This window comes from Ceratotherium simum, chromosome 32 (assembly GCF_057802395.1).
Source record: "Ceratotherium simum simum isolate JZ-2026a chromosome 32, ASM5780239v1, whole genome shotgun sequence".
Taxonomy (NCBI): Eukaryota; Metazoa; Chordata; class Mammalia; order Perissodactyla; family Rhinocerotidae; genus Ceratotherium; species Ceratotherium simum.
The window spans coordinates 25820552-25878183 of NC_141931.1; the positions used below are offsets into that span (position 1 = coordinate 25820552).

A 57632-nucleotide genomic window follows, 5' to 3' on the forward strand; every position below is an offset into this window, starting at 1 on the left:
GGACTACAAAGGGTCTCCAAGGCCAGCATTATGGAAGGAATCTTGGCTGAGCCTATTGGGCAGTCACAGGAATCTTGGCAAGGCTATGCTGACAGAGGGTAACAGGGCTTTGGCAGATACAGCCACAAAACAATCAAGATAAGTAACTTCTCCTGTTCCTATTCCATGTTCACTAAATAACCTTCGCATTATTAAACTTCCCATGTAACTGACAGTGTGAAAATGTACTCAGTCTGCGAGGTTGAGGACCTGACAGTCAACAACAGTGAAGTCATCACGGTAACTGCCAAATCTAGGGCTCAGTCTGGGTGCCCTCTCAACTTGCCATAGCAGCTTTCCTGTGCATTGCCTTGATGAAGACACCTCAGCCCCCGAAAACGCTACAAAATCCTAAAACTTCTTGGCAAAGTATTTATTTTCTTCAAATGTGTTAACAGGTTTTATAAACCACCACGATATCTAGTTAGTTTTTAATTATTCAAACTGAAGAATGACTGCAAAAGTGGCAGGGAAAAATGTATATTTCTATGTGTAATTTCCAAAGCTAGAAACCTTCAAGGCCATTTGAGAAAGCTATAGAGCTGAGGCACCAAGTAATCCTTGTAATGTCCATCGATGAATCCTTTTCCGCTGTTGTGCACAAACCAACAGGGAACCTCTGTTCCAAACGCTATATCCGTTCGGTAGTCTTTCTGTAGGCCTCTGCAGGGAAAACCGTGCATAAGGTTAGGGCGCAGACCAAGGCGCGGCAGCCTACATATCTACAACGGAGACCTGTCCCCTCCCTTGCCATTCTTTGCACCCCTTCTAGCGCCATATCTGCTCGCCCCCACCCCTCCCTGCTCCCCAGGTGGTGGGAAACATCAGAGCCTGGGGCGTGGTGTTGGCAGGACAGAGAATAAGCTGTGTGTCTTTAGATAATTCAAACAACCCTTACGGAGACTGACCAATATGGACTTGTCCAGCAAGGCAAAGAATGCAAATTAACTTTCAAATGGAAAGAAGGCGGGAACAAAATTCCAATGTGTTGGGGCTAACCTCACATGTTACCTGCAGAATGAATCTGAGGCACCTCTCACCTTCACTGTAGGGGTAAGTATTCTATTAAAGGGCGATGCCAGCTGTTTCTGAGAAATTCATGTCTTCCATTTAAAGGCTACAGAAGCTAATGATTGGAAAAGTTACATGGCATATTTCCATCAATGAGCTTTAAAGATTTTATTTATTTTATTTTTCCCCCCAAAGCCCCAGTGGATAGTTGTGTGTCGTAGCTGCACATCCTTCTAGTTGTTGTATGTGGGACTCGGCCTCAGGATGAACGGAGAAGTGGTGCCTCGATGCGCACCCGGGATCCGAACCCGGGCCACCAGCATCGCAGCGTGCGCACTTAACCACCAAGCCATAGGGCCGGCCCCATCAATGAGCTTTAAAATGTATATAATTGTACATGGCTCACAGGTCAACTTGGTTCCAGTCACGCATCATGAGGTGCTTGCAGTAGATAAAATTGAGGCCCAACATTTACCTTTTGCCATTAGAGTATGGTAGATGTGCGTTTACCAACCTCAGATAATTATTATTACTATTATTAACTGTGCTCACCATTTCTTCTAGCAAACATGCTTCCTGATGCCCACTGGTAACTAGCTGATCTCTAGTAAACCGATACCAGTTGAGTGGTATACTCACTAAGAGTCCATTGTTTTAGTTCACAAATCTATTTTCACGGTGGTATTTATTATTGTAATTTTATGATTTAATAATTATTATAATTTATGGTTTAATTACGTAGAAGCCAATGTCCCTTGTGTGCAAAAAGAGTCATTTCTCATAAAGCAAACTTGGCTGCTTTGTAAAAACTCTAAAAAGGCAAAAAATGTTTTAAAAATTTGCCCAATTAGGCATGGGTGAGACAACTATAAAAGACTGGGAAAAATTACAAAGATTTATAAGAATTTTACACTCAGAATACTTTACAAGTATCTAAGTTCTCACTTCGAAATGAAGCATATGGATATGGCTTGTGTAAGAAAAGCTACACAGAAATGCATTCAGTAGATACATACTCAGAAAGAAGGCTCTACCTTACATAAAAATATATGTTCTGGGCCAGCTCCGTGGCTTAGCGGTTAAGTGCGCGCGCTCTGATGCTGGCGGCCCGGGTTCGGATCCCGGGCGCACCCCGGGGCACCGCTTCTCCGTCCAGCGCGAGGCTGAGTCCCACGTACAGCAACTAGAAGGATGTGAACCTATGACATGCAACTATCTGCTGGGGCTTTGGGGGGAAAAAAGTGAATAAATAAAATCTTTAAAAAAAAAAAAAATATATATATATATATGTTCTTTCTCTAGCACTATGGCGCATACGTATTTTCACAATTTCCTCCTTTAATCATCTTTTTCAATTATCCAACCTGTGACCATAGGGCTTCTAATGTATGAAGGTGAGAACCACAGATTAATTAATCTCAGCAGTTTATGGTACACCATACTTACATATCTAGTCCTTATTTGCGCTTAAGATGGACTGTCTGCAGCGTCCTTATGCAAATGTTAGGCGTGTGTCTATTCCTGATGAATTGTTTAGTTTGACAAAGGTAGCACTTAAAACAGCTTTTCTTGCTCTTCTGTTTTGCTGTGTGAGTCCAACCCTAGTAGGAGCCCTTTCCGTCACTGTCGTTACTGGCGATGCATCTGAGGCCTACCTGGTGACAGTCAGCTTCTGTCCTTTCACCTCCATGGTTGCCTCTGGCTTCTTGGAGTCCTTTCCTGGTCGCTCATTGAAGATGTGTATCTTTGGCTCACGCATGAACTGGCCTAGGGAGACAAGGTCCAGACACTGATTTACGTGTAATCCGGGGGAAATAGGCTCATCGTTTGATCCAAGCTGCATTTTGGTCCTCCCTCCAGAATTTTTAGAGGAGAAAGACATATTGGGAAGAAAAGGGAGCAGCAATGGGAGGGATGGGTCCTTCTTGAGAGCAAATCCCTGCTGCTCAGCCCGTGGTCATTTACATATGAGGCTGATCCACCGGACCAGAAAGTAAATTGAACGCCCTGGTGTCGGGGGGTGAAGGGCAGCACCGGAGCGCATGGCTCAGATCCTAGAAACAAAGTTTGTGATGTCATATGCTTAAATTGGAACCATTCTTTTAAAAGTGGGGAAAGTCGAGCTAGAAACCCTGATTGTCTGGAACAGCAGATGGTCCTGGCTATGGCATTACTGGGTCACCCCCTACTGCTATGTTGGGTTGTATTAATTGTGTTTTTTATTTTCTGTATATGGTGATGTTTTAACATCTTAAAAACCCTGTCTGGCTGGGGAGAGACTGCCCCTCCCAGGGATGGCCAATTCTGAAAGCTAGCGAGGGACTCTGCCAGGAGCACGCCTTTGATGTTCAAGCTAACCAACTCAGAGCCAGACCTCTTCTATCTGGCTTGTACAACCCAGAAGAAACTTCCAGGGCCAGGGACCAGGCAACTAGAGACCACCCTATAACTCAAAGCCTGCAGGGATTATGCAAACCAGCCAGCCCTAAACTGTTTACCCTGCTCTGCCTTGTCTTTCCCATGGAACCCCCAATAAAGGCTCTGGCCTGAACCTATCGCTTCCTCCTGCTTCTGCTTCCTGACCCAGACCTGGCCTTCCTCCTGTGGTCCTCATGGTAAGCCCTGCCTCTTGTTTCTAGGGGAAACTGTGAGTAACAATAAACACTTCTTTCAATGCCATTGACCTCTTTGTGTCATCACTCAGCCACTTTTATAAATTAAGACCCAGGCACATAACATGGGTCCTCCCTGTGCTCAAGTCCACACCTGTCACTTTCCCAACTTCTAACCACTGTCATCCAAAGCTATTCAAGACCTAGAGGGGTCCCACACTTGTCAGACGGTCGATTTACACTTTACCTATTAGTCCGTGCACATTAGGCGAAAACTTGTTTGTGGGAGGAACGTAGATCCCCAAAAAGTCTACGTTGATTGGATGCTTCTTCCAAACGCGATGAAGTAGGACAGAGAAGGACGTGTCTTTATCCAGGGTGATAGTCACAGTTTTCTCTTTCTTCACTGAGACAAGCACCCTAGTGGGAAAGTCGAGAAGGAATTAACGATTCCAGAACAGACTGTTTTTCGAAAGTCATTCCTCTCACCTCTCATGAACTTTTCATTCCTCCCAATACAACCCCACTACTTTTCCAAGAGCTTTACAATGCTTTTGCTACCAAATGTTGGTGTTTTAACTCCCAGCTCTAAAATCTGTCAACTTATACGTTTGTACATAAACGATTAAAAGATACTGATGAGAAGACATTATTCATGACACGTTTATAGTGTTTCTGAGCACACTCTGACATAACCGGCTGTGGATTTCGGTCGATGGAGTCATTCACTTGTCCGACACATATTTATTGAGGAATTCCTGCATGACAGGCACTAGGTCAGTGCTGAGACACACAGTGACCAAAGAACATAGATTCTGTTGCCAGAAAGAGGGGAGTGGGTAACAGAAATGCTTCTGAACCTCCACTTCTTCATATTTAATATGATGATTTTAAGTTGTGTGTCTATGTTGCAGATGTCTGGATTTATTTATGCAGTCACGTGTCACGGTTGACCCCGAATTCAGCCATAATAATAATACTTGCCTTTGATTAATGACGCGAGCAGTGTCAGACCAGGACAAGGTGGACGTACGAGAGCCCCGCCTCAGAGTGATGGTCTCAGTGCTGATTTCTATTTTCATGTCTTCGCTTTGGAAATAAAATCCCAGTTTCCCAAAATACGTGCTTAGCTTTTCATTCTTGGGCTCCTTGGCACCAATGAGTTGTCCATTGACCAAAATCCCTGCAGGAAATAAAAAGGGTTTTTTTCTCCCTTGTGTGCCATTGTCCTGCATGTGTGCAAATAATTCAAATAATGCAATAATTCAAATTTATAAAACTTGACAATATGGGGAAATTATTCTTTTTTGCTTCAGGATTTACATAATGTTTTTTTCATTTATAACTCTCACTTTATAACTATGTTTTATTCTAGTTTAAATTAATTATGTCAAGTTAAGATATAATTAGTTCATACTCAGAGAAAGTATTTTATCTGTAATATTTTGAATACTTAGGAATATATTTATAATTCATTTTTTACTAATTATTGGAGGTTGAAAAATATAGGCCTTCTATTAAGATGAGAAACAAAGTCGTCCCAGGTAGTGACAGGGAAACATGACAATGATCTAATTGTCTAATTCGAATACAATATCTTTTTATTTTACCTGATTCTGGATCAGAAACAAGGTTGAGGATTTTTCCAGGTTCTGAGTCAATATTGAAACAAATATTCTTTTGGCTTTTTGGTAGGTAAATGATGAAGTGTGGGTCATTTTCAACTGGAAAATATACAAAGTAAAATGAAAACAAAATCACAGAAAGGAAGATGATTTTGAACAGTGTTTTATTCCTGAGCATCTTTAATTTAGCAAGAAGAAATATTTATTGTGCTTCTACTATATGCTAGGTACTGTTCTAGGCACTGGGAGCTGAGTGGTCCAAGCCCATTGTCCCGTCCTCATGGAGCTTCCATCAGAACTTTATGTTATTTTACAAATATGGTGGATATTTATTCTGTAGCTATCTCATATGTACTAGGCTAGAGACAAAAATGAATAAGAAAGACACAGGAATAAGAAGCATATACACACACACTATGTATACATACATATATATACCACATACGTGTATCTCTATATATACAATGAGTATGTGTATAGATAAAAAGATACATATCTGTTAAGTAGCCATACACAGTGCATAAAAATAAAGGAAACATAACATTATTTGTTGGCATACAGATTAATATTGATTCCAAGAGCAATGAAGGGTCAAGCTACTCCCAAGAGAGTACTCCTTTGTTACTGGACACCGTTATTCTGGCTGATCTGTTTGTTTGTTTGTTTGTTTAACCATTCATCAAAGATGAATGGAAAAAAAAAACTGTGCAAAACACTGCATTAACAATGTTTGGTGTCGCTATAAATGTCATGGTTTGTACCTTCAAGAAAGTAACAATTGAATGAAGGAGTGACAAAGATTCTCTCCTTGACCAAACTCTACTCGGGCTCCCCTGAAATTTTCAACTAGGCACGGCTTTTGGACTTCTGTGTTCATCTCTGCATTGTCCAATTTTAGCAAGAATCCTGGTAAGTCAGTTTAACAGAAGCCCCCACCCTCGATATCTGATGGGATTCCTCATCCCCCACCATCCACCAGGTGACACCTGATCACCTGGCCTGCCTTCAGCAAGAATCCTGTTAGATTGGTTTAGCCAGAACCCCCTCACCCCTGATGTTTCCTCTTAGTAATTTCCCACCCACTGACTCCACTCTGCTCCTTATCTATAAACTCCCACTTTCCCACACTGTATTCAGAGTGACTCCAATCTCTCTCCCCCACTGCAAGACCCCATTGCAGTGGTCCCTACACCCATCGTGATGGCCCCCTTGAATCAAGTCTTCCTGACTGTGCCTTAACAAGTGTCATGAATAATTTTTTTCTTTAAAAGTTAGAATATTATTTTTTCTTTAATGGAGGCAGACATAACTGCTAATGTAAGAAAGAATGAAGTAAATGACACAAAAATGGCCCAAGTGCAATCTGAGAAGGAAGAGGAAAGGATGGTCAACTCCATCCGGGCAAGGTGAGAAAGGCCTTATGAAGGAGCTGGCTTTTGAAGTAAATCTTGAAGGCAGGAGAAGAGGGGAAGACAAAGACTCAGGAGAGAGATGTTTTATTCTGAGTGTACAGAATGAGGAAAGGCATGGAGGTAGAAAAGTTGATGATTTGTTTAGAAAGTAACTCAATGTGACTAGAGGATGGGTTCTTGAAGGATATAGAAAAAGATAAGACTAAAAATGTAGGTCCTAGAGACCGGGGAACACCGTGCTAGAGAATGGACGTTTATTCTCTTGAGTAGCTATTAAAGCTTTTTGAGAATAAAGGTGACATGATTTGACCCTCATTTTAGGAAAATTACTGGTTGCAGTTTAAATTAAGTAGTGGAAAGTAGACATAGGAAGATGATTTAGCAGCTAAAGCAGCAGTAACCCAGGCAAGAAATGTTAAATTCAAGAACTAGGATGGTAAATGGGGTTGGTGAGGGAGGGAACATTCAGGAGGCATCTATCTGGTAACTGAGTGGAGAGGAACAGCTTAGCCCTTCCAGGCTTCTAGCCCCCGTCATTGAAGGGATTGAAGAGAAAGGCTTGAGTTGAAAGAACTGCAGTGGTTGTATTTTTCAGAATAAAATTGGAAGAGCAGGCTACTATTCATTGAGAGGTTACTGTTTCCTAGATATTCTCGCAAAGCTCCTTGCAAACATTAGCTCAACTCATGCTCACCAGATCCCTGCAGAGGACAGGTGACCTGCCCGGGTCACATCACAGACTTAGTGAGTGGCAGAGCTATGGCTGAAAGCCACTCTGTCTGATTACAGCCCATTCTCCCAACCACTCTGAAATGCTCATTCATTTTCAAGTGTGTGTTTTGGAACTTGAAATCGAGGCTACACTAATCCAGAGCAGGAACAAAATCGTGTACCTCTTTACACCCCTCACACCACCAAGCTCATGCTGTGTAGTCAATATTCTTGGTTAATTGAGTTTGTGTTGGAGCTAGGCACTAGAGGGCATCGTTAAAACACAGAACAACAGTTCCCAGCTCTCTCTCTTTCTTCTTTTTTTTTAATTAAAAAATCATTTTATTATGATCACCTCCTTCCTCTACACAAATAATGGTGTTTTGAAATGTTTTGTTGGAAGGAAGTTGCTTTTATTAAAGATATGATAGGTTTTGCCATTTTAATTAACCCAAATTCCACCAATCAGACGTTGCGATAAGCAACAACGAACCAGTGCTGCCATATTGACTGGATATAATTCTAGGCAACAGAAATGAAACATCATGTTAAAGTTAGTCTGTGCAGCCTTAAATTTTGATTAGGGTGAAAGTAGTTTGAGGACGCCCGTGACTAACTTCGTAGGTTCCTAAGGACCGGGGTTTATGGGCATAAGACGAGCCAGTGTTTATTGAGCTTCTACTAGGAACAGAAACTTACTTTATAACCACCTGCAGGGGAGATATTATCCTCCCCATCTTACAGGTGGGCTGAGACCTGGAGAGGTTTCAGTGTCTGGGCCAAGGTCACGTGGGCAGAGTTTGACCCCAGAACTGTCTGACTCCCAAGACCTTGTCCTTTTTGCCACATCATACAGGAGAGACTATAAACTCGGAGGAAGCACTGCATTCTTACTGGGAAGAATACTTAAACATAAATTAACTTTATATTTACATTTTTCTACAAAAGCTTTATTTTGCAAACTGTTTAAGTGGCTCACTCATTGTCATTTCAATCATCTCTTGCTCTTAGAAGCCACTCATTGGAAAGGCAGAGTAAAAATAGCAGTTCTTCAAAGAGGATAATCTTCCACATACATTCCCTCCTCATACGTGGAGCTTGATAAGATTGCTACTTCTAATGAACGTTAAACGTAGGGTCCTCCATTAAGCTCAGAGTTGGAGGTGATGGGGTAGGAGAGTAGAAGGGTGGCTGTATGAAGATTATCGGCAAAGAAAGAGGAAAGAAGCAAATCACTTTTGGCCCACAAATAATAATGTTAGAGATGAGCCATAGGGGTGAGATGAAATCACTTTAAATATCAACTCAAAGTCCTTGCTACGTTTTCTCTGTTACAATATGACGTTTGGTGAGTGGTGGGTATACAGTCTTGAGAAATTGGGTCTGAGGATTTCTGGATAGAAGAGTCTGTATTTCACGCAGAAAAGCTGCACATTTCTAGAAACATCAAGAGCTACTCCGATATTTAAATTTCAAACAACCCAAGTTAAGCTGGTACTTTGGACCTTCTGATAGGGAGAGGGATGTGCTCTCTGAATGTTGAGATTTACTCCTTTCTAATAAAAAGAAAAGAAAGAAAAATGTGCACAGGCTTTCTACACATGTCTAGCTAACTAGACAGCTGTAATCTCTTTCGGTGAGAGGCAGCAATACAAGACCAGGAATGGGAGAGGAGATGTTCTCTCTCCTAGCTCCTCAGCCAGCTCCTCACTCTTGCTGGTTGACAGAGAAGACTCTGGAGAGGTTGACAATGGAAGGCAAAGAAATCTACTCAAGGAAACCTCCAATACTCTCATAAGGAAATATGTTTTCCCGGCTTTCAGATGATCACGTCTGCTACTTGTAGCTCCCGTTGAAATCATTTGTAGAAAGGTTTTTTTAAGACTAAGAAAAACTAGGATTTTTTATACACTATGCAAAACAAACAAGCAAATAAACAAACAACTTCACAAAATTACGTAGTTATACAGGAAACAACATTCACGTATTTTTGATGATAAAATTTATAGCTCCTAGTCTTTAACAGTAACATCTATTTATTGAGTGGCTATCATGTACTAGCCCTTTAAAGAAGTTTCACATTTAATCAACAACCTAGCTATGTAAGTATCAGTATGCCTATTTTCTACATGAAGGAAGTAAGCGTGGAAACATTGAGTAACTTGCTCAAGTTCGCACAGGTGGTGTGAACAACCTCCAGAGAGAATGCTCTATCCATTCGTACTTCATTGGCCCTCCCTGCATGAGAGGAGCATCTCTCCTATTCCAGAGGGTTCACCTCACACAGCTGGAAACAGAGTGATATGAACTGAATTGTTCCCCCCCAAATTCATAGGTTGAAGCCCTAACCACCAATATGATGGTAATTGGAGATGGGGCCTCTGGGAGGTAATTTAGGGTTAGATGAGGTCATGAGGGTGGGGCTCCCATAATGGGATTAGTGCCCATATATGAAGAAACATCAGAAAGCTTGCCCTGTTTCTCTCACGGGGCACACACAAAGAAACGGTCATGTGATCACACAGCAAAATGGCGGCCACTTACAAGCCAGGAAAATGAAATCTACCTTGCTGGCACCTTGATCTTGGACTTCTAGCCTCCAGAATAGTCAGAAATAAATTTCTATTGTTTAAGCCAGCCAGACTGTATTATTTTTATGGCAGCCCAAGCTGACAAATACAGGGAGCTATCTTTCAATGAAAGGCAACGATGTCTATAAAAGTCACCTGGTTTCCCAGGGCACAGTGATTATATTGGCGTATATAAATGCTCCACAGATTACGATCCGATTGAGATGTGGGATGTGAAAGCCGTGTCGAAGGTCTTTTACCTCTTATCACGTGTGGAGGAGGAGTTGACTGCAGCACTCGAGCTCCTTTCGCAGGCATTGGGATCACTGGTGTTGGTGAAGGGTTGGCCCAAGATGGGATTGAACTTGGAGATACTTTGCTGCCATAATACAGGGCACCTGTGTAGAAAAATCTGTATCCATTAGTTTCCAGGTTTGCTTTTCCAAGGAAGTTGCTTACAATTGCAAGAATCTATACTTTATGCACACCCGAGGAGTTCTCAGCTTTTCTCCCTCTATTTCTATTCCAGAGTTCTCACTCTTCTGGCTTCCTCTGTCATCATGCTGTAGGGTTCTCTGCAGAGTCTGGGACCTGGGCGAGGGTCTGTGCCCTGTAGAGGTTGGGGGATGGCCTCGTGCCTTCAGCATAGGCTGGGGAGATAATGTCCAGTCTAGGTTCTGGAGAAGTCCTGGATTACAATCGGCATCTTCCCGGATCTATTCCTATTTGCTCACCAAACAACAATCTGAACAATTTTGTTTCCCAAAGAGGTTCCCCTACTGGTTACAAAAAGTTCATTTTGTTTTCTGATATGCAGTCAGTCTCCCAGTTTTCAAGAAACAAATGCCAGTTCACGTAGGCATTTGATCCAGGTGATATAAAATCACCTATAAATGCCAGTTTATTTGGGGTGAGTTTCTCCCTGGATAAATTTAGCTGTGAGGCCCCAGGCTACTGTAACTGGGATGTCAGTAGTCAAAGTTCCTTGAACCCTGGACCACTACGGTAAAGTTAGCATCTCACTTGGACAAAATTTAAAATGCAGAAAACAATCCTGCCAATGTATGCAGGTCATTCTCAAGACTATGTTTCAATAGGACCAGTCCTAAGAAAGAGAGGCAGGAAGGAGGCGGATAAACCAAGGTCTTCTAAACTTGGGCGCTTGAGCCCTTGGGCGTACCTGGGGACTTTCCACAGGGCACAGAGATCATGGATCGTTTTGAAGGCAATTTCTAGATTCTCAACTTCCACATATACTCTTTCCTAAGAAATCCTCTTTCTCCTAGTTTCCAGATGCAAGGCGTGCTCTTTCCCTGCCTGCCTTCAGCAGAAACCTCCTGGGAACCAAAGTGTCCGTTTGAAAATTGGTGTTGTGCCAAAAATGAGAATGACTCTAACGACTGGGAAACAAATCTGTTTGCAAGTTTCCAACTCTTCACTTTAGATAGAATTGGAGTAGGGCCTGAGCTGACGTCTGATAGATCATTAAAAGTAATTTTTTAATACTAGATCCTTATGTGAGTTTCGTCCTATAGCTTCAAAGAAGTTCAGATAAGTGAGTGACATTGCAATATCAAGTTCTTTCCATTCTGATCTACTTATCTATGTCAACAAGGTTTATCATGAGGACTTATGCCTATTAAAATAATTTTTTATAATTGATGCTGAATCTTGTCTCTCTCAATCTATTAATAAAGAACACCCATAGGTACATGAAAAAATATTCAGCCACATTTTTCTCATCAAGAGATGATTTCCAATAAAATTTTGCTTCTAAGGTATATCAAAATTTAGAATATATTTATATTATTTTGATAATTGTCTACTCATAATAATTTTAATAAAATTCAATCCAGAAGAAAACTTGGAACACTCAGAATCTGTGATCACAAGAAACAGAGAAAATTTAAATTTGTAAACATATTTTTCTTGCAGAGAAGTATGAAGATCAATAAAAGATTTTTGAGCATAAAAATATATTACGTTAGGACACAATTCTGCCAAGAAAGTGGAATGGAAATCCAAGTTCAACTAGAAAAATTACATATAAAATTTCCAATAATTAAAATAGGATTTGTTCATCCATTTTTTAAAATAGATGATGGTGCGTATCAAATTAGGAATTCCATTTCATTGGATGCACTTAAGACAGTGATGTAACAGTTTTATTTTAAAAGCTCAATGTTTACAATATGCCAGAAATTAAATTCATTGCAATTATTTAAACAAGGCGAAAAATTTTAAACATTGATTTAAAAAATGTGTGAAGGGGTACATAGGTTTTCAAAATTCCTTTGGGAGATACATGAGTAAAAATGTTTGAAGACCACAGCAATAAGCTATCCCCAAAGGAAATTGACAGGAAGAGCTCAGGAACACCGGCCTGGGAGTGAGAGGTGGGCTGGGTGTGCAGAGAAGCAGAGGTTGAAGGACTTTGATGCAGAGTAAGAAAGCCAACTGGTCATACTTCACCAGATTGAAACACTGACCTGAGCAGCAAGAAGGATCCTGCGGAGGGGAGTCAGCCAGCATCCGCTCATCCCCAGCCTCATTCTCAATCACCATCGAGGTGAGTGGGGTCACTATGTGATGTTCCAGAGACATCTGCAAGATTGTCTTTGTAATTTTCCTTTTGGCAGCAGCTGTAGGAGCCAGGTTTCTGTATTCAGGAAATAGAGATGTTAGAGAACATCACTACATTTAAGGCTGAGTTGAAGTTCTATAACCCCACCATTTCCGGGTTCGACGAGGACCCTGGGGGCCACAAGGTAGAATAGAACTAACTGGCTTCACAAAGCTTAGTATTTTATCTAGCTGTGTAGTCTAAGGAAATTTTTTTAATAGAGTTAATTTTTTTGGAGCAGTTTTAGGTTCGTAGCAAAATTAAGTGGAAAGTACAGAGATTTCCCATATATCCCCTGCCCGTATACAAGCACAGCCTCTGCCACTATCAACATCCCCCACCAGCATGGGACATTTGTTACAATCGATGAACCTACACTGACACATCATCATCACCCGGAGTCCATAGTTGACATTAGGGTTCACTCTTAGTGTTGTACGGTCTATGAGTTTAGACAAGTGTATAAGGACATGTATTCACCACTGTAGAATCACACAGAGTAGTTTCAATGCCCTAAAAATCTCCTCTGCTCCACCTATTCATCCTTGCTGCCCCCTTAACCCCTGGCAACCACTGATCTGTTTTATAGGGATTGTTTTTTAAAAATCAATATTTAAATTCTGCAGCAATTTTCTATATACCTTTAAATGCACCCACTGCGCTTCTATAAAGGGGTAGGGATACCTCTCGCTTACTTCAAAGCCACAGCTATAGCCCTGTGTCTGTCTTATAAGCTTATTGACACCATGGATTTTCTCTGTGAGTACAGTTATACAACCGTATTTCATTTTCCCCAACCTAATTCAGATGACCCTGTTCCATCTTCTCAAGAATCCGACCGGGGCCGGCCCCCTGGCTTAGTGGTTAAGTGCGTGTGCTCTGCTACTGGCGGCCGGGGTTCGGATCCCGGGCGTGCACCGACACACGGCTTGTCCCGCCATGCTAAGGCGGTGTCCCACGTACAGCAACTAGAAGGATGTGCAACTATGACATACAACTATCTACTGGGGCTTTGGGGAGAAAAGGGGGGAAAAAAAGGAGGAGGATTGGCAATAGGTGTTAGCTCAGGGCCGGTCTTCCTCAGCAAAAAGAGGAGGATTGGAATGGATGTTAGCTCAGGGCTGATCTTCCTCACAAAAAAAAAAAAAAAAAAGAATCCGACCGAATAGGCGGACTGGGGCTTAGGAATGGTAATTTTCTTATCCAACACTCCCATATAATTCTGATGTGTGTGGTCAAAGACTCCTTCATTATTCTAGAAATATAGATTTTATATTGGAGAGTTTAAATGCAGGTCAGCTGAGAAGCCAGAGATGAAATAGATAACTATTAGGGAGCTCTTTCTTATGTGATTATATCATAATCACTTAATCATAAATTTCTCTTTGGACAACAACCTGTTTTTAAAGTAGATGCAAATGAACTAGTGATACCCACAGCATCTTGGATGAATCTCACAGACATCATATGGAGTGAAAGAAGCCAGAAATGAAAGAATACAGATTGTATCATTATATGAAATTTAGTCACAGACAAAACTAATTGATGGTGACAGACGATGGGATAGTGATTTCCATTGGAGAAGGGAGGGGGGTGTTGAGTGAGAAGGAGAAGAAAGGAACCTTCAGAGATGATGGAAGTGCTCTATATCTGGATCTGGGTGGTGATTACACGGGTGATATGTATAAAAATTCATTCAACTGTACACTTAAAATTCATGCACTTCACACACTTAATGTATGTTACACCTCAATAAAAAAGAAAGACGAGTCAACCCAGCTTTAGTTAAAGTGCTTGGAACCAGTGGAAATCAATAATCCAAACCCTGAATTAATTTGCTGCCTTTCTTGGTTCCAATCTCTTTTTGTGTATTACTTCAAATAGTCAAGCCAGACCTTTCACTTTTGCAAATCCCTGTGGGGCATCCTCTTCACTCCTTACCGCTCAGCCAGAAGTTGGTTGATTGTCAGATAGGCCCACAATTTCTTGGTGAAATCAGGGTCTGCGTGCTTGTCTCTTGATAGAAAATCCTCTAAGCCATCCATTTCAGCCAGGGTTTCTAAGACTAACTCTGTGTTCGCCTGGACGATGGAAGGTTCAGTTGAAAGACACCAGGGAAGCAGAATGATAGTTAATCAATTCGTATTTTTTATGCCTACAGTGAGTGAATCAGGGTGCCATGCAATTTCAAGGGGAATGCAAAATAATTTAAAAGAATGAAAAGAGGAAGTCAGTGCATACCTCCAGAGTTTGGGATTGAGTTTGGGGTGAAAAAGGTAAGGGTTTATACAGTAGTTGGGAAGATGGCATAGATATTTTTATGCCTTCTCTTTCACTTACTGCTTTTACTCTACATGAAAGAGTCTTGGTATATAGAGTCTTAGCCTGTTAATATACAAGATGGACTGTATCCAGGGGACCTGTTAGTATTTTTAGAATAAGCAGATAAGCAGATGTACCGAAGTCGCAGTGATAATGCCCTGTAATTGCTCCGATTTATCAGGGTCAAATTTTCCTGCCACCACAATCTCTGAGCCTCCAAAAAAGTTATGGAAACTATTTTGAGTGACATCTGTTACTGACGTATGAGGATAGTTGAACTGAATGTTCCGGAGCAATGGAGTAGAGACTTGGTTGTAGAATTTCTACAATTCATAAAAAAAACAGAGAAAGCATTATCGTTATACCACTTTATAGGTCTAAAGCATTTTTCTCTGAGATTCTTGAAAAGCTTAGCAGATATCTTTTAATTTATTCTCACAGTATCTCTGTGGAAAGCCATGCACCAAGGAAAATTCTCATGATTATCAGACAAACTGAGACATAGAGAAGATAAAGATTTGTTAAGAATATTACCATTGGTTTAAGAGCCCAGCATTTTTTTCTTCTGTTGTGATCAGCACAAAAAGTTGATGGGCACTTATAATAAGAAAAGTCTGCTGGGTTGATATACTCAAATTAGAACCTTATAATAAGAAAAGTCTGCTGGGTTGATATTCTCAAATTAGAACCTTATCCCTTACCTATCCCCCAATTTAAATATGGTGCCTGCCGTTGATATATGGTACCTGGAATTGACAGGTGGGGTAAAGTATGTTCTTCTTCTCCTACATCTTTTTCTGTCCATTTAATCAAAATGAACAAGTAATTCACATCTTTTACATTTAAGGAAACTTACAGGCTATAATTTGGTCTGCGTTACATTACAAAAAGTTGATATCTGAGGTGCCAATGCACTTTAAAGGGAAAACAGGTGGCCATGATGATAAGGAGGATCAATTGCTTAGCGGGACTGGAGAGCCACAAGAAGCTTTGATAGTGTCTCTGAAGACTTGTTCGGGGAGTAGGGAACTGCGTGCTAATCTCTTTACTGTCTCTCATCTCATTGTTAATGAAGAGATACAAGTAGGGTGGGGTGCATGAGAAAGGAATGGAACACTTTCCTGATTCTTGTGACCGAATATAATGGAAAAAATGGCAATTTTCACTTAAATTCTGCCATCTTCTTTTAGGCTTCAGATATTGCTAGTTGAATGATTTCAAGGGAAGAAAAAAAAGAACAGGAAGAAAATGTTACCTTGAGCTGGGAAGAAGTGTCTTGGTTTCCATAAATCCTATGAGCAATTCCACGGTTGTCATTGGATAGCCTCTTCAAAAAATCATAATCTACATCAAATCCTATCCCCAGGCTGAATAAGGAGATGTTGTCTTGGATGTTCTGCTTCACATTTTTCTGAATTTTTGACAACTTCAGTTCACCTAAAGTTGATGATGACAGAAAGGAAAGGAAGGAGGCAATGTTGTAAAGTTTTTGGAAAATCCATGGAGGACAGTTTAGCAAAATTTGTCAAAATTAAAAATGCACTTACCCTTTGACCCGGTGACTCAACTAGGAATTTTTCTCACAGATGCACTCATACATGTTGAAATGAAGTATGAGCAATGGTACGTAGCAACATTATTGGGAAACACTTACATGTATGCCAATAAGGGAGATTGGTCAAATTATGGTACATTCACACTGTGAAATACTATGCAGTTATTAAAAAGAAGAGGGCAGCTCTTGAAGTACTTGTATAGAATGATATTGAATGATCTCAAAGGCACATTTTTAAAGGGGAAAAATCAGTGTAAAGATTGGTATATGCAGAATGTATTTGTATAATATGCATGCATATATGTATGTATATATGTGTGTATATATTCACATATATGTGTATATATGTATAAATAGTATACAGATAACGTGTAGAATATTTCTGTAGAGATACACATGAAATTGGTAACCAGTGACTGCCTCCAGTGACAGGACCTGGGTGGTTGAGGGACAGGTGTGAGAAACAGGCTTAATTTTTTACTATGTTTGCTTTTCTTCCTAAGGATTTTATTCTAAAATTGAATTTTAAAAGTAATCTGATCCAAGGTAGAGGAAACATACAGAATCTACAACAAATACATAACGGTTGCCATCCCAGTCTCACCATTAATAGAATGGTTGTTCTTAGTCTTTCTAAATCGCTGGTTGCCATTGCCATGACTGGCTCACTTGTTTTCCTTCCACTGAGCTGTGTCAGGCGCAGGTGAGACACTGTCCTCGTCTACATGACACTGCAATGCAATCTAGCGTTCCCTCTTACTGATATTTGTCATTATAAAGATAATAAGCAAATAAGCAAATAAAATTGAAAGTACATGATAGAAGCAGAGAGATGTTGAGCCATTTTGTGGATAAGAAAAATGCTTAACATACAGGATATCTGTAATTTCTCCAGAGAATAGAAATTAGAAGAAGAAAAGTAATTTCTCCAGTTGGAGTGAGTAACTGAGGGCCACGTGGAGGACAGAGGGAGAGTATGTTACTGCGGAATCCAGATGTACTACTGGAGACCTGGGGTAAATACACACCACACACTCACGTACATCATCCCACCTGCCTTAAATTGAGTAAATAAATGCATTTCACTAGTATATATCAGCAATCCCCATAGCACACTATTACAGTTAAAATTCAAGTTTCCACATATTGTGGAGGTAAAACTGAACGATTCGAGAGCATCACTGAAAAATAGCTGGGGACTGGTTTAACTGGGCTGAGTGTTTCAAGGTCAAAAGAAGCCTTCTTTTAGGGAGCGTGGGTTTAACATGGTTTAGAAACTCAGGCAAATGCCATTAGATTTCCCATTTCAAGCAAAGAACATTTCCAAGAAATAACAGTAACAATATTTGTCACTAGAAAACCGAAGTGATACTTGCCGACTGTGGGATCACCGTCAGAAACCAAAATTATCAAGGAGACTGAGTTGGGGTCCAACAATCCCAAGTTGTTGGCTTCATTCAAAATAAAGATGGCCCGCAGGAGTGCTTCATTGATGTTTGTGCCTGTTCAAGAAACATGATGGGCTGTTCCATTATATATTCTTTCTTTGCACAGAAACAGTGACATCTTGGGTTCAGGTTCATCTGTCAGGTGATTACTCATGCATAATTTATTCAGTACTCAACTCATTCTATTGCTTTCCAAGTGACACACATTTTGCCCAGGCTGGTCAAGATCTCCCAGTGGAGTAAAATGTTCATTTTGTGGTAAACTATCCCCTTAGAGACAAAGTAGCCCTTTCAACGCACCAGTCTGTCATTTTGTTAAACACCAAACGGAAGTTACCTAAATCAGCCTTGCTCGTATACTTGGACACTGTTCTATAGACAGTAACATTTTATGCTCTGCAAGTAACAAGAAGGCTGGTGTCGCTTACTAACACTTTTGAGGAAAGTTGGTTAAAAACTTGTGTGGGATGGGTTACGCGTTGTACATTCACCACCAGCTTAGTATTCGTCATTTAATAATAAATGTATTATTTAAGGCAGACAACTGCAGAACGGGCAAAGACCTCTGTGGTAGGAAATAATACTTCTTCGGTGAATCAAGATTTGAGCCCATGGAAGTTGCTCGCTGGGCTTAGGTCAAACTCACTCACCTCCATGGGGCTGGATTTTCTCGATATACTTTTTGGCATCTGCAACTTGTGTTTTAGTAGCTGAGACTAAATCATTTCTCCAGGCTCGCACGTTGTGGTTGAAATCAACCACAGAGAATTGGTCTTCAGTTCTTAGGTCATCCAATATGGTCTTCATTGCTTCCACCGTCTATTTTGAAAGAGAGTGGAGAGGGGTCTCATTACATAAGCTCTAAGCCTAAGAAGAAAGGAGGAAGACCAATAATTCATCCTAGTCATCTTTCAAGTACTGACTCCAGCTAGATAATTCTTCCAGAAAACCTCTTAAATCTACCTCAGTCAACACAGATCTATCTCTCACTTATTCTGAACATGTATTGTCTGCATTTTGATATTTAAACTTTTACTGTCTTATTTGTTATGCACAATCACTTTGACTAGTTTTATTCTAAGTTAAAGATCACAAACCTTGGGTGCTCACATGGTGGTGCCTGCAAATCAAATATATTTCTCAAGTCCATCTACTCACTGCCTCTCTTAAACCACTGCTTCTTATCTCCTTTCTCTTCAAACCACCAACACCTCCCTCCTCCTGTCTCAGCTGACGACCTAGATTCCTACTTCATTGAGAATTTGAAGCAATCAGAGGAAAGTTTCCACAACTCCCACCATCATAAAATCCCACCTACCAACATTTGTGCCCATACACTTTTCCTTCCTGCCTGGTAATATGGGAGAACTAGTAGTAGTATTTCTACCTAAGGAGAATCCATCCACTTGTGAGCTAGATTTCATTCTCTCTCATCTACTGAAGGAAGTGGCTCTATCAACTGTCCTTTGCCTCTCTTACATCTTAAATTTTCCTCCTCTATTGGTACATTTCCATAAACATAAAAACATACTGTTATTTCTCATCTCTTTAAAAACCTCATTTTTACCCACTTTCCCCACGTCTCAGCTTCCCTTTGCAATAAAATTCCTTGAAAGAACTGTCTAAACATACTGTCTCCAAATCTTTTCCTATTCTCTCTGGAACCCACCCCATTCAGGTTTTCACCATCATCCCTCCACCGAAATTGCTCTTGTCAAGGTTGTTGCTAAATCCAATGGCCTATTCTCACTTCTCATCAGACCCAACCTATGAGCAGCATTTAAACCAGCTGGTCAATCCACCTAATACAACTTCCTCATTGTCTTCCAAAGCCTCGGACTCTCTTAGTTTCTCCTGCTCTCATTGCTTGTGTTTTCTTAGTCTTCAATGCTCGTTCCTCCTCTTCTCTCCAAATTCTAATTGTTGGAAAAGCTTAAGGTTCATTCTTGGTCTCTTCTCTATCTACCCTTGCTCCTTCAGGTTCTTACCTAGTCTCATTGCTGTAAATACCGTCTACATACTAGTGACTCCTAATTGTATATCTCGATGTCTCATCTTTGAACACCAGACTTGTATAGCCAACAGCCTGCTTGACACGTCCACTTGGATTTTAATAGACATCTCAGACTTCACGTGTCCAAAACCGAACCCCCGATATTCCCCACAAAGTCTGATTTCGTCCCATCTTTTCAACTCACTGATGGCAAACTCTATCCTTCTTTCCCACTGCCCAGGCTAAAGGCTTGGAGCATCTTTCAGTCCTTTTTCCTTCTCTCACCTCGCAGCTTTAGGAAATTTTGTTTACTCTACCTTCAAAACAGATTCCAGAATCCAATCACTTCTCGCCACATCCACAACTGCCACCCAGGTTCAAGCCACCAGCATCTCTGGCCTGGATGATTGCAATAGCCTCTTCTCCGGCCTCCCCGCTTCCACCCCTCACCTCCACACCGGTCTGTTCTCAGCGTAGCAGCCAGAGATCTCCTTTAAAGCGTAAGTCAGATTGGGTCCTTCATCCAAAATCCTCCAATAGCTCTCCATGTCTCTCAGTGTAACAGGCAAAGTTCTCATAATGACCTGACAGGCTCCACATGACCTGCCCTTGCCCCTTCCTTCTCAGATCTCATCTCCCACTGCTTTCCCCCACCCTCCCCTCCCGCTGCGCTGGTCTCCTCCCTGCTCCTGAACATGCCTGGTGCTCTTCTGACAGAGCCATTGCACTGGCCGCTCCTGGTGCCTACGGTGGCCTTCCCCCAGATATCTGCACGGCTCTCCCCTCACCTTCTAAGGGTTTACTCAAGGTCTTCTCAGTGAAAGCACCTATTTAGATGACAAATCTATTTAAAATTTCATCCCCCTGCAATTGGCACTCTTGATTCCTAATACACTCCTCTTTTTTTTTTTTTAAAAAAAGCTTTTTTCATAACACGACTGCTGAAGATACTTTTACATTTACTTATTATGTTTCTTGTTTATTCTCTGTGCCTCCTTCCCCCAGAATGAAAGCTCTGCAAGCTCCATGAGAGCAAGAATGATTTTTCTTTTTATGCCTCTGGTTGATTTTGTTAGTGATGAACTAAGTGCCTGATACAGTGGGTGCTTAATAAATGTTTATTAAATGAATGAAGGAAGGAAGGAAGGAAGCAGCAAATACACTCTTGTATTAGAGCAGTGGGTCTCAACTGAGGGCAGTTTTTCCCCAGGGGACATTTAGCAACGTCCAAAGACATTTTTGGTTGTCATGTCTGAGGGGGTGGGTGCTACTGGCATCTAGTGGATAGAGGCCAGAGATGCTGCAAAACATCCTACAATGTACAGAGCGGCCCCTACGACAGAGAATTATCCAGTCTAAATGTCAATAGTGCCACTGTTGGGAAACCTGGTATTGGGGTGTAAGTACAGTAGGCAGGGGCCATGTTTTTTCCTCCTTTTGGATCCCCAAACAGTGGTGAACACTTGGGTGGTCAGAAATGGCTGTTGAATGAATGAATGAATGGTCAGTTGGTTGTTCAAGTTGGTTGGATCACTGGATTGATGGATAAAATAAGAAATGTCCTTGTTTGATCTTTAGAATTGCATCTATACCATTTAACGCTGAATAAGCCTATGTTGAACTCCAAACCGGAAGATATGAGACAGGGTGCCCACACAGTCAAGGAATTAAAATATAATTAGAAAAGATATGCATACGACAATTTCAAAGTTATTTGTGAACAATGGCAAGATATTAACGTAAAATGTTATGCAAAATACCCAAAAGACCGTGAAGCAGAACAGTGATCCAAGTGAGAAGAGGTTATGCTGAGATGAAATTTTTCAAAAAGCTGAACGTTGAGATAAATTTCAGTTGTTTCTAAGCCACTCAGTCTGTGGTTCTTTGTCACAGCAACCCGAGCTGACTGAGACAAGCCATAGTGGGGAAGGGACATTGAACGATTGCTTTGTTGGGAGGGGACAGAAGGTAGAGAGGCCCATGTACCACTGCCACCAGAGGGGACTTACTTGTTTCATTTTTACTCCCCACATTGAGCCACTAACATCAATGACAAAGAGGATGTTTTTGGGAATCGGGTCCATGTGGTCAGGAGCGAAAAAGTGGACAAAATATCCATTAAATACCTGAAAAAACACAACATATTTGTGAGTCAAACTGTTATCAATGTTTAGAATGTAGGAAGACTGGGAGCCTGGGGACTAAGGGAGGAGAGGTGAGCCTGGTGAACAGGAGGCATGGTGGTCATAAAGGGGGAACAGAAGCCTGCCGTCCAGCCGTCTCTCCCTTCTCCTTCCGCTTCCCCTCAGTCCTTTCCTGTGAAGGTCTGAACCTTCTTGGCAGATTAACTCTCCAGGGTATTTCACTTCGCTCCAGTCTTCACTGAGAGCCTCTGTTCTGCGCACCCTGCTAACCAATGGTGAATCTCGTAGAGCTCTGCCCTATGAGGCTCACAGGCCAGTGGACGATCCAGACAAGTAAAGAGGCAATTTGCTCCCTAGGGTGTTAAGCTCTGTGATCAGGAATATAGAGGGCTCTGAGAACATGCAGTGGAGGTGCATCTAACCCAGATGGGAGAGGCTGTTCCAAGGAAATGGCATCTACGCTGGACTTGAGCATGAGTTTGGAGTTAGCCTGCCAGTGTGGGAGTTGGGTGTGGTTGGGGGGGGGGTGGGAGTGGGGAGGAGAGTTCCAGACAGCACTGGCGGTGAGAGAAGATGGCACATTTGGGGCTCTATAAGTGGTTCAGCACGATGGGCCATAAAATCAAGAATTCAAGGAATCAGGGCTGAGCATCAGCAGGGCAGATCATGAAGGAGCTTTAAGTTGAGTTTGGGTTGTTCTTGAAGTTAATCGGAGGCCACTCCAGCTGAGTTTCTGACCTTCCTTTTTGTCTTCCCCTGCAGGCTCTGGTAATTAACTCCCCTCATTCTCTCTCTACTGCCCTCCAGTTGCCTCCACCAGGATAGCACAGTGTCCAGCTGTGGGGTGTGCAGCTGTGGACACTTCCCTACCTCCCTGTCCCTGGAGAGAAGCACAGGAGTTTGGATACTCTCTAAGGTCTCTTACCTTAGCACAAGGGAAATACAGACACAAATGTAAGACATGACAAACAGAGAAAGGAAAATTTCAAGAAATCTCATGATGAACATTGAACCTGGACTCCACCACTAACCGTCGATCTTTCTCTAGGCTTTGGTGGTTAGCCTTCCTCCCAGCCCCAGCACTTCTGGGCTTTCTTTGATAGTCTAATTACAAAAGACCTTGGAAGATTATCCAAAATTCCCATATTGTGATTTTCTCTTGTTCTTCAGATGAGGCCTAGAAGTACCCTTCTGGGACAGGAGACCCAATGACGCTTTATTCAGTTTTCTTGACATAAAAATATAATATTTGGTGACACTTAGGGAAATATGATTTTGGTCCCTTCTCTGTAGCCTTGACACTTGCCTTGGCAGCTAGGAACAACTCAGAGGCAAGGGAGTTAGTCCAACAAGAAACAGTCTTTGGCCTCAGCATGGCAGTTCTCCTTGACTCTGCTTTCACCCACCTCAAGTTCACCAGCTTTCTCTTCTCTGTTCACATCATACATCACCACCAGCTCTCCGTCTACCGCAGTCCCCGAGCAGTTGGAGCATTTTCTTTGCTGCGCTACTGTGGGCTTGAAGGAGACATGAGCCTGGAAAGAACAGTGATGTCTGAGCCTGGTCTCTGCCCCCATCCCCGTCCAGGGTTGACAGCTGCACCTTCTCAAGCACACAGGTAAAGAGGTATTGCCATTCCGCACCCAGGCAGCATCATAGTCCCCTTACTGATGGAAGCGACAGCGCCAAGGCACGTGAGGGAGCATCTGCCAGCACCAACAGTGTGCTGTTAGCTGGAATTTGGGTCTTCTTAAGAGATTCAAAGAACCCCTTCTTCCCCCATGGAAGAAATGGCTCCCAGCTCTAGAAAGAGTTTGTGAAAGGTTCTTAGAGGACTTTGACCCCTCTCTAGTTGGTTACTATTAGCCATTAAGGCAGAGAGAATTAAGATGAATATCTCTCTCTGTGATTTATGAAAATCTACCATGTGTTAGGTGAAGGTCATCTTTTAGCTGGTCAAGCAGATGACTTGGGGGAAATGAGTCTCTGAAAGGGACAGTCATTGGTCAAAATGCAATGAAACATTTGGAGGTTTTGTTTTGTATATCCTGTGGAAGACTTTGCTCAGGGATCACTGCTCTTTCATATAATTCCCTCAGCTCAACATCTGATCACTTCTCTGTTCCCCAGAGCACAGGAGGAGAACAGAACTCAGGAGCTAGTGGCCACTTAGAGTCTTTGCAACATGCAATACATATGGTACCTTCTGGTGTCCTTTAGATATGACTGGAACGCCTTCGAAATGGCCATCAAATGTGTCAGGAACATGAAGAAATCTCAGACCCTGAGGTTCAATAATCCACACGTCTACCTAGAGATGGGAAAGAAAATTACTCAAAATTACAGTGACGATGGTAATTAGTCTTTGGGTGGTATACATGACGTAGTTTACACAGAAATTGAAATATAATGATGTACACTTGAAATTTATATAATGTTCTAAACCAATGTTACCTCAATAAAAAAAGTACAAAAAGAAACAAACTAACAAAAACATGAAGAAAGAGATACTAATAAAAAAAAGAAAAGAAAATTACTCAAAGCATCAACATATCTTTCAAGGCTTTTTGAAAGAAGTACAATTACTAAGTCCTTTGCTGTTTCTCTCATCTTCAAGTTTTACCAAAGATGACCCAGCATGGTACCATGATCACTTCTGCCCATTCTTAAATTCCATGGGATATGGTTCATCTCACAATGGCAACTCAGTGCTTCCCTTCTATTGCTTCCTTCCTCTGGGATTTAATTCCCCTTCTCTATCTCATCCTATTCTATTCTTTTTATTTATAAAAACATTCATGTTATTAGGAAAAAGAAAAAGAAGGAAAGCCATCGTTAAATGATTCTGCATTTACTCTGTAGATCTGTCAGTAAGAGAGCATTTCCCCCACAACCTGGAACTTCTTATTCCTTTTCTGTCTTCTTGCTTTGAACAGAGGTAAAGAGTTGGAAATCCCTTTGGGCGATCCTTGGCAAAACCATAGTCCCAGCTGCCATTTCTCTCCATAGACTCTAGGTGCTGTGCTAAGCACCGCACATGTTGTTCTTATTTGTTATTTCTCATTTTACAGATGAAGAAACAGAGATTCAGGGTGACCCAGCTAGTAAGTGGCTGAGCCGTGCTTCAAACTCAGGGCCTGAGCTCTTAGTACTTTGTATGCTGCCTCTTGACTTTCAATAGTTTCTGTTCCTTCTTTTCATTTGACATGGAGACTATATTTTAGCCCCATGACACAATATTCTATTTGTTTGTCATGAGATTGCCCTCCACTTTTCGTACACACCCACTTAAGGGTGAGATCATCAGGTAGAACCCTGCGCACACGTTGATTTCCTTACTGCCTCTTCCTCATTTAGAGCCATTTGCAACAGCGATGAGCTATCTCCCCTTTGGAAGATCCTGGCTTTGAAGTCAGACCAACCTTTTTTCCACTTTTTTTTTTAAATCTGTTTTCCTAAAGTCTGGACACTTGTTTAAGCAAAGTCAATATTTTCCTTCTTGGTTATTACAAATTCCAGCATAAGATGTGAACTTAATTTGCCTCTAAGATTCCCATTAGCTCCAAATGATCAAATGATTCTCCACATTAGTAAGAACTAAATTTATGCAGAATCAGGTGGATCAAATGTCCCAGGAGAGTCTGACCTAGCCATTGCTGGTAGATGATTGAGAGGCTCTTGGACTAAAGGGAAAAAAGTCTGGGGGAGCACAGATAACTGGTGGGGTCTGCTTTCTTTCTTCCATATGGTTCTATCTATAGATGAGTGTAGGGTACTCAAGACAAAGTTCAGTTGCTCTATAAGAGCATGAAAATGGAAGGAGGACCTTTTTCCTCAGGTCACAGAAGCTCTTAGCAGTCCTGCGTTCCATTTGATGCTGAGGTGGCTCTAAAATCTCCTGGGACATGGTGAATTTTGGAACACATGCCTGAGGCCCTGTACCTGGTCCCACCGAAAGGTTGGGACCAGCCTATGGCGACCCAGAGTCACTCACCATATTTGTTTGTCTTTCTGTAAAGAACACAAGAGTTGGAATAAAAGTTTTCCCAAGATTTGATACATCATAGGAAGTGATTAAAAAGAGATCTGTTCTCCTTCATTCCTGTGAGGGAAATGTATTTCCAATTTGGTGGCCTTTCTGATAGTGATTAGAAAGCTTTTCTGGGATAAAGACAAGGAGAAGTTCTATAATTTTATGTTTTTCGCCTTAATTTATAACTGGGTAAGATCAAGCATCTTTGAAAATGGATACATTTCATAGACTAGTGGAGCTGGAAACTACCTTAAACATCATCTAGTCCAACCTCTTATTTCACAGATGAGAAAGTCAAGGCCAGAGAGCAGAACTGCCCAGATCCCACAGCTAGTTAGTGCCAATTCTGGACTGGAACTCAGGAAACTTGCCACTTTATCCAACACTCTTTCTAATATACTAAAACTCTGTCTGTCCTATTTTAAAACTGAGGAATTCCTAAGATCATGGGAAATTTAAGGATGAATACAAATTTCAGAAATATAAGAAAAATTTATGTGCTGCCTGATATGTGTGGTAAGAATCATTATCTTCATGGACACAAACTCAAATTCTAGGGTGTACAGTACACAAAGTAGTTGTGGATGCAGTCAGACCTGGGATCAAATCTTCTTAATTGTTTCTTAGCTCTGCGACCTTAGGCAAGTTATTTATCCATATCTATAAGTCAGAGATAATGATGTCTACATCATAACTTGTGATGAGGACTCAGTGATGTATAATATGTATAAATACCTTGCCCAAAGTATTATAGAAGACAAATACTTTCATATCATTAACTCAGTTGCTATTAATATTATTATTATCAACAGCCTCAACAATTGCATCATTATAGGTGAGATGCTAATCGTATCTAACTGCTGCCTCATGGTATTTACCACGGGATTCACAGCATTGAGCAAGAGAGTGCAGGGGACTGACACACAGTCATCATCACTCCTGGAAAAATCACCAGGGTCACATATTGAGCTGTGCAGGGCATCTGGCCAGGACTGCAAGAGGGACGGAGATCCAGTTCTTCACTCACTTGCCAAGTCATGTGCCCTGACACAGGGCTGCGTTGGCCTGGAGGAAGGGCATCTTTTTCTAGTTGGTACAAAGGCATTGTATGTGCCAGGAGAGGTTCTGAAAAGAGCTCCACAGCATATACCCCAATAGCAGACTACTGCCATAGTGAACATGAAGAAGAAAATGCTTTTTTGTGGTTATTTGTTAAGGAAGATTGGCCCTGAGCTAACAACCATTGCCAATCTTCCTCTTTTTGCTGAGGAAGATTAGCCTTGAGCTAACATGTGTGCCCATCTTCCTCTATTTTGTATGCAGGATGCCGCAACAGCATGGCTTGATGAGTGGTGCATAGGTCCACGCCCAGGATCTGAACCCGCGAACCCTAGGCCACCAAAGCAGAGTGGGCAAACTTAACCACTATGCCACTGGGCCGGCCCCAAGAAAGTGTTTTTTATTGATCAGATATGCAGTTTTTCAAACTGGAATAAAAATTTCACCACGATAGTTCATCTCCTTGAGCCTTCAGCGTCTCAGGGCAATTCCCAACCAGTCTGCTTCACCTTCCTACCTGTCAAATGGGGAGGTGAGTTGGAGTGTATGCTCCCCTGGGTTTCTTCCGGCTCTGCTCTGCCTCTTACACAAAATGCTCATGTGATGCCACAAAAGTTCGAGCCAAGAAAAGAGTGTCTCAGTTCTTAAGGCAAGAGGTGACGATTACTGCAAAGGTGAATTTAAATTGGTAGGGGAATAGGGTGGCAGAGGAAGACAATGAACATTCATTGAGTTCCTATTATTTGCCACCTATTTCCATAAGTTACATGGAAAATATATTATAGTACCCTTTGCACAGATGAAAAAATGGACACTCGGGGTTACTTGCTCCATGTCAGAAGGCTAGCGTCGTGGGTTGAATGGTGGCCCCCCCAAAAGATATGTCTATATCAAATGCCTGGAACCTGTGAAGCGACCTTATTTGGAAAGAGGGTCTTGGCAGATGCAGTTAAGGATCTTGAGATGAGATCATCCTGTACCACCCAGTGGGCCCTAAATCCAATGACAAGTGTTCTTACAAGAGAAAGGCAGAGGACGACTTGAGACACACAGAGGAGGAGGCAAAGTGAGCATGGAGGCAGAGACGGGAGTGATGTGGCCACAAGGCCACAAGTCAAGGAATGCCAGCAGCTGCCAGACACCAGAAGAAGCAATGAACGGACTCTCCCCTAGAGCCTCTACGAGGCTGGCCCTGCCAACACCTTGAGTTCAGACTTCTGTCCTCCAGGACTGTGAGAGGATAGATTTCTGTTGTTTTAAGCCCCCCAGTTTGTGGTCATTTGTTACAGTAGCACTAGGAAAGGAACACCGAGCTGGCATTGAAATCTGGAATGAAGTGGCCTGCTGGAGTCCAAACCTGTAACCTTTTCTGGACACCGCACTGTCTGGCTGAGTTGACACAAAGAGTGGTGACAAACAGGAAGTCTAAATCGGGGATAGGAACCAGAGGCCGGCGCCTGCACGCCCTGCCAATCATGCTCACCTCCAGGTGTTTGGCCAGTCGGCCCGGCTGCAGATGAAGCCTGTGTTCATAGGACCCCAGCTTCCTCCACTTCACTTCCTGGTAATGAAGTTCAAACTGCACCTTTACTCCGGGAAGGATGTTTACTTCGGTTTTGAAGTCCTCCATATCAAGAGCCTTGCTCCTAAAGATGTGGGCCCCCGACACAAGTCATCACAGGCACGATCGAGCACAAGGCCAGAGTCTAGGCAGAGGGCGTCCAGACTTTCTTGGGCAATCTAACCTGCTCAGTTGTTCATGAAAATGAACAGTAGGCACAGTAGAGAAAATTGCAACTTCCAGATCAATTTAATTCCACCTACAGTTTTAGTCTTCTCTCCTACCTGATCTTTTTCCTCCAGAGCTTCTTACAGATTTGAGTGTCATCTGCAAAGAGCTACGCGTTATTAATCCCTATTACGTGCCAGGAACGTGACACGTAGCATCCTTAATACAGCCACTCTGCAAGGTGGATATCATCACCCTCATTTATTAAGTGGTAACAAAGGAGGCTCATAAAGGATAAGTAACCTGCCCAGGACCACACAGCCAGCCAATTGTAGGGCTGGGACTCACACCCAAGTTTAGATGATTCCAAAGGTAGCACAAGTTTCCTCTACTGCATTTCAAACTCATTGTAGGGATTCTTTATACTTTTGAAGGTCTTCAGACAGAAGAAATCAATTATTTCATCAGATTGAACATGTATTTCCAGCAAAAGGCCTTATTTAATCACATACATATTAAGTCCAATGTGCTCATTGATCTTGAAGTGTTTATGATATTAAGGAGAAAACAGCAGGATTATCAAACAAGGGTGATTTGAGCATTAGGATAAACAATGAATGATTTTTAAAAATTAAATAATTGAATAAGCAAGGTGAGACTGCCTAATCAGCCCGCTTGGGATCAAGGAAGTACCGTGGCGAATTCAGCTTGGGATAGCGGGTAGCTGAAGAAAAAGATGAGCGTGGCCTGGTGCAAAGTTTAGAAGCAGAGCATGCAGAGAGAGGCCGTGTTTTTCTGGGGAGTGGGCTAGAACATGAGTCCTGTGTTCTCTCTTGTATTCACAGTACCTAGAGGAGTTTCTGTTACAAATAAATATTTGTGGAATGAACAAATGAAGAAATGACTGGATGATGTGGTCGAAGTGATGGATAAAGATGGCAAAATAACACATAAAGATAAAAGAACTGATTAACCTGGATCAACACCGGAAGTGCTCCCTCTGCCTGGAATTTCTTCTCTCCTTTCTCCACCTGGCTGAATTCTGTTAATCTACTTGGGCTCGGCTCAAACATCAGGTCCTCTGTGATGATCTTCTGGGCCCCAGACACAACTGTACACTCGGCACTTGGAACTCCCACAGGGTTTTGTACTTTTTCTACATTAGAGCTTATCGTTATATATATTATAGTTACCCATATGTTCTAGATTTCTTGTTTGTCTTCTCCACTGGCCTGACAGTGTTTGTGTTGCTGCTGCCCCTGACAGAACTGGGTACAGAGCTGACATTCAATGCATTTTCGTTGAATGAAGGAACACATGGATGTAATGAAAAGAACTTCAACTGGAGGTAAATTTGGGGATATAGAGGAGGAGAAAACAATGAAGAAAAAAAGGATGGCAGGATCTGGCAGAAGGTCAGACAGGCAGTGTGAGGACTATCGGCTGAAAATCCCTTTGAAGTTTCTTGCTTCAGTATGTGTTTTGAGGGTGGTTTGGCATTCCCAGCATCTTATTTGAATTATAAGGGGAAAAAAATCAACAGAAGCTAAGCTACGGAACTGATGCTGAAAAAGACCTTACCCCATAAAAATAAGGCAAGATAAATCATTAAAACAAATTCCAAACCTTTCTTTCTGTATATATGGTAAATGTAACAAGACTACCAATATTTCTGTAGTTCCTCTATGCACTCTTTTAGAAAATCAACATTTAGTTACAGAACATTCATCTACCCCCAAGGCAAGCTATGTAAGGATAACCTCTGCAAGATCATCCAAACTCATTTGTTGCAGAGAGGCTGTAGGGAAATAGAAATTGGGATGCCTAATTCTAGCATCTGACTACAAGGTTCTGGGCCTTTCTGGAGGCTAGTTTGCCATAGGGGGAATGGGATTGAGCAGAGGCGCAATCGGGATGAGGGAGCAGGTGGCTCTCTCCAGATGTTACCTCACCAATCCGGCGGTTTTGCCTTTCGCTCTGGCCTGTGAGTAGAGCGCTCGGCCCACAGGTTTCTCCTTAATGGAGCTCGTGAATGTCATGCCGTTGACAGTCCTAGAAAATGACAGAAGGCCACCAGTTGGTCCGAATAGCAGTCTTAGCAAAACAAACCAACCACCAGCAAACATGCCAACCATGTGGACTAATGAATGGGGGCAATTGCACCCAAGAAGAGAGACGTTTGCATATTTCATAGTCAGGAGTCCCTTTATCTAATAGTGTGACTAACGAGGGACGGATAGGCTCCCATCCTAAAAGCTTTCCTTCACATACTGTTGCTTATGTTTAACATTTTTCCTCTTTTTCAAATTTAACCCTTCAGATTAAGTGTTGTTCTCTTGGGGCATCCCTTTTGAATTACAAATGTGTCTAGAAGAGGAGATGGATAAATCATTAGTTATCTGGCTTACATTTGGTTTATAAAATCATTCTTCTACGAGTTAAGGACCTGGGATAGCCTGAGGGCATTATGTTTTCCTGCCAGGGTGGAGAAAAATACAGAAACAGAAAAAAAAAAAACAGAAATGAGAAAGGTGCTGGTGAATCTCTTTGCGAAGTTTGTGTTTATTTCTATAGCGTCTCCCTTGGGGACCTCTGTCTTCTCATTGCATCTCCATCTCTACCCACCTTACTTTCAGCTGACTGTCATCTAATCCGTACCAAGGAATGACTGATCAGAGCATTTGAATTACGGAATTTTAGAAGTAAAATGGAACTCACGGCATTCAAATGGGCAGTATCTCTCCTCAAGGACGTATTTAGAAACATGTGGAGAAGTTTTTGGTTGTTCAGATGACTGAGAAGTGCTGCTGGCCTTATGGGGTACCAAGAATGTTAGACATTCTGCAATGTGAGGGACAGTCCCACTAAAGAATTGTCCCGTCCCTATTGCCAATAACATGTTTGCTGAGGCACACTGCCAGGTTTGTCTCTTTAGATGAGAGAAGTCAGGGCCAAGGAGACAAATGACTTGCTCAAGGTCGCAGAGCTAGTCAGAAACAGAGCTGGAACTGGACCCAACGTGTCTAGGTCAGCACTATTTCTATCAAATCATACTAAGGTTCAAAGACCAAAAAGTTTTTAAGACCAAAGGAAATCATCTCTGATGGTAGAATACTTGGAACCTTGATAAAAATGCAGAAGAAATATGTTGACTGGATATGGATGTGTGCACAGCTCATATTGAATTGTGGTGATAGAAGTAGCTATCTTCTCTGGTCTTATGAGTTCAGCCCTGAGTTGAAGGAGACCAAAATAAATGTGTATTTCACAATTCTGTCTTTCATTACATCAAATCTTCTATGGAATGAGGTGGAAAAGAAAGAAAAGAATGAAGGAAAACAGAAAGAAGATATACCTAGAATAAGTCCTGGTTATGTGGTTTAAAAATAAAAATTGCTTAAAATAGTCTTAAATATAATTTTTCATATATGGTGTTACATAATACCACTACATAAAAGCTTTTCCTTCTACATTTGCTTTTTAGAAAAGGCTGACTAAAAAAAATTTTTAAATAAATTTCTAACCCAATTTAAACGATACCAATTCAAAGTCACATAATGCCTTTTTTCCACCTACTTTGTTTTGTTTACCAAATATAGTTAACTGGCTCTGCAGTTTTTAGAAGCCAAAGTGCATGATGATTGATCCCTTTGTTTTATTTATGCACAATTATCATTGATGATTTTGGTGTATGAAAGACAAAAGCAGGTGAGAAGTAACTCAAATTAATGTCTTAATGAAAAATAGCCAGACTGTCTGTAGAGCCCTGTGCCCTGTTCTAGGCAACTTGAGAAGGACATTGACCAAGTAGAGCACATTTGGGCCACGGCCTCCTAAATGGCGAGGGGGTGGAAAACCATCCAATCCCTTGGAGGAACAGGGAATGTTGAGTCTTGATAAACTAAGCCACCAGGTGGGACGAGATAACTGGCCTTCACCATTTGAAAGGCATTGGAGTGGTTTAAAAGTTTTTATTATGTAAATCTTCAAACATACAAAAAATAGACAGATTAATATAAGGAACCTCCATGAAACCATCACTGGGCTACATCATTCTCAATATTCAGCCAGTCTCAACTTATCTATATCCCTACTCTCTCCACCTCAATTATTTTGAAGTCAATCTCAGAAAGCACATCATTTTATCCTTGAATACTTCAGTATGTGTTTTGTAGAGAATTTAAAAAAAATTTTTGAGTAGAACTAGAGTCATTGGGTAGAAAACGGAACAGATTTCAATTAAGTATAAGCAATAATTCTAACAGAGCTCTCAACCATTGAGTGGATTGCCCTGGGAAGTAGTGAGTTTATTGTTAAAGAGATATTTAAATCAAGCCTAGATATCCCCCTTGTCAATGGTATAATAGAGGAACTGAAGCACTGGACAGATGATTGGATTTAATCAGTGGTTCTCAACTGTTTTTTTCCATAGAGAGGTATATGACAGATGACACTGAACTGCTCCACACACACTCATATATGGTTTCCTGTAAGCCAAGCAACTCCATATATTGTTCTCCCCTCAAAAAAAAGTATTAAAATGCAAGTAAGTAGCAGGTTGTTACTACAGAGATAACCTTAAGTTTCCTTTAATTTATTAGAATTGAAAAGCAAATCCTTCACAAATTCTGATACTTTGAACAGAAACAAATTATTAGGACCCTCCCCATGATGACTCTTGACATCCAGTGGTCCATAGCTATGACAGTGAGACCCATTGGAACAGTTGACTGTTAATGTCCCCCATGATGACTCTTGACATCCAGTGGTCCATAGCTATGACAGTGAGACCCATTGGAGCAGTTGATTGTTAATGTCCATTCTAACCCTGACGGGGTTTGATTCTGTGAGTAGAGCATATCCAATTTCTGGTTCTATCTAGAAGTTACTCACATAGAGAAGTTGGAGATGAAGGCTCCTTTGGGAATCTGAACATCAAATACAACACCCTGAGGCTGTGGAGAGTTGTTCACCATTTTGGCCTGGATGATGGTGTTGGCCATACGAGAAGTGATAGTGGACTGGACTTTATAGCTATAAAGAGTGACTTGATCAACATCTTCCTGTAATTGGCAAGAAAGAGTGACAATACTCTGAGAAAAATTACACAGAGCTTCACTATGTATTTCATGTTAACAGCAGTGCATTTTATTATGAACAATTCTAAGGCATCGGGAAGCATATAACTCAGGTATTATTAAGCAGTCTCCTAACTTGGAGTACCCCCAGGCAGACCTGTTTTGAGATATCTGGAGATGCCGTTCAGCTCCAAGAATCTATTAATAATGATTTTTAAAAATTAGAACACAAGTAGAAAATGATGGTCAGAAGCAAGACTGGATTATGAAAGTCCAGGAAACGACTTCGAATGCAGGGCCATAGAGAGGGAAAGGACACAGGATTGCAGGGCTGGAAGGCGAGCCTGGCTGTATCTTCAGAGTGTGTTGCAGCCAGGCCTGTAGTGGGTGGAAGACACATGTGGTCCCCAAAGCCCCATTCTGCTACCTACTTTCTTCAGTTTTGTCTATTACAACGTCATCTTTTCCTAGCCCTCCTCTCCTTCCCCAAATGAAAACAAAATATGAGAATGCTGATGGATGTGAGCAATGAATAGAATATCATGAAGAGGGCATATTTATGCAAGTGTTGGTCCAGGACTCTGGACCTCCTTTACCAATTCTTCTCTGTTGATACAAGGCATCTCCAGCGTAAAAAAGTTACAGTCTATCAGTAGCTCAAAGGTCAGGTACTAAAAACACACATTTTTTCAGGAGACACCCGAGAACTGCAAGCTTCTTCAGGACTACGGTAATTATGTGACCCTCTAGATTTTGCTTTTTTCTCCAAAACATTTTGCTTCTTTCAGTACGAGTTGTCATCCCCCAAACTTTGTTATGCAAGACTGAACCTTTCAACTGTTAACATCCAGCTCATCTCGAGATAAGATAAAATCCAGGCTAAGTTATTCATTTTTCCTACCCCTTAAATGTGTGCTTCTCGAAGTGTCTGTCAGTTCAGAGTAGGAAGCCAATGTTAATCACTTCCTTTTGATCTTTTCTTGCCACGGGAAGGACTATGAACATCTCAGGGTGTCAGGCCATTTCATGTTTAAGAATTCCTTTCCCTCACTCTTTCACCCTCCAAAGCTGTTGAGTGTCATATTTTGAATCAAAACTGCTAAGATGAAATAAATACATGTGCTTGGATGAAACCTATGCTGTTGGCAAAATTTGAGAAACTAAAGAGAAAGGACATTTTCAGCTCTTAGTGACATCGCTCCTAGCTGCATATATACTGTAGTGTCATCCTGAATTTTAGACACACTTCCAAACAGAATTGGGCAAGAGGATATTTCGAAAGTCAGGCAAATGCTCTCAGTGATGGAGACAAAGGAGGCGGCCGTATTGATTTCTAGGTAATAGGTAACAGAAAAATCCTTCAGGCGTCAATTTTTAACAAAATCAAAGTAAACTTACCGTCGTTTCTCCAGATTCTCCAGCAACACTTCTCTGTGAAAGGAAGTTAGATAATCATTCTTCAAAAATGTGTTACTAGTTACCTGGAGGGCAGAAACTGCTTTCTCTCAGTCTAAAAATTTTTGTCTTCAATACTGAGCTATAATTCATTCATTGGAGCCAGAGACGTAAATATCAATATTCTCGAACACTATTTTCCCACTAGTCTGTTTCTCTGAACAAATTTTTCAGCCACTTTTTGGGTGCATGCACATCATTCTTTGATATAAACCTAAAACAAATGTTTTTGAATGAAAATATTCAACCAAACTCCTGCTGAGTAACATATATCGCCTTTCTCCTTTCTATTTGTCTGATTTACTTTTTATTCAGTTGAATGGTTATTGGGGTGCTCCATTCTTCTGCAGGGCTCTGGACAGGCCATTCCAACTGTCTATGGTGCTCTGCCTTCCAGGTCCTCTCTGTCCCCTACCCCCATGTAGCTAATTCCTACTCATCCTTCAGATCTCGGCTTGGGCAGAATTTCCTCAATGAAGCTCTCTCTGACTCCCCTACCTCCTAAACTAGGTGAGCTTCCTTTACTAAGTGTTTTCATAGCAGCACAGTCCAGCCTTCAAAGCAAGACAGTGGCAATACATATCTGTCTTTCCCGTTAGGCTAAGCCACATGACAGTAGGGATTTCAACGTACTTCCTCCTTGGTGTAGCCTTTAAGCCAGGCACGGTGACTGGTGTGTAGAAGATTCTGTACTCTAACCACTGTGCAAGGAAATTATCCACATGAAGGACTATCCTGTGGGCATGGAAAGCTGAATGGCTTTAGAGTGATGAGTGAACATTTAACATCTGATGGATTTTAACATAATAAGTCAGATGCTGGATATAAGCTTAGCTTGCCTGATTTGCCTGAGGTTTTAGGGGGCCTTATGTTACAGAGTGAAGCCCATGGTTGCCTTCTTTTAGACTTTTTGAGTGTAATTCTCAATGACTAAGTTTTCTCTCTTGTAGCTAGATGGACTTTGACTTGAGGACTTGCCTATTGAATTTTAATACTATTGGTCTGCAAAAAACCTGGACTTTCAGAAAGTCAAAAGTTCATACCCGTACAAAATAAGTCATTGGTCAGCTTAGCGTTGCTTCTACAATTACCTCCTCTCTCAGCACATAGGCTCTATATGGGAGAAGCCAAACCCTTCCTGGCCTCCCAGAGAATTCACACCCATGAACTAGAGGATTTTGTCTGTGCTGCTGGTGGCCTCCAGGGCAGCCTCCAGCGTGGGCAGTGCCCCTGTGCCCTCTTAGCTACTCCCCAAGACAGCAGTGACAGGAGGAAGGAGAATGTGTGGCTGCAATGGGAGGCGTCCTCTGCCACTGGGATAGAAATGACCTCTTAAGAGGAAATTCTTCCATATAAGGTGGTAATATCCCGTAGTCTTCAAATTTCAAGAAAACACATAGCCATGCATCCTTTAAGGGATTAGGGTGACCATTGTGGTTTGGAGGCTAAAGAACAGCTACATGGAGGTCTGATTTTATTTCATCTTGACAATGCTTCTCCCTAGGTGTAAAACCATGGGACGCTGCTAAAAAAACAAGCTCCTGAGAAAATTTAGCAAAAACCGTCTTAGCCCTTTTCTTATTTCTTCAATCATGATCTCTTTCACTTATTTTCCCTGTTGGAACTAAGGTTTACTGTACCTGATACCTCCGGTTCTCTGGGACAAGTTGAAATTTGCCCGGGGCCAGCTCCACAAGACCTCCATATTCTGCAAACTTAGAAAAGAATTTGGGATGTTTATTTCTATCAAGAAAAGAAATCTAGAGCAAAAGAGGCAGCTGGGGACAGGCATAAGGGTATTCATTGTATCATTTTATCTTGTTTCCTATACCTCTGGGAAATCTCATTTTTTAATGCAATGATTTCTTTAATTATTTATGTTTGCTAGTTGTGTCTCAGAGGTGAATAAATGGAAGTTAATATCTTTAAATCTGTTGGATGCAGAAATTCATTTTTAAGTTTGCCAGATGATGGGACATGAAGGTGGCGGTCACAGTAACCCATTGATCAGGAGGTGCCTGGGGAAAGTCTTGGGTAGATCTTGGGGGCATCAGCAATGTCTGACTGGATAATCATGACCCATTATCTGTTGAGTTAAAGATGCCCATATGAAAGGAATACCAGTAAGAGGTGACTGGAAAAGCAAAAACACATTTGGATATCTTGGCTTCAATTCTTGGTTCTGCCAATGAGATTTCCAACACACTCTGGTGGTTTTTAAAGTGTTAGAGAATATGGTAGTTTCTAAGCAGACAGAGCGATTTTCTTCCTTGCAAATATGCTATCCTGTTCTTTGGCATCTTTGTGGGTAACCCACTCTGCAAGTATTACAAGCCGCTGCATCTCCCAGGATATTCCCATAACACACACTACTTTGCTGGCATCAAAACACCTCTTGTATGATTTTCAAAATGACTCAGTCCAAGACTTTTCTTATGTTGGGGATGGCCAAGGATCCAAAGTGGAGACCATGAGCTTCCTGGAAATAATTCTTGCATCTGCCAGCCCACTTGCCATCTTCTCCTTTAACAGGAATATTGAAATACAGAAATCACTGTTCACTTATGTATGAAAAACAATGGGGCTTTGATAGCGACATTTCTTCCACTCTTAGTACAAGAGTGATAATGGTATGTCTTCATCATTATCATAGCTAATAATTATTAAGTGCGTCCTAGCACTTGGTCTGTGCTAGGTAGTTTACATATGTCATTTAATTCTCATAACCCCCTTAGGCTTAGATCAATCATTATCCCCATTTTTTAGATAAGAAGTGGGCAGCTGTGTTTCGTAAATGCTATACAATGGGGCTGGCCCTTTGAACTTGACTTAGTTTCCGGTAAAAGCCATTAATGCTTTAAAAGGTAAGTACATATTCCAGTAATTATAGCAGTGAACATTTCTACTCAGATGAATTTTATCATAAATTTCCCTTCCACATCGAATACAGTCCTTGAGTAGCAATAGCAACAGGCTATTTACTGAGAATATATATAGACCAACAACAAAGAGTCTTCTGGAAGTACTTACTTCTGGAAGTTCATTGGTGGGGATTTCAAAGCCTTGTGCTTCAGAAAGAAAGAACCAGATGAGAAAGCACGTGAGTCCTTTCATTTCGCTGGGCAGCTCTGCCAAGCTCTCCAGCGCAGGGTCTGAGGAGAATTCACTCCTTACTGAACCAAGTTCAAAGGAACAACAGAAGACTACAGTTCGTTTTTAAAAAGAAGAAAAATGAAGAAGAAAGCTCTCAGACTTTGTTCAAAAACGGGACAAATATTTGTTCTGGAGTCCAAACTTGAGCTGTGGGGGTGGACGGGACACACAGAGGTTATTCAAACAGCAAAGCCGGAGGCAGTCCCTGGACTGTGAGAACAAGCCAGGGTCGAGTGGATACGTTTCCCTTTTTTTTTTGTTTTTGCTGATTTCTGTTCATCTTAAAGTCAGAGAGACCTAAAGTTAAGTGTTATCTTCTTTGAAGGACCAGATGAGGAGCTATCCCGAGAAATAGAGTCAGAGAGAAAATAGCTCAAGTGAAAAGTTTCTGGAAACAAAATCCTTTGATTTAAATGAAAGCAGGAGAAATTTGGCAAAAGTGGGAGAAGAAACACAAAGGTTTTCTGAGCCAAGCATTCGTGGTTAGTGTTCTTCTCTCTGTCTTTGATAACTGAGTACCTATGACATATAAGAACTGGGTGAGCAGCTGTGCCCGATCCAAAGGCACGCTCTTTGCTGAGGATGCTTCACGAATGTTTTTGGTTAAAGGAACAGTGTCTGTCCCTGCTGCCCTGATCAGCCTCGCTCAGATGAGTGGAAAATCAACTCTCCCCTGTCCCAGAATCAGGGAAAGCCCAGCCTGGAAGCAGAGTATATTATCCCTGCTTGCTCATGATCTAGATGAAATAATAATGCTAACCAAGATCTATTGAGCCCTTCCTGGTGTCAGGTACTTTTACTTACATTATCTTGAACTCTTTTCTAATCTATAAAAGAGCCATGTGAGGTGTGTGCTGTATTTATCCACATTTACAATTGAGGAAAATAGGTTAAGTGATTTATTCCTGTCTCACAGTTAGTAAGTGGAGACTGGGTCAAGGTCGGCCTGACCTCAAAGCCTTTGCTCTTCATGACTACGCCCAGGAGAGGTGACCGGCTGTCCATCACTGGGATCCCGTGTTTCAGGTGCGAATTTAGATTCTAATTTACCTGTAGTTTCCAAGCTGGGTGGCAAGTCTGCTCCACGAGGCTTTTTCTTGGTCCTCTACTCCAGATATCTGCTTGAACAAGGGCTGTGCTGCCGACCCCAATTCGGTCGGCAGGGGCCTGAGCTCCCATGTCATTTCTGGAAGTTTCCTTCCCCAGAATGGAACCCATGGCTTCCTGCCCAATGTTCCCTGATCTAGTACGGGGTCATGGACCTGCTGCCAGGGACCACTGTTCTCTAAAAGTCCACTCACATAGCGGAACTTACACTGCATGAAAACAGGAAGTCTGCTGTGGCCTCTGTGACATGACGATGCAGGGCTGTTTCCACCAGATCCCATTCTGACTGGACTCTGCAGGGTCCCTTGCACCTCAGAGAGTCATGGTGAGGATTAAATTGAACACAGGACAAATAAGTCAGTTGTCTGAGATAGCCTTCTGATTTCATCTAAAGGGAAATGGTTTAAAGTTTATTTCAAAGACAACGCAAGTGAAAAGAGAAAGTCAAAACCAATGCCAAAAAACATAAACGTATGGACTGAAATATGCAGGATGCTGTTTAAAAAACTACAACTTTATTTATTATATCCAAGCACAGGCCAAAAATCATTTGAAGTGTTGGTTCAAATATAATATAAAAGGCAAATAGATTAAATTTATCTGTAAGATTGTGAAGGGTTACTGACGATATTTTTGAAAAGGTCAACCATATGCTGTCTCTAAGAATTATACTTTATCTCCATGAGACAAAAACAGACTAAAAGTTAAGATTACATTAAAATCTATCCTATTTAGAGCCAGCCCTGATGGCCTAGTGGTTAAAGTTCAGCGCTCTCACCGCTTTGGCAGCCCGAGTTCGCTTACTGGTTGTGGAACCACACCACCTGTCTGTCAGCTGCCATGCTGTGGCCGTGGCTCACATAGAAGAACTAGAGGACTTACAACTGGAATATATAACCATGTACTTGGGCTTTGGGGAGGGAAAATTAAAAAAGGGAGATTGGCAACAGATGTTAGCTCACAGTGAATCTTTCCCAGCAAAAAAAAAATCTATCCTATGTATTCCAAATACTTGAAAAACGGGTTACAAAGATGGTATCAGGTTAAAATAGGTGTCAGAGCAAATAATAATAAAAAGAAAGTCATGGGGCTGGTGTGGTGGTGAAGTTTGTGCACTCTGCTTTGGCAGCCCGGGGTTCACAGGTTCAGATCCCAGACACAGATCTACACACCGCTCATCAAGCCATGCTGTGGTGACATCCCACATACAAAATGGAGGAGGATTGGCGTAGATGTTAGCTCAGGGACAGTCTCCCTCACCAAAAAAAAAAAAAAAAAACGTCAGAAAAGAGAATTAAATCTAAGACTAGAAATCAACTATTTGGAGAAACAAGGTAATAAAATAGATTTTTAAATTAGAAGAAAGTGATAGATCTGTCCAATTAATAAAAATGGAATATGCAATAATAAATTAAAAACGAAAAAGAAATGTATACTGATACATAAAAAATATTTTTGTAATAAGTAGAGATATTGACCAGTATGTCAAATTTACAAGACATTTTATATGAAATGCGAAATATTTTAAGTGGCCCATAATATAGAGGTAAACAGACCAAAACAGAGAAAGAAATAGAAAAACTTACATAAAAAAGACAATTGAACCTGACCATTTTTTCCAAACTTCATAGATATATACCTACACAATGTACAGAAAGTGACAATGTAGTTTTTAGTTCATTTAATGAGGCAGATATTGTTTTTACCCCCAAATCTGAAAAGTACAACACTAAAAAAAAGCATAGGACCAATTTACCTTATTAAAAATTAATATGATCCTGGACAAAATTTTGATACCGTGAAGGAATAATCCACTATGGTTGAAAGTGGTTTAGCCTAGGAAATCAAGGCTGGTATCACACAGAAAATTTATCAAATTAAAACTTCAGCAAGAAAAATACTAAAATTATTTCACTATCTCAATAGCTGTTGAGGAGCCATTCAATAAATTCCAAAATCTGTTTCAGATTAAAGTGCTTAAAATATTAGTTTTAGCAGGCAATTTTTTTAACTTGATGGGGAAATACGTGTGTATGTCTGTGTGTGTGTGTGTGTGTGTATAAATATATATAAAACCAAGAGTCAAGTTTGAAAAAATTAAGAAATGCTATGCAGAAAAGTTACTTCTCTTAAAAAGAGAAACCAAAAGATGAGTTTTTGTTGAGGACATGATTCTCTACCTAGGAAATCTAGAGAAGCTCATAAAAAATTACTAGAGGGGGCTGGCCCTGTGGCTAGTGGTTAAGTTCAGTGTGTTCCACTTCAGCAGCCTGGCTTCACAGGTTCGGATCCTGGGTATGGGCCTATACCACTCGTTGGCCACACTGTGGTGGCGACCCACTTATAAAGTAGAGGAAGATTGGCATAGATGTTAGCTCAGCACTGATCTTCCTCAAGCAAAAAACAAGGAAGATTGGCAACAGATGTTAGCTCAGAGCTAATCTTCCTCAGCAAAAAAAAAAAAAAATTACTAGAGTTAGTAAGTTTGTTTAGTCGACAGCGGGATACAAGATGAACCCACAAAATCAGTTACATTTCTCTTTACTAGTGATTACACAGGAAGCAGCATGAAAGAAGCACCTTTTTATGAATTGTCTCAAAAACACAAAGGAATTTAAATTAGGACAGTGATTTATAACAAGAAACATATTAAACTCTGGCAAAATAAATGAATACAGGAATAGAAAGAGCACTCTGTTATTAGAAACACTAATAGTTAATACTAATAGCTAAATTAGCTAGTAACTAATTCATTAGTTAAATTAATATGTATATTTTATAAAATATTGATGTGATTGTCCCCATAGAAGAGTATAGAACCTGAAAACTCTAGAGGATGAAAACACAATAAAAGCAAAAGAACACGGTTTTTAAACAATAAAAATTATGCCTAGTTTTTTAGATTTTAAAATATATTGTAAAGCACAAGTAAAAAATATGGTTTGATGCTTAAAAATATAGACGCTTATCAATGGAGTAAAATAGAGTCCAGAAATACACTTCGTATAGAATATATTACAAACCTAAAGCAACAAAAAAATGGGGAATGAATTCAGTCCTAAACAAATGCTATCGGAACAATTAGATAATGATATGAAAAAGAATTAACCTTAATTCATATGTAACAAAAATTCATATAGTATATACAATTTTATAAGGTATATATAAAAAAGGTAGTTTGAAGAATTCCATCTTAAAAAGAATAATGAAAACTGGTTAGCCTACTATGCGCTGGATATTCTTTTAGGCACTTAAAAAAGAAGAAAACAATAAAATGAGGAAAATATACATGATTAGCAAACTGGTTATTGTTTACTAGTAGTGAGTGAAGCTACAATCTATTTTCACCCCCATTTTACAGATGAAAGAACGGAGGCTCAGAGAGGTTAAATAGCTTACTCTAGGTGGCTGGAGGCAGGATGGGGACACAGGTCTGAGACTGTCAACCCTGCAGTCTTTACCACATCATCTCATATAAGGGAATTGCTTGGCTCCTGTCTAAACTGAGGAAAAAGGATGAGCAGACAGTTTTTTTTTTTTTTTAATTCTTTTGTTTATTGCAGTAACATTGGTTTATAACATTGTAAAAATTTCAGGTGTACATCATTGTACTTCTATTTCTGCATGGACTACATCATGTTCACCACCAAAATACTAATTACAACCCATCACCACACACATGTACCGAATTATCCCTTTCACCCTCCTCCCTCCCACCTTCCCCTCTGGTAACCACCAATCCAATCTCTGTCCCTATGTATTTGTTTATTGTTGTTATTATCTACATACAAGGAAATGTAGACATTATCTTACACAGGTTAAAAAACACTCATATGAAAATGAAAGCAGCTTTAATTTACTGTCAGACATATATCCCACTAAAGGATAATTAAAAGTTTTAAAAACCATACTGGAGCGTTAGGAAGAAGCAGATAGTCGCAAATTGCTTGGTGGCACAGTGAGTTAGCTCACTTTTTCTGGTAATACGGTAAAAATATAAACTATGAACTATAAAATTGTCGCGAAACTATTTCTACCTAGGGAACAAATTCCCAGGAAATAATACAAAAGGAAAAAAAAATGTATGGAAAAGTTTATACCAGTGGAAGAGGGACAACAAGCAAATTGACAAAGAGTGGGAGAACGGCTAAGCAAAGAGTTAATTAGTGAGTGAATTAGTTCATGGATCATGAACACTGATGGAGACTGTCAGGTGTACTAGGTACTGAATACATCATGAAGAATCACAAGGAGTTCTCACCTTCAAGTGACTCAGCGCGGTGGTGCGGAAGGATGTGTGAAGGATAAATAATTCACTGCAACACATGATAAACTTGACAATGGAATACTGTGCAAAGGTGGTACCAAGGAAGGTGTGGTCAACACCCTTTGAGAAGTGGATGCACATTTCACAGAGAAGGTGGTGCTTGCACTGGGTCTACAAGGAGCGGTAGGATTTTCCCAGGCTGACAGTGGGAGAATCCCACTCAGGAGTGTGCAGGGGCAGGACGGGGCATTCAGGGAAATGGGTGTATTTCAGTCTGGCAGATGGAGGGAGAGGCGAAAGGGAGCAGCCTGATGCACCGTGCCAAGGGAGTCTGAACTTTGTGCTCCAGGCAGTGGGGATCCAACGGAGGGTTTTTAGAAGAGGAGAAGCATGGAAAAATCCATGTTTTACAAAGATCTCTTTGGGTGCAGCTAGGATGATGGAAAAGGCAAGACAAAAAACCAAGGAACTATTTAAGAGACTGACAGTGCTCCTGTAGAGATAGCGTGAGGTTCTAAACCAAGGCGGTGGCAGTGAGGATGGCCTGAGACGATGGATGCATGTGACGTTAACATAAGATGCTATATATGTATGTGAAATCTCAAGTGTGTACTTTTGACATACAGAAGTGTATGTGCAGATTATTGCTAAGTAATGGTAGCAGGATGCAGATTAATGGGGGTAGACATTTACAGCTCTAAGAAAAACATGTAGGTTGGCAAATAGCCAAGAAATCTTGGAGACTAAAATGCTATGTCTAGGTGGAGGGGTTAAGGGCAAATTATTCTTTCCTCTTTATGGTATGGTTAAGAGCATTGGGCCTTGGAGTCTGTCTTCTTGGGTTCATAATCCTAGTTCTTACTAGTTGTGAGATTTTAGGTGCTCTCCTTAATCTCTTTGAGCCTTCTTGTGCAATGAGAAGATCTCCCCCTGCTATGGACTGAATTGTGTCCCACCAAATTCAGTTGCTGAAGCCCTAACCCCCAATTTGGAGATAGGGCCTTTAGGGAGGTGATTGAGGGAAATGAGGTCATAAGGGTCCTGATCCTACAGGAAGGGACATGAGACACTGGAGAGTCCTCTCTCTCTCTCTCTCTTTCTCTTTCTCTTCCTCCCCCATGGGAGGACACAGTGAGAAGGCGGCCGTCTGCAAACCAGGAGGAGAGCTCTCATCAGAAACCCAATGGCCGGCACCTTGATCTGGAACTTCCAGCCTCCAGAACTTTGAGAAATAAACGTCTGCTGTTTCAGCCCCCCAGTCTGTGGTATTCTCTTGTAGCAGCCTGAGCTGACTGAGACACTCACCTATTCTTACAGAGTTCTTGTGAGCATTAAATATAACAATGCACACAAAATACTTGGCAGATAGTAGATGCTCAATGAACATTAGTGATAGTTATGAACTACTTTTATCATTAAAGTGTAGATTTCTATGTAAAGAAACTTAGGGAACATGAATATAGAGTTTAATACTTACCGAGCCATTTTTACCCATGAAGTTACCCCTTCTATTTTTCAGATTTGTGACAATGAATCCTAATTCAGTTCCTACCTGCCCACCTCCTTGAACATTGTAGATGGCGAATAGCGTTTGTTAAATGCTTTACATTTTCCTTCCCGGACTAGTTAGAATGGCTGCTGTCTTATGTTTTTTTGTTTCTTCTAACCAGGTCAATTGTTTTCATAGATTTAATATCCCTTAGGTTTTGTACTTGATCATCAAACTGTCCCTGTAAGATCAACACATAAAGCTGTTTGCACTTTCAAATGGATGCAGTGAAGAAGTTTATATATTAACCAATCTTGGTAGAATTGTATTTTCCTTGCAACAAACAAGAAATGTAGCTTCATGGATGCAGCACTGAAATAGGCAGCTCCAGCCCTGGGAAGAATTATGCTACAGAGGAAGTGTGTCTCATCATTGGGTCCAAGCACCCTGGGCCACTTCTGGTGGCCTGGAGCTCCCTGCTGCGTTTAATGCCATCCCCACTCCAGTGAGGTAGCAGATGGGAAGAGAGGACCCGACTGGGCGGCTTCTATGTCTCTGCCTTATCCACTGGAAGTTTAGAGACAGGAATTTTAGAAGGAAAGTGAAGAAATCAACATTTATTTGAGCACCTCTTTTGTTTCAAACAGATTTAAGAGAAGGGAATGGGGGCCGATGGCTACAGGCTCCCTGTTATGTATCCTTGTGTTCTGTGTCCTTTTCTTGGGCAGAAGGAGAGGTGGCTGCCTCTGTGGACACAGGATCCGAGAACACTAGAGCCAAGGAAATTCACAGCTGGGAACCCACAGAGTTAAAAGTGGGAAACCAAACTCTTCTGGCTTCAAACTGGGAATTTGGGTGAAATTGATTCAAACGCCCTGGGAATCCAGATGCGCCAGGCGACACGTGGGTGTCTGGTTTAAGTGGGGTATCGGAAAGTCCCTTAAATAACACCACAGGGAATTCCCCAAGTCACACTTTGTGGCTGCCACATATCTACGGGAAGGGCCAACTCTGAGAAGGGGGCTTTCTCAGCCATTATTCACAGCATCCCGTCACTGACATTTGTGTGTGTGTGTGAGGAAGATCGGCCCTGAGCTAACGTCTACCAATCCTCCTCTTTTTTTGCTGAGGAAGACTGCCCCAGGGCTAACATCCATGCCTATCTTCCTCTACTTTATATGGGACGCCGCCACAGCATGGCTTGACAAGTGGTGCGTCCATGCGCGCCCGGGATCCGAACCGGAGAACCCCGGGCCGCCGCAGCAGAGCACGCGCACTTAACTGCTTGTGCCACCAGGTCAGCTCCCCATCATTGACTTTTTGAGGGGCATTGGAGGAAAAGGTACTGTAGAAATTAAAAGTATAAGTTTTTTAAACACACAGAATGATAGTATCTATATTGTTCATGGATGTATAGACCTGCAGAAAAACTATGAAAAGATGCATTGGAATAATACATACTAATTTTTTTTTTTTAAGATTTTATTTATTTATTTTTTCCCCCCAAAGCCCCAGTAGATAGTTCCACGTCATAGCTGCACATCCCTCCAGTTGCTGTATGTGGGACCCGGCCTCAGCATGGCCGGAGAAGCGGTGCCTCGGTGCGCGCCCAGGATCCGAACCCGAGCCACCAGCGGCAGAGCGCGCGCACTTAACCGCCAAGCCACGGGGCTGGCCCCATACTAATTTTAAAATAATGGTTTCCTGGGGGAGGGAAGGAAAATAGGAAGGGTAGGAGACTTCAGTAGTAGATGTTTTCATTTCTTAGAAAAAAGAACTTGAAGCATATATGAAAAATATCTGGAAATGTTAACTGTTATATACATATATGTATACACACACACATATATACACATACATATTTATATATGCATATTTTTTATTGTGGTAAAAAATACATAGCATAAATTTACCCTCTTAACCATTTTTAAGTGTATAGTACAGTATTATTAACTATATGCATGTTATTGTACAACATCTCTAGAACTTTCTCATCTTGCAAAACTGAAACTCTGTACCCATTAAACAATAACTCTCATTCTTCCCTCCTCCCAGGCCCTGGCAACCACCATTCTACTTTCTCTCTCTATGGATTTGACTACTCTAGGTACTTCATGTAAGTGAATCATACAGTGTTTGTCGTTTTGTGACTGGCTTCTTTCTCTTAGCATAATGTCCTTGTAGTTCAGCCATGTTGTATCATGTGTCAGAATTTCCTTCCTTTTTAAGGCTGAATCACATTCCATTGCACGTATAGACCACATTTTCTCTATCCGCTCATCCTGCTAGGGATATTTAGATGGTTTCCACTAAACATATATTTTTAAACTTTTCTCTGAAATATTTCATAATTAAACATTTTAAGAATAACTTGAAAAAAGCAAAAAATCAGTTTCAAATTAGTTGCAAATATTTTAAGCAACTGATAAAAGTAAACTTGGCAGAATAAATAAAATCACTTGTTTTACTTGCTGCCTAATCTTGTTTACATAAAGTAAAGGAGCTCTAAGCTAAACAGATAAATCTCTTAGTTAAAGGTAGGGTGGCATTTATACGAATGAAGGTGCCTTGGGGTGGATCGTTGATATTGATTTGGTTTGGGTTAGCACACACTGCGTGATCCGGGTAGTGAATTTATCTTCCCAAATGCTTTGTCTCAGCTAAGAAGAAATGCGGTGAGCATTTATGGGAACGTAGCAACTGATATCGATTGCATATCCTCTCCATTCCCACTGTCTTTACTCTCATTAATTTTTCTGGAACGATTGCCATGTTTTCTAGAGGACTTCTGGCTGCTGTTTCTGAATCTAACACCCTCACACCACTGCTGAAGCAGTGTCCACGGGCAGCTCTGAGCTGCTACTCCCTGCTCAAAAATCTTTACTCTCTTTCTACAGAGGATCTGGCCAAGACTGATTTTCACGGTGTTCAAGGCCTTGGTCCCCATCTACCTCTCCAGCCTGAGCGTCCAAACTCCTTTAAGCACCCCGTGCACCACAAAGCCAGACTACTTGCTTATCCCCAATGTTTCTACCACGTGCTCTCCCCGACGTGATTCCCTGTGCCTGGAATTCCCACCTGTTTGTCCAATGTCCATCTATTAAAATCATATTCGTCTTTCAAAGCCCATCTTAGTTGCTACTTCTGTCACCAAGGTTTTGTAGATTCCTCAGGCTGACATTCATCACTTGTGTCATTTCGGGACACAATTGCAACACGCTACTCCAGTGCTACAGTGAGATGTGTTATGTACTTTGCTAAATGTCCTCAAGTGCAAAGACCACACTCTCCTTCCCTCCACACCGATTTATAGACAGTCTACCATGTGTCCGGCCCTGCGTACAGTGATCACCACAGCGCTTTTGAACACAGCTGGCGCTCACTTATTAGCACTAACTTGAATCGCTGTTGGAAGGTGACCTGGGCATAAGAGTAATAACTCTTTCCACTCCTTGTTGTACTTTTCAAAATATTTTCACATTTTATCATTATGCCATTTAGTTCCCAGTCTTGGAACATAATGCCGTATTCAAAATCTAGAGCCTACCACTTACTAGATTTGTAACTCTGGCAGGTTACTTTCTCTTTCTCTAAATCAGTTTCCTCGTCGGCAAAACGGGGCTATAACAGCGATGTCATATGGCTGCTGTGAGAAAGAGTGAACGAGGAGCAAGGTTAGGCATGCAGTGCCTGGCACAAAGTGCGGGCTGGGGGGCTACTCCTGGGCATTGTTACTGTTATTGTTAATCAGTCATATCGTCATTGTTCTAAACACTGAAAGAAAACCAACTTGGAAGGTAACGCATAATCACTGGGGATATAACTGGGAGCTGTCTCGATTTTTCTGCCCAGGTTTTCTCTTCAGCCTTTGAAATTGCACAGTGGTATATATTCCAGAAAAATGTACTTTCTGGAATAACGGAAGGGAGAAAACAAACTCCCCCCTCCCTTGTTTAGGATGGGCTGGGTGAGCTTGCAGCTAAGCAGGTGCCTCGGCCCAGCCCTCATGGAAAAATGCTGTCACAGCTTCGCAGAGAATGCCTGTGGGCAATTAAGAATCTATGGTGAGTTTTCCAAAAGTAATTATGATTTCCCACATTATGGCCCCTCCCATCGATCATTTCATCTCCGGTGCTTTTAATCTGATATTTGGAATGACCTCCACTCAAACCAAACTAAGGGCAGCGTGGGTAACTCTCCTCATTTAGTGCCGGTAGTCTATCTCCAAATCCCAAGGTCTTGGGAAAAACACCACGTTTGATCTCTCCTGATGTTCAGAAGCACCACGGCTCCCTGTCAGGGGGTTGTGTGTTCAGGTCACTGGGTCCTGAACCCGCGTCTCTTCCATCCGGCCTCACACCTGGGCAGCTGTCATTGGTGAATTGCAAGTATCCACTGTTCCTTAAACTCTCCCGATTTATAGGATGGAAATCACTCCCACAAATACCGCAAGAATATTCACTTTCATCCATGTGAAAATCAGGAAGAATCTAAGAGAAAAAAATTTCACTATATTTCATAATGTTTAAACAAAGTAATCACTGACTTAGTACTCGATGAGAATTCTAAGGAATATCAATAAACTTAAGGTTCAGGACTTTGAATCTAAGTCATGGTGGCTTAGCTCACAGTGTGGTGAAAGCTATCACACATTTGCAAGATCCAGATCTAGTTCTATCATTGTGAAAGAGTATATTTTTAAATGTCCAAGACCAAGGTCAACTAGCTCACAAATAGTTGTTTACGACCCTCACCTGCACGTTTGTTAGTTCAGACGGGGCGTAAAACGGAGCAGGCCTGTGTTCTACATGTATTTGAGCTCCAATGCCTTCCTTCTCAGAGTGAAGTGAAGATCTTTTGTTTTGAGTTCTTCAAAGATTATTTGTTTTAGTTTCTCAAGATGATATCCTATTATTCTGTCACATCTCTTTTCCTGTCTCTTAGGCACAGATGTGGGTTAGTATAATTTGGAGCCAGAACATAAAGAAGTTTCAGAAGAAAAATGTTTGAAATTGGAGAGAGGTACCGCTAGCCCAAAATACGAAATTAGAGAGTGTGGGGCTGATTTCTTTGTTAATTTTTTTTTTTTTTTTTTGGTGAGGAAGATTAGCCCTGAGCTAACATTTGATAACAAACCTCCTCTTTTTGCTGAGGAAGATTGGCCCTGGGCTAACATCTGTGCCCATCTTCCTCTACTTTATATGTGGGATGCCTGTCACAGCATGGCTTGATAAGCGGCATGTAGGTCCAAGCCTGGGATCCAAACTTGTGAACCCTGGGCTGCTGGAGCATGCGACCTTAACCACTATGCCACCGGGGTGGTTCTTCCTTGTTAATTCTTGAGCCATGGAATCTTGGCTTTGCCGTTGCGTCATCTCAATTCTTTTCTGTTCTGTGTTCCCCATCTCAGAAGTTCACATTCAAACCCATTGCCCGAGTAGAGACAGTCAGGCCCAGGGGCCCAGTGATGAGCCATTGTAGGTCAATTCCAGGGTAGCAGCTTCCGGCATTGCTCCCAGGGTATCTGGGTGTTTCTGGCAGGGAAGAGACCACACCTGGAAGCTACTCTCATCATAACACTAAGATCTGGTATTGATATTTCATGTGCCAGGCTGGGAAGCACCTTCATGTGAGTTATTGTGGCTGCCTCTGCAGGGTAAATACAGCGAGAAGTATACTTGGAGACCTAAAAAGGAGATGTTAGAGGTCATCTAGCCCAATCTCTGAGTTTAAAATTGATGACAGTGAGGCTCAGAGAAGTTAAGTTATGGGGCTGGAGTCATCCAACTGGTGGTGGATAGATGAGTGGTGCTGGGTAGGGGGTGGGGGCAAGCTGGTGGTGGCAATGGGGTCTGGTTCCAGAGCCTCACTGCCAACCACAACCCAAGCCCCCTCTCTGGCTCACCAGCTGTCTTCATGACTTTGGGCAGATCTCTGTGTGCCTCAGAGTCCTCATCTGAAAACTGGGGATAATAGATGGTACTCGTCTATGAGCACTTGTGAAGGACTTAGAACACTGCCCGGGACACATTAAATCCTCGATTAAATGTTAACTATTAGCAGAAGAGGCATTAAAGCAAATACAACTCAAGGAATTCTGATCTCCATGTAAGCACTATGTGCTTTTTTCATTTCCTGTCACTTCTCTTGTCTCTGCAGGGTGTCTTAAGGGCATTTCAAACAGAATGAATGCAGCCAAGGAGAAAGGCTGTCCTTGTTAGCTTTTTGCCAAGGGCTGTCCACATTTACCCTCCCTCACTCCCGTCCCTAACCTACCCCATGCATTTCGGTGTCGGGGCAGTGGAACAAACGCTTGTCTCTCCTTTCCAAGGAGATGGAAGGGGAAAGGGACATGGAAGGAGAGGTGGAAAGAAGAGATTATTACCAAGAGGGGCACTCATTGGTAAGAGCAGTGCTGGAAAGTCTAAAAGAGAGAAGAAGCAGGCTTGTGAGAGATGCTAGCCCCCAATGCACTTCTAAAACTGTGTTTGGAACATGCAGGAAACGTTAAGAAAGACAATAGGCTGCAGCCAGGAAGACAAGGGGTAATGTCAGTTAGTAGTTGCTTGAGCCTGGAGTAGTTGACTGATAAGAAAGAAAGACACCTAGAGCAATGTGGATTTAAGACTGCCCTGAAATAATTCAATGAGTCATTTCTAGGCCCAAGACTAATTACACGCCAGAGAAATGAAAGCAGTTCCAGGTTGAAAGAGCTTGTAAATTAGTGCTATCAGGTTACTTCCATTTCCAAAAAGGAAGAAATTTAGATTCTATAAATTATAGGTTGGAGAGCTTGAAGTTGACTTTATTTTGCAAAAAAAAATTATATTTATATATATATATATATATATATGAGTGAAACCATTACAAGGATGGTTTGAGAACCCTTTTGAAAAGGAAGCAATTTGATAGAGCTGTGTGGAAGGGGTTTGACAACCAAGGCTCACTAGATATGGGATAGGAATAAAGTGGGAGGCCCACTGGTGATGAGAAATCAATGTGGGATTGGAGCGTGGATGGACCACAAGGGGCAGAGGAGGACAGCCTGGGCTCTGAAGTCCTAGGAGGCGAGTGCACAGGACGCAGGAGAGGAGTTTGAAACCAAATTAGGCTGAGAGAGTACTGTAAAGACATTCTCAAGGGTCGGGAAGCAGGGGTAACCAAACCATCTTTAGGTGTATGTTGATGTTGGCTTGAGTCCAAGCCAGAAACGTGGGCCCAATCCAGGTCAGTCATTGAGGGGCAAACTAATTTGTCACCAGAGCCAGGAGCTGGTAACACACATGATCCATTAACATTGCCCATATGTCATAGCCAAATTCTTCCCCTTGATTTTTGAGTTCCTGAATGGCAAAGAGCCACTTGCTGCCTAAAGGATCAGTGATGAGCATCAAGTTGAACCAATTTTACTTCTTTTTACCATGGAGTTTCTAAACTGGAGACCCAGGTTTGCTATAAGCACAGATTAATTTTAAGGTGTTTATCATGGATGAGGTGGAAGATGAAAATAGGATGAGTTTTCAAGGGGTTAATTATAGAACCAGTTTGAACAAATCCAAGCAGAAATGCTTTGATGAATAGATCCATGTTAACTTGAAGGAACGAATTTAATGGTGAGAAGGAGAGTCCTAAAATTCACAGAACCTGTTCAAATAAAATATACTTGAAATAAACTTGAATGAAATGCTGAACAAAATTTCAGATGACAGGTCATTGGGAAGGATACCTGATATTTTGGAGGGCAGATTGAGAATTCAACGACATTTTGATAGACCAAATTAAATTCAGTATAGGCAAGGCCTTGTGCATTCTTCAATGTAGACCACACCTGGAATACTGCATCCAATTCTGAATGAAATATTATGAGGGACTTTAATAAATTAGAGGTAAACCATGGCTGGTAGTCAGGATAGTTAGATATTTGAAAACTATTATACAAGGACATAATGTTAAATCAGACTTAAGAAAAAAGCTGTTCAGAAATGAGAAGATGAGAGCCAGCCCTGATGGTCTAGTGGTTAAAGATCGGTGTGCTCCGCTTCAGCGACCGGGTTTGTTTCCCAGGCGTGGGACCACACCACTTGTCTTCAGTAGCCGTGCTGTGGTGGTGGCTCACGTAGAGGAATTAGAAGGACGTACAACTAGAATATACAACTATGTACCGGGGCTTTGGGGAAGAGAAAAAAAACAAGAAGAAGAAATGAGAAGATGGGGTGGCTGTCACGATTATCCACATATGAGGCCTCTTGGCCAAGAGGAGGTTTGTTATGGGTTATTGTTCTGTGGAGATTCCATGCTGGAATGTAGAACAACGTCAGAATCCAGCAAAAGAATTCATAAGCTGGAAGGAGCTGGGCAGGGAGCCGATCTATGTGGTGGAGGAAGGAGCAGGTCAACACTGCAGTGGGGGCGCTGTGAGCAGAAGGAGGTTCAAACGGTGAAACTAGACCTTTCTGGAACTAACCCCAAGAACACTGAAATTCTGCCAGCACATTCCTTTGAGGTCCTATTTGGCATGACTTATTGGGCCAGGACAAGGTTCCATTGGTGGCAAACTGGGCCAAACCGCCCTGTGGAAACGGGCTAAATCACTGTCCAGAGGACAGGCCCTGGAATGTTCCAGTGCTTTTCAACAACAACGGTTTCATATCTCTCCTGAGTCTGTGGGTTGGCTGGATTCAGATGGGCAGCTCTTCTGAGCCATTGGTGTTAGCTGGGCCTGCAGTCAGCTGGAGCCTCAGCCGTGTTACGACATCAAAATAGCCCCTCACGTGGCCGGCAGTGGTGCTGGCTGTGGGCTGGGAGCTCAGCTAGGGCTGTTGACCGGAGCGTTTCGACTTCCCTCTAGGTGGCCTCCCCCTGTGACTTGGGCTTTTCCCTCATGGCAGCTGGGTTTCCAGAGGAGCACTCCAAGAGTGTCAGAATAGAAGCTGAGACCTCAGAAGGCCCATCCAGGCAGTCACACAGTGACACTTCTGTCCCATTCCACCAGGCAAAGCGAGTCTCCAGGCTCCCCAGATTCAAGAGGAGGGGAAAAAAATTCCGTCTCTGATTAGAAGAGTGGTGAAGAAGTTGGGGCCATCTTCAATCCACTACAAGGAATAATGGGAGACGGGAGATGGTGTAAGGGAGGGGAGTTTCAGAGATTCCCAACTGAAGAACGGAAATAATTGCCTTATGATGAAGATTAACTGAAATGACACACATAGAGATATTTTTAATAACTGGCTCATAACAAAGTCTTATTAAATAGTCGCTGCTATTATTATTATTACTCTTATTGTTATTATTAATGATGTGTCTGTCATTAAAGCATCTAAACTCTAAACAGAGGCTGAAGACCAGATTTTAGGAAGGGAATAGAAAGGATTCCTGCCCTGGGGAGGGTGAACTGTGGAAAGATGAACTCTAAGGGACAATGAAGAGTCCATAATTCAACATAAAGCTAGAAGAAGTCTCCCTCCCGTTTCTCACTTGTCTCAGAGCCTCCTCCCATCTAGCTTCTTTCTTGCCTTGTCTAGATGAGAGTCCATTTGAGACCAGTTTTGAAAAAAGGGCAGCATAAAAATGCAGACCAAAAAGAGAAGTTTTTTGGGTCAATGTGGTTCTATGGCATTCTTCAAGTCATAGGAAAAAAAAAAAAAAGACATTTTAAAACACGTATCTAGGGCCAGCCCCGGTGGCCTAGTGGTTAGGTTTGGCGTGCTCTGCTTTGGCGGCCTGGGTTTGGTTCCCGGACACGGACCTATACCACTTGTCTGTCAGTGGCCATGCTGTGTTGACAGCTCACATACAAAAAAAAAGGAATATTGGCAGCGGATGTTAGCTCAGGGCAAATCTTCCTCAGCAAAAAAAAAACAACAAAAAAAACCAGCAACAGGAAAAACCCCCAAAACATGTATTTACATTCATGGCCTTACTTTTTATATAGGATCTGATCTATATAAAGAAATTTACAAAAGTTTTATTTCTTCTAGATGGAAACTAGTTGTCAATTCCTTAATCTACACAGTCAGCTCCTCAAGTCTTCCTACGTTGGTATAGAGAGGAAGGGGGCAGAATGAAACTTATAATCACAGCTGATTGAAGCTGCTTTTGTCTCCAAGGGAGTGGTACACTTTCCCCCAAGAAAATATAATCCTGTATCTAGTAATATTTTATTACAAGCAGTCCTTGTTTTGCACGGTTCTGGTATGCATGAATTTCAGTTACCATTGCTCAGTTAAATAACACCAGCCCCCCAACAACACAGTTCAAATTTCTTTTTTTTTTTTTTAATAAATTTTTTGTTTATTGCAGTTACATTGGTTTATAACATTGTAAAAATTTCAGGTGTACAGCATTGTACTTCAATTTCTGCATGGACTACATCATGTTCACCACCAAAATACTAATTACAACCCATCACCACACACATGTACCGAATTATCCCTTTCACCCTCCTTCCTCCCCCCTTCCCCTCTGGTAACCACCAATCCAATCTCTGTCCCTATGTGTTTGTTTATTGTTGTTATTATCTACTACTTAATGAAGGAAATCATACGGTATTTGACCTTCTCCCTCTGACTTATTTCACTTTGCATTATACCCTCAATGTCCATCCATGTTGTCACAAATGGCTGGATTTCATCGTTTCTTATGGCTGAGTAGTATTCCATTGTGTATATATACCACATCTTCTTTATCCATTCGTCCCTTGATGGGCACTTAGGTTGCTGCCAAGTCTTGGCTATTGTGAATAACGCTGCAATGAACACAGGGGTGCACGTACCTTTGCAAATTGGTGTTTTCAAGTTCTTTGGATAAATACCCAACAGTGGAATAGCTGGATCATATGGTAGTTCTATCGTTGATTTTTTGAGGAATCTCCATACTGTTTTCCATAGTGGCTGCACCAGTCTGCACTCCCACCAGCAGTGTATGAGAGTTCCCTTCTCTCCACATCCTCTCCAACACATATTGTTTCCTGTCTTGTTAATTATAGCCATTCTGACGGGCGTGAGGTGATATCTCATTGTAGTTTTGATTTGCATTTCCCTGATAGTTAGTGATTTTGAACATCTTTTCATGTGTCTATTGGCCATCTGTATATCTTCTTTGGAGAAATGTCTGTTCAGGTCTTTTGCCCATTTTTTAATTGGGTTGGTAGTTTTTTTGTTGTTGAGATGCATGAGTTCTTTATATATTTTGGAGATTAAGCCCTTATCAGATGTGTGGTTTGCAAATATCTTCTCCCCAGTTCAAATTTCAGTTACCATAGTATATCGACGTGAGTAATTGGGGAAAATGCTTCGCTGCCAGCCCCCTAGGTCACAAATCACTTTGAAAATAACAGACGCATCATGATCAGTGAACAATCACATCACTTCTTTCACAGTCTTTCGTGATTGGCCACTGAGCATCTGTTATTCAGTTCACACACAGACAGCAAAGCGTGTGCTTGTGTTTTCCCCTTGTCTCCCAGTGATAAACCCATGTGATGTTTCACAAAAATGGAGGATGGAAAGACAGCATTGGCCAAAAAGATGAAAGTGCAACCAGGAAACGAAAAGCAATAATGCCAGGAGTGGAATTTGAATTTGAGCATAAATGAAATTATAGAAGGAATAACTGACCTAGAGGATGTGGACACGGCCACTGTTGAAGACTCTAGGTGTGCAGCCAGAGAAATTTCGTGAAGGTGAATTTATTGGCATAAATGAGGAAAGTGTCCGTAATGAGAAGTATGGTGTCTCAGAGAAAGCAACGCTACTTAAAAAAAACACATTTAAAGGAACTCTTGGTCGGGCCGGCTCCGTGGCTTAGCGGTTAAGTGCGCGCACTCTGATGCTGGCGGCCCGGGTTCGGATCCCGGGAGCGCCCCGAGGCACCACTTCTCCATCCAACGCGAGGCCGAGTCCCACGTACAGCAACTAGAAGGATGTGATTCCTTTAGCTATTCGGGGTCTTTTGTTGTTCCATATGAATTTTAGAATTCTTTGTTCTATTTCTGTGAAAAATGTTGTTGGAACTTTGATAGGGATTGCATTGAATCTATAGATGGCTTTAGGAAGTATGGACATCTTAACTATGTTAATTCTTCCAATCCAAGAGCACGGAATATCTTTCCATTTCTTTGTGTCTTCTTCAATTTCTTTCAGAAATGTTTTATAGTTTTCGGTGTACAGATCTTTCACCTCTCACACTCCCTGATATCA

General features: G+C 41.6%; 1 protein-coding gene across 2 annotated transcripts; it reads right to left on the reverse strand.

The window, feature by feature from the left end:
* Nucleotides 1-554: 554 nt before the first annotated feature.
* On the reverse strand, nt 555-38533 carry ITIH2 (inter-alpha-trypsin inhibitor heavy chain 2). Of its 2 annotated transcripts, XM_004425381.3 has the most exons (21): nt 38450-38533; nt 37060-37134; nt 35363-35395; nt 33780-33949; nt 30834-30938; nt 28641-28803; nt 24269-24376; nt 23472-23600; nt 21931-22047; nt 18579-18747; nt 17857-17982; nt 16181-16362; nt 15063-15248; nt 14545-14684; nt 12470-12639; nt 10241-10378; nt 5273-5386; nt 4647-4845; nt 3910-4082; nt 2706-2817; nt 555-702 (listed from the first exon to the last, which is right to left on the reverse strand). In XM_004425381.3, the coding sequence occupies exons 1-21, from the start codon at nt 38531-38533 to the stop codon at nt 555-557; spliced, it is 2841 nt and encodes a 946-aa protein (XP_004425438.2). The 2 variants fall into 2 exon arrangements, with proteins under 2 accessions (XP_004425438.2, XP_087276970.1); XM_087420844.1 differs by lacking the exon at nt 35363-35395.
* Nucleotides 38534-57632: the final 19099 nt, after the last annotated feature.

Excerpts from the sequence above, each read along its gene's own strand:
- ITIH2 (XM_004425381.3), bottom strand. The coding sequence starts at position 38,533 with ATGAAAGGACTCACGTGCTTTCTCATCTGGTTCTTTCTTTCTGAAGCA. Across the intron at positions 2,818-3,909 it reads TAATGTGCACGGACTAATAG|GCCAGTTCATGCGTGAGCCA; the intron begins GTAAAGTGTAAA and ends TTGTCTCCCTAG. Across the intron at positions 703-2,705 it reads CAGAAGCTGACTGTCACCAG|AGGCCTACAGAAAGACTACC; the intron begins GTAGGCCTCAGA and ends TTTTCCCTGCAG.